Source organism: Mus musculus, chromosome 13, assembly GCF_000001635.26.
Source record: "Mus musculus strain C57BL/6J chromosome 13, GRCm38.p6 C57BL/6J".
Taxonomy (NCBI): Eukaryota; Metazoa; Chordata; class Mammalia; order Rodentia; family Muridae; genus Mus; species Mus musculus.
Genome location: NC_000079.6, coordinates 110,535,147 through 110,607,235, shown reverse-complemented (window position 1 = coordinate 110,607,235; position 72,089 = coordinate 110,535,147). Strand labels below are relative to the sequence as shown.

Sequence of the window (72,089 nt, the reverse complement as noted above, 5' to 3'; positions counted from 1 at the left end):
GAAAATACCATTAGGTTCTCCCTTCAGGAGCACCACAGTAAAATATGTAACTTTAGAAAAAGTCTGTTGTTCATATAAAAAAGACGTACTTGAGGAGAGAAAGTCTGGAGAGATGAGAAGCAATGCCCTGACTGTGGCAATCAGACAGGGAGGGTAAGCATCTTGATCAAGCTGATGACTATCATATAGGAAAGAACCGAATGGAATAAATAACTAAGTAACAAAATAGAATCGGAGTGTATGTCACATTTGAAAATCAACGAAGTGATCGATGAGTCCAAGTTTCTAGGTTGTGTGACTATGTAGCACTTACAAGAAGGGACAAACAGGAAGGTCCTCGGTGTCACTTCAGAACTGGTGAGTCTGAGATCTTGGGGGGGGGGGGGGCACACAGGGAACCATGTTGTGCAGTGTGCATTTTTCTCCTGAACAGTTGCTTTGGGAGTATCCACTTGTCTACTGTCAAGGTTAAGTTACTACCTAAAACAAGAAGGCTGCCTTCCCATCTGGAGCAGATACCTTGATGCAACTTGGTAAGTAGTTAATTGCTTGCACTTTTGTATAACCCTAGGGGAGATGGATTCCATGACTTGTCCTGTAGAGCAGTCTTGTAACAGAAAGTATTCTATCTGCAAGGGAGGAAGATGTTACAGAAAACAATAACACTTCATCCTCTTTCCCTTGGTGAAGGGATCTACCTGTGCGTTCTGCCACCTAATCCAGTCAAGAAGCAATGATATTACTTTCTCTGTACTAAATAGCTTGCATCCAGAGCTCACTCCTGGCAATCTAAGATCTTTGTTTTCGTAAAGAGAGAAGGATAAAGCACAAAGACACACACTCTAAAGGATACTCCAAAGACACATCGTCTTAGACTAGACAGATTCTAGAATTTCGTCTTTAGAGAAAAGAGATGGCTGGTGCAGATGATCAAGTACAAGTGACCGCCAAAATGAGAAGTTAAGTAAGTCTGGGCCTGATGTGCCCTATGTCATTACCTTCCCACAAACCCAGACTATATCTATTAAAATATAAAACTTTAAGTAACACATTTTCTGTTTTTATACACCATGTATGGTTTCTTGTAAAGCATGGTGCATGAAAGCCAACCTATACTACATGAAATTGATTTTATATGTTAATATGGTAAAATTGGCATGATTCCAAAATATAAATATTATTTCCTGAACATGAGAAAATACAGTCTATTCTATTTTAATATTCAATTTTTCTTTCTTTTTTTTTTCTTTTGTAATTTCATATGGGAGTACAATGGGCCTTCTCCACCTCCCCATTCCATCTCTTTTTGGACACCCCTTCTCCCCCCCAACACACCACTCTTGACACAGTAATTAAATAGGCTCAAATAATACAAAAGATGCCCAGATTTGTAAGAATGAAATTAAGTTTTGTTCCATCCAAAACTAAGGAGATGAATTCAGATTTTATTTTCCAGTTCACAGTGACCAAAACACACTAATAGGAAACTACTTCTTAAAGTGGTAAACCCAGTAACTATGTGTTTCCCAAGAGGATTATTCAACTGTGAGGCGTGTATACTAACAGCAGACATTCTTACCTGTGTCTTTAGCAAGCATCATTTGTGTATTGTGCAGGAGCCTGAGGGAAAGGGTCAATCACTGCACTGTAAAGTCTGCTCTCCTGGGACCAGGTATGGAGGCCATTCCACTCCGGCTGTCCACAGCACAAGGTTTCTCTAGATCACTGCCGTCATTTTGGTTCTAAATAAATTTATTATGTGGTTTTGTTGTTTGTTCTTTGCTGTCATTATTGGTTAACATTATACTTAAAATGCCTCACCCCTGGAATGAAAGAATTATTTGCAGGGGGAAAAACACCAACATATCGGTTATCCTTGCTGTTATATATTTGTTTAGTTTTCAAAAGCTGCATAGGCTTTGAACTCCAGCGTCTCTTCTACATGCTAAACGTGGTCCCACACTCCCTAGTCCTAATGGTGGCTCCTACTTCTGCTTCCTCTAATTCCTCTTCCTCCTCCTCCCCTACTCTTTCCTTCTCTTCACTGTCATCCTCCCTGTATTTCTCCAATTCTTTCTAACTGCAGTACTATTGCTTTTCCTGGTACCTAATAAACAGATGGTACCATATGCCTGCCCACATGTGTAAGAGTGAAAGGTGAAAGACATTGATTTTAATAGAGAAAGAGAAAAATATCTGAGATCACTGGGATCACTAGAATCTAGGAGATTAGTGATACTAGTCTCTGGCTATGTGTCATCTCGAACCTTTATCCTGGATATGAGTGTATGCATAGAAAGGATTTATACATGTTCTAATTAATGAGCTGTCAGTTTGTTGTGTGTTTGCATTGTGTATGTGTGCCTGTACATATGCCTACACACATGTATACATACATACATATATACATATATATATATATATACATTCAAATATATGTAGTACATATATGTTATATATATACACACATATATATGTATGTGTGTGTGTGTATGTGTGTGTATATACACACACACACACACACACACACACACACACACACACACACGCGCGCACACACATATGTCTGGTTTGCTACCGTCTGTAGTTCCAGGTATCTGCAGGAGTTGAGGCGACCTACCTTCTGTAGATAAAGGTCTCACATCCTGACCTTCTTTTAAACTTTGCTGGGTCCAAAGATCAAGCTGGCTATGAAGCCAACCCTGTTGTTTTGGGTTTCATTTGGGACCATGGTGGGGGCGGGGTCTCCTATCCTTCCTTAACTTTGAAAAAGGATCCTTTTCCTCTGCTCTTCCTGGGGATCCCTCCCCTGATGGCTAAGGTGACAAGGTAAATGAGAAGCTCTCAAGGAGAGCTTTTTTTTTTTTTTTTTTGAGCCTCTTTTAAGGAGGCTCTGACTCCAGGGAATGAGACTTTCTGGAGATTGGCTAGAAATGTTGGTTAACAAAGTGTGGTTAACCTCAGTCTCAGTTGAAAAGGAAAAGTAGCTCCAGGCCTTCATAAAAGACCCAGCTCAAAAGCTTACTCCTCACCATGAGGAAGAGAAATGAGACCCAGGGCAAGCAAGGAGACCTCTTCCTGCCTTCGCTGTTGTTTTGACCAAATGGTGACAAGCCAAATCACCTACATGACAGGAGCCATTTTCCAAGGAAGCTCAGATATCTGCTTGAAATGACATCATTTGCATTTCCTTGTCTCTAATCTCTAAGCACTCATTCCCAGGAACGGACCCAATCTCATCTGTAGTGACCCCACCAAAATGGTTCTCTTGTGATGGTCGGAGGTGAAGGGTAGCTGATCTCTTAGACACAGTGTTTGCTTGAGGGAGAGACTTCCTTTATTGTGAGAAGTAGAGAAAGACGGGAGAATTTGATTTTTAAATGATAGCTTGTAAGTATTGCATTGTGTCAGTCATAAAATAAATTTAAATTAAAACTCAAAATTAAACATAAAATGAGGAACTTTCTGTAGATCATTCCCAAAACTGTCTAAGAAATAATTAGTTGAATCCTTGATGCTTGCTACTCTTCTTCTAATTCTTTGGACTTCGGAAGAGGAAATGCAGAGAAAATCTGTCTTACATTGCCCAAGGTAGAGAAAGTTGAGTCCCTTATAATTATTGTAGTCACAGGGAACAGACTGAAGAGTTGGTCCAGTTCTTCATCTGGAAGTTTTCCTCATCCGAGGACAGGGTTGCCTCTAGTTTGAATAATTTCAGGTAAGGTCAAGGTTTTCCAGAATAGAACGGGTCCAGCCCTGACCTGAGTGTCTAATGGCTACTGGTGGGTTCAGCAACACCATTCAGCTATTGACATCTGCTCTGGAGTAAGCCTGTGTTCTTCCAGACTTACATATACATCACCTAGCCCGAGGCCTAACGGTCTGACTCTTTCTTCCCCTTTCATATCCAAACCATGTGTGTCTGGGCTTTCATGTCAGAAGGTAACCTTAGATAGGCATTTTCCGGGTCTAGGGTCTATTCTCCTATGTTGCTGGTGTGATACCTTAGAATAGGAGAGGAGGAGAGAAACTACTTAAACAAGCTATTACCCTCAAAGTGAAGCTATAGCCATTGAAACAGTGAGACCTCTTTGCAAAGTTTAGGGTTAGGGTTAGGGTTATGGTTAGGGTTATGGTTAGGGTTAGGGTTAGGGTTAGGGTTAGGGTTAGGGTTAGGGTTAGGGTTAGGGTAACAGCTAAAAATTTAAACTCTCAGTGTAAGTCACTGAAAACTCTAATTCAGCTAAAAGTGAGCCTTGATGTGCCTGAAAACATGATTATTTCTAGTATGACCCTTATAAGAAAATACAATCCCCTTTTTTTATGATATAAAGCACAGGTTAGTAGGGCAGACTATCTCTGGGTTGTTCCCACATGTGTTGTCTGTGTATTTTCTAGTGTAGAACTACAGAGCCAATAAACCAAGTAGTGCTGACCACTTGGGGCTACAGGCTCAAAAGAAAAGACAGTAACTCTCCCAGATTAGTGGAAAGGACTGACAGTCGATTCTACTCTTTCCCACTGAAACCATCCAAATTGTGGGCCAAAACTGTCCATTGTGATTCAGAACTGATCTGGGAAATTAAATATTACACAGAGATAATCTTTTACATTTTGTTTGGGCGTTTTCCTGAGTACAGTTGTGAGATTTGTGTTCAGAACTTAGAACTCTTGTTATTTGCTCTCCGTTGAACACCTGCTCCGTCCCAGGTCAGAGTCAGGTCTTGAAATCAGGAAGCCAAAGAGGACACTATGTGTCTGTCGTTAGGGAGATCAGCGTTTTGAAAAAGGTTCATTGATGAATATGAATCATTTCATTATAAGATTCACATCACTGAGAGCTTGTGCCCTGAGAGACTTTACTTAGTGAGGCCTGGAGGGAAGACTGCGAAATCAGGCCACTGTTGAAAGACAACAAGAGATGAGACGTCTTTGAGGAGGGAAGAGTCAATTGAAGCACAGGGATGGTTTTAGCATAAGTGAATATTTGCAAACATAAGAATAAGCAAGGGAATCATTTGAAATGAAGCTGTCAAAGTGGCAAAGGACCATCTTATGCCAAGGAGTGTGGGTCCTTTACTGGGCACAGCAGGCAGCCGCTGAAGGGTTCTAAGGAAGTGTCACAATCAAATCAGTCATTTAGAAACTCGGTTGTTTAGGGAAGATACATTGTTCTGAGGAAATTATGGGGATAGGATAAGAGATGAGACCATTGTGGGGGGGGGAAGACAGGAAAAAGAACTGATTGGTTTGGCAATATCAGCACTACGTGATTGTGCGTACAGTCGAGGACTATATAATGCTTATATGGGTGACAGGAAAGCTTGCCCATGTCTTCTGAGAAGCAGGTCTGCACTAGTAGAGGGAACGTTTCAATTCTGCACACAGTTGAAGCATAGCCCTGAGTCCAGCTGTATGGGAAGTGCTGCGCGGGATCTGATGATTTAGCCACTATATATGTTTCTAGAAACTTGGGCTTTGAGAAAAAAAGACAAAATGATGTTCTTTCTTCTTTATTTGCCTATTCAGAACTTGGCTTGTCTGCTAGGTAAACAAATCTCAGGTTAAAGGTGACTGAAGTTCAGCTTAGCATTTTCTCCTTCATGCACATTTTAGTTTTCCTGTCTGTGCCTGAGACTGTGCCAAGTAACTGATTGTCACATAAACGACAGTGGCTCCATACACAAGCCATGAGTCATACCGGGATTAACTGGACTTACCCGCGACCTAAAGCATACTGACGCAACTCTAGAACTATTTCACACATGCTAGCACTTCAGGGAATTCCATGGCTTATTAATAATTTATAAGACTACTAAAATGTAGATATTGACTGACATAATTCTGTCTTCTAAAGTAAGATATATATATATATATATATATACACACACACACACACACACAAACACACACACACATATATATGTATATATAAACCTGGCTCGGCAGAGTCTTTAGTGTACGTTATATAATTGGAAATTACTAAATAAGCAGATTATGAGCCCCTTTTCTGCATCAAATCCTACACTCATCTCCCCTACCCACAATGTATGTATCTAATACACACACACACACACACACACACACACACACACACACACACACTCACATACACACACACACACATACACACACACACATACACACACACATTAATGCACACATGCACAAGTGCCCCCACACATATGCATATACATGTGCACGAGAGTACATATGTCTCAGTGTGTGTGTGTGTGTGTGTGTGTGTGTGTGAACTCCATTTATCTGAAGATCTCTACCCAAAGCATTCCAAAATGAGATTCTGGAGCCTTTCTTTTTTATTTTTAATTTATTCTAAGCCTTCTTTCTGATCATTGGCTGAGCCATGATTCACTCTCAGACCTGCCTGTCTCCAGAACCCAATGTTTCATCTTCCACATTCGAGTGTGTTCTACTAAAATTGTGCTGGATCAGTGCTACTCAAAGCTGCCAGTTCATAAACTGTTAGCGATCCCCCAGGAGATAAAAGAATGTCTTCCAGAATATAAATGAACACCTTACTTCCTTTAAGGGAAAGTAATGTTATTATTAAAAAATAAAATCGTGCCAGTTGTAGTTGGCTCCTATTCTGTCGAGTGTCTAATTACTTTGCTTCAGGCCAGCTGCACATTGGTAAGAGACACAAGTCCAGTGCACACATGACTGGCGGTGCACTGAGTCATCCTACGACTGCCAAATTCACCTGACTAGGCTGTCCCAAGGAAGCTGTGAACGAAGATGCCAAGAGCCCATAAACACATCACAGCCGACAAATGTCACTGAGGAAGAAGCAAGTTTGAGTGCATTTGAAAATTTTGAATCGGATTGCTTGAGTCTTCGCTTCTCTCATCTAAAACTTGAATTCCAGTGAGAATGGCAATCACCCTAGCAAGAACAAATGCGTGGAGTATGTGGAGAAAAGAGAGAACCCTAATACATTTTCAATGGGAATGAAAGTATTAGTCCATTCACTGTGGGAATGAGTATGTAGGTTCCTTAAAACACTAAAAATAGAACCATTGTATGATACAGCTAGACTACTCGTGCATGTATGACTCAAGGAGTCAGAGGCCACGTACACTAAAGACTCCGCCGAGCCAGGTTTCTAACAGCACAATCGCAGCAGCTAGGTCTGGGTGTCCCTCGGTAGCTGAATGGATAAAGACAACGTAGCGTATATACACAGTGGTATATTATGCAGTTGCAAAGAAAAAATGAAATCACTTTGTTTCTATAAAAAATGTGTGGTTCTATCTCCAGGCTAAGCCTTATTCCAAAAATCCAGAGATCACACATTTTCTCCCATTTGTAGAATCTCCATTTGGAAACCAGACAGGAAGGTAAAAGGTGACTGGCCTGCATCCATTCTGCTGCTCTGAGGAAACTCTGAGCAAAAGCAGCTTAGGAAGGAAAGATTGGGGTTTTTGTTTTGTTTTGTTTCGTTTCTGTGTTTGTGTTTTTTGCTTACACCCCCAGATCACAATGTATCAGTGAGGAAAGTCATGGCAGGAGCTGTAAACAGAAGCCTTGATGGAATGCTGAGGGTGGGCTGCCTTTTGGCTCAATGCCAGACTCAGTCTCAGGTGGCTTTCTTATGCAGGCCAGACTTGCTTCCTTAGAGAAGTAGTAAGAGAGACCAGAGAGGCTAATGATAGGTAAATATTGTCAGCATAGTTTGTGCATATCTATGAAAATGTCACCTTGGGAGCCATTATTTTGTAATTACACCAATACAGGAATTGAAGTAAATTCACCATACTAGAATTCCTGCTCAGGGGGCGGGACTTCGATGTGGTCATGGAAATGTGTTTTCCATATATACTAATTTTTTAACTCATAAGTAGGGCTTCTTTAACTAGCCTTTAAAAATACTGTCTTTAATTGATAGTAAAGTATGCTATATGTTCATATCATACTCTAAAATATGATAATTTATTTTCACTTTCTTTTGGATGAAAATTGGAACTCACCCTGGAGTTGGGGGAGGGGGTGTAGTACAATTCACGATTTTTTACTGTTTAGTAAACTGAAGTTCTGTGAGCTAGCAGACTAGATGCATGGACTTAGAGCTTCAGGCCTTGGTTAAATCTTGGCTCTACACCTTGCTGAATTAGTGTGATGTGTAGTGAGTTATTCAATGTCTTTTGCTTAGTTTCCCCTTCGGTGACATGATGGTGTTATAGCACAATTCTAGGGGTTTTTGATGATCGAGTTAAATTATAGAAGATGGTTTGGACACCCATCAGAACATGGAAATGACATGCATGTCAGAAGTGACATACAGATTTCTAGACTGTGTTTAGTATCCATATTACATAAGGGTCCCTATGACCTCTTGCCTCTCCCTGCAAATGGTGTCAACAGGGCGTTGGGCTGGAGAGAAAACAGTGCTCTTGCAGAAGCATGTTCTTGCATGTTTTTGCATGTGTGGTCACTGATACATTTTACATACAAAGGATCTGATACGTTCTCTGTAATTAACAATTTAGAGGATAACCATGCTCTTGGAGGCGATTGATTTAGTAAGTCATGAGATCCAGCGCCATGGGAAGACTGTGCAAGAAACCTATTTATTCCTCTTTATGCAAAAGGAAGTGAGAGCCAAGAAGTCACAGCGTGCATCGAGCGGGCAGAGGCTGGTGATAGGGATCAAGGGTGAGTTTCAGACATGACTTAGCATTGCCCTGTGTGGAATGACACAGGAATGTGCTGACTCCTGTCAGGTAAGCTGGTACTCAGCCTGGGCTCTCACAGCAAGCCGAAGAACGGAAGTAAAAGCTAAAAGCTGGAGACACCTAAGCGGTGCTGACTGCTTTCCTCTGGGCACGAAGGACAGGTTCTAATAAACTAAAGGTAGAGAAATGCTACATTAACAGATAGCTTCTTTGGTTTTCCATAGTCTTGTGCAAAGCTTTCTTCACCCCCTTCTTTCAACTCCCTTAATTTTTCTATTTAGTCCATTGCTTAAATTCTTCTAAGCACTTTTACTTTAAAAGCAACATACAGATTTCCTCTCCTCTAATATGCATCTAAAATAAATATGTCAGAACCCTTGTGTGGAATCACACGAAACATGACACTCCAAATGTCAGAACCATTGAACACCTGGAGTCTTCATACTCTCACTCATATTGCTGGATCTTTCTTGGTACTTTGAGTGAGGGACGGCCACCTCAGTGGACAAGGCTTACCAGTGGCCGCCCAAGATTATTATCTCAACGAAGGAGGGAAAGGAAAATAGGAATTTTGTTTCCAGAAATTTAATCCAAAATAGTCCTGTATCGTCCTGGCTCAAGAACAGATTTTGGTCTCATCTAATGTTGATGTTCCAGGGCAGGTCCTGGAGAGCTGCAGGAAATCTCTGAAAATAAGCCAAAATGCAAGTGACAACCAGAACATGGTCTTTGTGTATTCTAAGCTTTACTATAGTCAAATATAAAACAGAAACTTATGAGGTAAAATGTCCAGTCAAGAGATATAATGTGAGCTTGCCTTCTTTTATATCTCCTTGCATAATGAAAAGAGCCACATTTTGCAAGTTTGCAAATTCTGGGTGCTCTGGAAAGCCAGTCCACTCAGAATACTTCTCCTGAGGAAATAAAAGAAGAAGGAAACTGTAAGCACACACTTCAGTTTGAATTAGTGTTTGTGAAACCGTGATGCCTCTAGCCCCTTCTGGGATAGATAAAATAGGAAAATCTTTGTTCTTGCTGCTTGGCAAGAATGGAATTTGTTCCTTTTCTGCTTTCAAATCACACCATGTACTTTCTGGTGGAGGAAAGATTGAACGAACAGAGGATTGGTCCACTGTCCCCCTCAGACACTCTAAGACGGCTCTGACAGTTGTGGGGTATCCACTGCTTGGACATAGGTTTAAACCAATAATAAGTCTTAATAAGCCAGCTGGTGACTACACTGGAATCCCAGTGCATCCCTGAGCCTTTCTCAGAGATTTTAAGCACAAAAACCATGTTTTGGGTTGATATTCTTTAGTTACCAAGAACAGTCAGTCAGAAGTGGAACTAAAGATGCCAAAAAATGAGATTAGTACATTAAAAAACTTTCACAGAACTGTGGACTATATAGATTAGACCTTTGTTTTAGCTTTGGCAGGTAGTTCTGTCTACATGATGAATTTTAAAGCTTAAATGGCATTGCCACCATGAAATCTGTTGTGCTAAGGTCTGGGGCCATGTTACACCACGTTACCCCTCCTGAGGGAAGATTTGGAGTTTCTGTATTTTGGAATTTTCAATTTCATTTGTCTAGGATTCAATAATGCTTTCTTAGTCTAAAAATATAAATCACTGGTATATTGAAATGTATATTTGAAGCATCTTTAATGAATTGACAGGTTTGTATTTTAAATAATTGATAAACCATTGATTTTTAATTATGTAACTTCCAATTCAATTAGAATAATCAAGATTAATGTAGAAGAGGAAGCATCATGATTATAAAGGGGCCCTCCAAATCATTTTGTGTACACGTGACCACAGATGAGTGATATCGTTCATATATGAATGTATTTATTCCCTCTCAGCCTGTCAGCTTGCTCTAGCATGTGATTTTAAGCAGGTCCTCCATCCTATACAACAAAATTCTAATTTCTTTCTGAATTTTCCTGATAGGTATATCAAAACACACAATGTATTCATGAGCAATAGTTGACTACCCTAATGATTAGGTTACTTATAGTATATTTTTAAATTGTGTAAGAAGGTATGGCACATAGAAATTGTTTTTCTTCTCCTTAACATTTGTTGCTAATAATAGTTTTTCTCATTCACCATTCACCTTTGTGGTGGTTTGAATATGCTTGGCCCATGGAAAGTGGCACTATTAGGAGGCATGGCCTTGTTGTAAGAAGTGTGTCACTGTGAGTGTGAGCTTTGAGAGACTCCTCCAGGCTGCTTTCTGGTCAAGATTTAGAACACTCGGTACCTTCTCCAGAGCTATGTCTGACTGGATGCTGCCATGCTTCCCACCATGATGATAATGGACTGAACCTCAGAACCTGTAAGCCAGCCCCAATGAAATATTGTCCTTTATAAAAGTTGCCTTGGTCATGGTGTCTCTTCACAGCAATGAAACCATAAGACAACCATATATGGCAATGTACTCTTTAGATTTTTTAAAGGTAGTTTTCTAAAGTCAAAGAACAAATAATGCACAAGATACTGAATAGGGAAACTGGTACATCCTTTGTCCCAACGGACATCTGCCATCCCTCTCTTGGATCCTTGCAAGGGGATTCTGTTTGTGGAGGCCTATGATGATGAAATAAGGAGGTGAATGTTTAAAGTGATAAATTAAACCCTTCTACCCTTGGGTGCGACTCTCTCCAAGGGAGATTAATGTTCCTGCTCCCTCTCCTGTCCTTGGGTTTTGTTTTGTTTTTTCTTTAGTTATAGTGGATTTCCTTTCATTTCATTAGGAACACATGCAAAATTAATATTTGGCCTCTACGGTAAGCAGGCACAGAGAGGATTTTCTTTTTCCCATCAGTTTTAGTTCTAGACCAGTGGGACTGACTTCCTCTGGGTGAAACAATTCCCTGCCTGGGTCTTGGTAATTAGTAATTTTCCTCTACCTGCTATGTTTGTTCTTTTCTCTGCATCACTGTGGGGTTTTAAATCACGATGGGGTTGCTGGTCTTTCTCTAGGTCAGGGGCTGATGTGGAAGGACAGAACTCTTATTCTGCATCTCTCTTGGCACCTCATTTCATCAGGGCTTTTGCTCCCCAGCTTTATTTTTTGAGACCACTTTCCCCTCTATTCTGGGTCCATGTCCTCTCGGCGTGGGGCTTCTCAGCACGTACAAAGACATTATCCATAAATCTATGGCTTCTTCCCTAAAGTAAGATTTTGCTTATGGAGTATTTTATTAAAATTTCCAATTGTAGGCTTACTATGTGGCTGATATTCATCTTACTTTTCTTGCATGACCAAGCTCCATGAGGCGAGGACTTTACTTAATATTGATCATCAGGCAAGTACATGGCTCTGTAAATATAGTCAAGCCTGCTCAGGTTCTTCACCAATCACCCCAGAGCCAATACACCACGGTTTACATGCATATAGAGCATGACATTGTTCTCATCTTATGGTGACTGTATTTCAGAAGGAGTTCCAGGTGAAACCGTGAGAGAGTTCCAGGACTTATTGCTAAGTTCTGCCAAATCCACCTTGTCAACGGCATTTATAATGTATAATTGTTGTGAGACGCATAAAGCCAAGGCAAAGAGACTGAATGAGAAAATGTGGTTACTTTATATTGACTTTATCTATGCTAGCTTGGAGTTTAATGTTTTCCCTCTTCTTAGATTCTGAAGGTGCACTAATATGTGCTGAGTGACTCATAGATGCCTAACTGTATCCTATAGTCTAAATATTAGCCAGCCAATCATATACCTCCAAAAGTCTTCTAGTGCACAATGACAACGCCCCTGGCTACACTTTGCCCCTTTTCCTACCTGAGTAGGTAATAACTCATCTTATAATTACTGTTGATCTTTCAACAAAGGGCATGAGAAGAATGACTACTCCCCATAAGAAAAGAATTTTGAAAGTTGCTAGAGATATATAGAATATGGTGAATATATAGATTCAAATATACTAAGTTCAATGAAAGATCCTGCATCTAAAAATAGGATAGTGTATGGTAATGAAAAGTATGTATCGTTAACCTCTGAACTTCATCCACGCACACAAAGGTCCAAACACCTGCTCATACATTCACACAATACACATAGAGAGATACAAAAATCCAAAATATCTGGGATAAGTGGATCACTACAAGACACAGTAACAGTGATCTCCTTTTTAGTTTTAATTAATTAATTTTGGAGACAGGGTTTCTCTTTTAGCCCTGGCTGCTCACTCTGTAGTCCAGGCTGGCCCCAAACTCAGAGATCCACTTGCCTCCCTAGTGCAAAAGGTATGGGCTGCCACACCCAACAGTGTATTTTCTAAGATCTATGAGGACCAAGAGCTGGCAGCAGGACATCTGCAAGTGTCATTCTTGTCACTAGACAGGTTGAAGTAAAGACCATCCTTAAATTTGCCTTGTGGAACCCAACAGTAGGCTTACAGCCAGTCTTGCCACATATGCAGTAACAATATAATGAGAACTTGTGCAATGGTGTTTCTGACAGCCAGAGAACGCTGGGCATGTCACTCATGAAATATTTTGAATATAATAAAACCTGTGACTTCAATGAACACTAGATGAGCTGGAATTCCATAAAAAGGGGGAGGGGTCATCTGATCAAGGTGAGCAGAGAATCAAAAGTATTAGCTTACCAGAAAGTTCTGCTTTCCTTGCTCAGACTAATAATGATCAGATGGGGCTCAACCACAGAAGCCCTGCCAGAGAAAGGAAACCATCAGTGCATTAGTGCTGGGGCTACCATGAGAAACCGAAAACTTAAAAACACTCCAGAGCTGTCATCTCTATTGGACATTTTCTGACTTCTGATACTGTAAGAAGGAGCAGGGGAACTGGGAAGAAACCTTACAAGGCTAAACTAAACTCCTGGAAGGCAGTCATGCTTAGAAAGTTAAGGCCAATTTTCTCCAGGCATTTGATAAATATTAAATCCATGTAGGGCATGAGTTAAGGAAAGCATCATTGGGGGGTCATGAGTAAGATGTGTATCATCTTTCAATGCTAATGAGACAGAGGGTTGCCGTATTTTCACTTCAACGCTCAAATGTGACACACCTTCAGAACAAGGGTTAATTGAAATTATATAAAAAAGAATCTTCTTCTTAGGTGAAAGATACCCTTTTCTGGAGTAGCAGTTATGTACGTGCCTGCATAAAATACAAGGTCGGAAACTAGAATTGTCAGGCACGTCTAGAAGCAGAAGAGAAAAAGACAACAGAAACAGCAAGACAAATGATCTAGCAGTGGGAGTTTGGAAACAAGGGCTTTTAAAGTGGTTTTCAAAAGAGAAAGGAGATGAATAGAAGAGAGTAAAAACAACTTCCCCCAAAGAGGAAAGGAGAGGTCACCCACAAAGAAGCCAGACTAAAGGAAGAAGCATTTAAGTCAATGAATAATTTCCAGATTTGAAAAGTAGGGTGATACCTGTGCGATAAAATACACATTAAACTTCACATTCAAACACCAACAAGATTAAAAAAAAAAAGAGAGAGCAGCAGTGAGAGAAATTGAATAGTTGATGTCTGCCAGCCCTAGGTAAATAGTAACAATTTTTTTCTATATGTATATAGTACTATAGCTTAAATTTTGTTTACCAGTCTTTGGAGAGGACAGAAACACCTTTAATCCTTCTCCATTTCTCTTCCTTCCATTCTCCCCAACACTAACAGTCATTCTAATGATTGTTAAATTAATAATGTTCTAATTTTAAGTAAAGCTCATACTTAAAATGTGGCTAGAAACAGAAATGTGTCAAGGACCAGCCTCTGCTTGGAGAGATGGAACTGAGAGAAGATGGCTGAGAGCAAGAAAAATAAACGCCTGAACGTCAAGTCATGGATCCAAGCTGGTGGCCTGTGATCTGCTCAAGGCAGCTCTCCAGATTGCTTTCTCTGTGTTCTTTGTCTCCAGAGATCTCCAGGCAGCTCTCTATTTTCTGCCCAAGAAAGTTCTCCAAACAGTTCGCTCTTGGTATCCTGAAAAGTTTCTCTGGAACTCTCATCTCTTGCAGATCACAGGTCCAGTCTTGTATTTTACATATCAATCCAGTCATTTACTCGAGGACCCCTTTTGGTTATCCTGGAATCAGCATCCCATCACCTAGCCCTTTGACTCTTCACAGACAGCAAGCCCTTGTTGTTGTTGTTTCGTTTTGTTTGTTTGTTTTTAACATTGCAAAAAAATTCAGAGATCTGCCTGCCTCTGTGAAACACAGATAAGACAGCAGGATGGCACCCTGCCCTGAAATTATCATTTCTACCACACCTGGACATGGATTCTAGTATCTCAGGTTGAACTTGAACTCTGCTTGCCTTTGTATCTTTCTGATAAGCTGGTTCATTACTGCAAGTGCCTTTGTTCCTTTAGATCTGTGAAGCTCCTCATAGAATTCATATTGCATTCTTATTTTTTGCATGGTTGAGAAATTATGTATTTTCAAACTCATGTTTTTAAGAGTTCTTTTCCACAGTCTTAAGGGCTGTCCTGGAGGTCCAAGTTTTACCATTTTGCTAAGACCTTAGCTACACTAGACTCATGCCATATCAGATTATCATGCAGTCATTAAAATTAACAGGGAGGACTTTCCTTGAAGGAGGAATATAGAAAGAGGTACATTTTCATACAAACAAGCCTTATGACCACAACAGGTATCGACATTCCTTGGAGGCTCATGCCCTGTTGTTCCTGTCCCAGAGGTGGGGACCATGTCATTCCTCCCCAACCAAGGCCATGCTGGACTTGGCACAATTGAAATCAGATAGTGATAATAGAGTATGCAAAAAAAATATGAAGCACCTCATTTTGATGTTTCAAGTATTTTTGGAGATTAAAAAAAAAAAAAAAACCTCAGTAGTTCAAAATTAATGTCACAGTTTCTACTTGGGTGAGAAATTAGAGTCAGTGGGATTTCATACATTTTAAACAAACAGCAAAACTAAAGAATTTTTGATCAAGATCCTTTACTTTTGGGACATGTTCAAACGCGTTTTTCAATTTCTCCTTTGCCTTTCATCAGTGGAGATGTCTTATACATATTCAGGTGAAACACAATGGGAATCCATCAGAGTTAAAGTGATAATTACTCATTACTGGATATTGCAGTACATGGCCCAAACAGAATTCCCTTCTCACAGATAGCTGAAGACCAACAGGTAAAGAATCCTCCAGGCAAGATTGGCTTTTAAAGGACGTTTGTCTTCCCCTCTCAGCTACAGAAGACAATTTTCTAAACAAGAATGATTTACAACTCTGAGTGCAGTAAGTTCACAAAATGCAGCAGCTGTAGTGGGAGTTGTTTGTCAGATCATCTTGCCAATGTTGGTGATCTGGCCAAGATGAGTGTGGGTTCCTTTACTCAAATTATGATCATCATAATCATATTAACTCATACCAAACATCACATAGTAAATGTATCTCTTCTTATAGACCAATAGGCGTCTTTCCAGAATGAATACCACTTAGAGAGAGGACAGCAGAGTTCAAGAGGTTTCACAAGTGGGTTGATAGAAATGCAGAAGAATTGGATTGATAAGATAAGGAACTCAAAGTAGCCACAGGGAAGAAGCTCTTGCAGTTGGGCTGTACGAGTCCAGGTTTTGAGGGAAGTTGATGCTGGCTGCAGAGAGGGGGAGAGAAAGAGAGAGAGAGAGAGAGAGAGAGAGAGAGAGAGAGAGAGAGAGAGAGAGAGAGAGAGAGAGAGCAGAACCAAGACAGGTTCAAACAGGTGAGCAGATGGAAAGACATGTGGCATTCCAGTAGTCTATGTCAACAGCAGCAAGGCTGGGGAGAACTAGCCAAACTGAAGCCCCAGGGAAAGTGGAGTCCTCTGCTGTTTGTCTAACCTGCACACCCAGCATAACAGATGATGGGCAGATGTGCGGCCTCTGCCACTGCCACTGTTTTGGTGTGTGTGTTGCCCGACCACTCCATGGAACCTAGGTAAGATGATGATACATTTCCCTTGGTGCATCTGAAAAATTCTTGGGACACTTCCCTGATGTGATTTGAATACACCCATTGTGATCTTAAAGATTCAGGTCATCCCTGTAAGTTTACAGGACAGCACCTCTTCACTCTTAGGAAGAACTCATTAATGAGTCTTTGCTGCATAGGTGGTATGGACTGATGGTGGTGTTTGTGGGTCTGTGCAGGGGCACAGTTATCCTCCACCCTTAGTGAAGTCAAAAGCTGCTTACAAAATGGTATCTCTTAAGGGCAAGACAGTCTAGAAACAAAACAAAATACAGTTTTATGCCACATTGGGTAGCTTGGAGTAGGGAACAGCCTGACCACAACCGGTTCTCCCAAGTATTCTCCTGAAATTCAATATGAATAAAATATATTCAGCTTGGTTATCAAATACTCATTGGTCATTTTTCTATATTTTCTTATATTAAATATTGAAATCAGGTAAAGGATATATGAAAGATATGTCAAGAGTGACCAAAAAAAAAAATACCAAAAGTAGATCCATAAAAATCTGAATGAAAACTCCATATGAACTATGGCTCTCTAATGAATATAAATGAGGGAGGATTAATATCCCATCTGGTCAGAAATATTCCCTGAGTATTCTTGAGTGAAAGCAATAATATTCTGAGCAAGCTACTCTGGGAATATGCTACATGTATGTTAATTTGAGAAAGATGCAGTGGAAATAATTATATGAGTGAGCCTGTTGCAGCAGTGCAGTCCAAGGGGCAAAGTCACAGGCCTTAGAGCAGTGGTTCGCAACCTTCCTAATGCTGCCACCCTTTAATATAGTTCCTCATGTTGTGGGGACCCCAACCATAAAATTATTTTGTTTCAACTTCATAACTATAATTTTGCTACTGTTATGAATTAAAATATAAATATTTTATATTCAGGGTATCTGATATGCAACCCATAAAGTGGTCATGCCCCACAGGTTGAGAACCACTGGCTTAGAGCATCAACTGCTCTGCTTGGGTAGCACTTACTGATACACTTATTGGAACAGCTCATAGTTCGCATCTCCCATTGAATGGGGTTAATAATTATAATTGTGTTAATAATAACTACCCAGTTGTTTGAGAAATAATGAATTAATGTAAGTCTTTAAAATAGCAGCTGACACATTAAATACTGTGAAATTTGTAGATCAAAACCAAGATGTACAGTGGTCCAAAGTGGAGTGGGTGACATGGTCTGAGGAACACCAGGATAAATGCAATACTGGTAAGATAGATTTGAATAACTAGAATCAATAATAATAGAACATGAACATCATGGGTACACAATCACAAAATGTGGGAGGAGCTGCTGGCCTCTAAAATACAACATAATAAAATCCTGTTTGAGATACCGTAATAAGAGCCACACCAAGAAGCAATCAGAAGTGAAACTATGGCCCATGAAAAGATAGAAAAATTTGTGTTTGCAGAGAGATGAGAAGAGATGGCAAGATGCACAGAGTGGGGAGCTGAGGCACACTCAAACAGACAGAAGAGCTGCTTAGTCAATGGTCCAGAAGAGATGGAAAGGACAAAGGAAGAGCCAGTCTGAAACATACATTGTTTGTATGGCTCCCGAGGCTCTGGAGAACTAGTCTTGTGTAAAACATTAGTCTGAAGCTAGATCTAGAAAGTTTGGGGCATTCTCCTCTTTCAGTGGGATGTGTTTTGGCAAGTTGGACTAAAGCACACTGGACTCTCACATTTCTCCTACTGTTTATGTGCAAAGACGTTCTTTAGAAGGAGCTCGGGTGTTCCTTTTCTCTTTTCATGTCATCTCTCCAAGCAAATCAACTCTTTAAAGGAAGCCCTCAGGTGCCTTGGGTTATGTCCTTCAGAAATAGTGAACGAGACTACTTATTGGTAGGCGCTAGGTGTCCTTCAAGCTCCTTAGGGAAATGAGTATTTGGTTGAAAGTTATGTTTGCAGGTAGCTGAATGTGTCCACAAGTCATCTTTTGTATTGTAGAGACAGAGATCGTGAGCATTGGTAAAAAATAACCCAGGAAGTGCTGGAGTAGGGCAATGTCTTCAGTTGACTCTCTGAACTTGGTACTATAAATGAACAGTTTTATATATGTAGTAGCAGGGATCATTTGTAATAGTCTTTGATGAGTTCAATTTAGTGAACAAGTAACTTTTTAAAGGCTACCTCTGTTGGGGATTTGTGACTTTAAATCTTAGATGCACTTGTATGAATATTTTTGTTTGTTGTATGTTTGCTGATTTTTCTTGGAAAAAGATTTTTAAGTAGTGGTGAGGGTAAGATTAGTATTATGTCTGTGATATGTGATAAAGGATTTAAAATGACAGGAGTTCAACTGCATTTGGCAGCTCTTAGAAATATATGTAACAAAGATTATCACTTTAGTTCAATTTGGAGCCATTGAAGGTCGAAAGGCCCTGTGAGGCCTAGGAAAATGAAGTAGGCACTCCCAAATCAGAAGAACATGAATCCGAACTCAAAGTGACATCTGGCTGGGCAACAGGGGAAGAATTCGAACTGAAGCACCTTTTATCCTCAAGTACAATGGATAATCAGTTAAAAATCAGACTATGCCATGTGTTTAAATTGTATTGATAGTATGATTAGTCGATTCTGTATTTTTTTCTCATTCTGTAATAGGCATTTAGACATCATGAATATTTTTATTATATACATAATATGTAATTTTATATGCTATATTTATATAATATATAATCAGAGGTTTCTTCAAATCCCAACAAATTTTAATATGTATATTTGTTTAACAAGTATCTACTAGTTATTTCCTATAACTGATTACTATATTTGAATAGTCACATTGATTATTAGAGTAAGAACTATTTTAGTGTCTAGTGGGTATGGGTTATGGTTATCACTTTGGTCAGAAAACATACTTAGGTAAGTCCCTATGTTTCTTGATCCTGTTTGGGTACTCTGACATTATATTTTAAATGTATTTCATAAACCCTTCCCCCAAAGTATATGTAAAAATATAGTGTATTTAGGGACACTGTTTACAACTATTTATTTTCTAGTTTCTCCTATGCTACTGTATCTTACAAAGGTTGATGAGGTCTTTATGAATGTTTTCATCATCCAACTACGTTCTAGGGTCAGTGTCTTTTCTATATTACTCTATATGGCCACATTGCCTCCTATTTATGCACAGTTGTTCTCTGTTTCCAAGCATTGATAGAAAAAGACTTAGGATAAGCTAAAGATTGGAATTTTTTGGTATACACTCAACCTAGCAAGGGCTTGTTAGACTGAATCAGAAGAGGAGCAACAGAGTGACTTCAGAGAGCAGCTCTAAGGACTGTAGAAACTCTAATTCAGACATAGCTTAGGGATAGGCACAGTACTTCTTTCTGCCAGTGCTGAACAGTCATGTCCCTTGACAGTAAGGCAAAATTTCATAGAGACATTGTGACACTCTACTCTGTTTTCTCTTTTCATTATACTTTTGGTGAATTTTACCCAAGGATCGTGATATTAGTAATGGTTTTGATGTTTGATCTTGTTTCAGAAGTGTGTCTATGGTTTCAATATTGTATCTCAGAGCTAACTCTAAGGACAACAAGAACACCTCGTTTGGAAGTTTGGTAAGCTAAGGAGTATAGCATGACTATTTGAGACAATGCCAACAGCCTGATAAAATTTTTTTCTGAAGAACAAAACAAGCAAACAAACAAACAAACAAACAAACCTCCAATCTCAGCAGAATCAGTACAAGGAAGTGCATGTTAGTGTTCCTGTTTGAATATCAACACCTTCGCACACTATCATTACACCCATTTGCAATTTGTTAACTGTGATACCCTCTGGCATGTCCTTTCTGTCCAGTTGAGTGGCTGTCATGTGATTATAGCCATTTGGTACTTTTCAGCCTGCTGTAATTAGGTTCTTTGTCATCTGCAACTAGTTGTGATTCACTGCAATCATACATGACTTGAAACTTGACAAGGCAATGTGCAATCATGCCTAGTTGTTATCCAGCTCTGTAAACATTAGTTCCTGTGGTATCACACAGCACTTCAGTACACACAGAATATGGGGGAGCTCTGCTCCTGAAACTTCTGCAGTGTGCAGCCCCTCCCCTTATAAAATAGAATTCTGTAGTCAATTCTCGCACCAGATGTGAAGCAAAGATGAAGAAGGCAGCTGCTCAGAATGAGCTAAAGCCCTAGGAAGATGCTCTGTGGATGAGCAGTGATGTACTTCTCCTTGTTGTCATATCCCATGCCCTTGTCCATTAACAGTCTTTACCAAGCTCTCATGGGTGGATACAGCAGAGAAGCTAAGACAAGTAGGGTATCGACAAGAGGTCAGGAAGCATAGGGTTAGATAGACAATTTCAGCAAAAGAAAGCAGATACTGGGAGGGCTCTTCCTTCTGAGGAGGAACATCAGGAAATGCCAAGCTGGCTTCTAAGGGCAGTATTAATGTCTTATTTAACACTCTCTTACTTTTCAATGTTGCCAGTTAAAACAAGGGCACCAATTTAGCTTTGAATTTAATATAAATAATGACTAATCTTTAGCATAAATATGTCTCAGGGAGTATATGGACAGGCACTAAAATGTTTTGTTCTTTATCGAAAGTTTGGATTTAACTGCATGTCCTGCAGTTTGGTGGCAGGATCTGTCAGCGCTTTGATATTTCTGTATACTAGGACAGGGCTGGGAAAAGCTGCTGAAGGCCTGCAGGGCACAGTGTCTACCCCAGCCAACCAATCACCAGCAACACCCATAGCTGAGGCAAGCTAGCATAATAAAACCACCACAATATAATTAAATAAAGTAGCCAAACCCCACCAAAAGTGTGCATCTTGTCCTCTATGTGTTTGGCATGGATACTAAATAATTTTGACTACATGAAAATCCATACTTTCAACCTCCTTTTTATCCTATAGATTAGTAATTGCTTTAAAATTTGAGGTTATTACCTAAAACATATTCCTTCTTTTCAGTGGAAAGGTGGGGTCCAGGAAGGTTACAGGAGGTCCCCAAGGGCTCAGTTATTAATGTGTCACAGCAAAACCAACGACTCTGTTCTTTTATGCAACATTCTCCATTGCCCGACAGTCTGCTTTGCTACTGTGTTCAAACCGAGATTTATTTCTCTTTAAGGAATTCTTACTCAGTTATTCTTAAGCTTTGACCACAATTTTATCTAATATTGCTTTAAATAGGTATCAGGATTGTGATATAATTCAGTCTCATGTGTGCCCCCTTTTAAAAAGAAAAAACTTGTTCTTCCTTATCTAATCTGCTTCAGTATGATTACCGGGTGGTAACAGTTCCATCTTAGTAAAAGAGGATGCTGGCAGAGTTCTATAGCGTAAATGCAAAACTGAAGCTTCTATGTTTACGATATAAATAGAAATAAACCTTAGCTTCATGAATTAGGGTGACTGGTAGTCCTGCCGATATCGGGATTTTAATCATAGTTTACTTCCTGTTGACGTCGTTAGGCTCCTGTCTGAGGCTAATTGTTTTTATTCATATTATTTTAAACGGTCACATCGTGATTGTGTTGCATGGCATTGACAAAACGAGATGTGATATTTGCTGCAGGTCTACAACGTGGCGTGATTAAGTCAAGCTCATTAACAATCCTGACATCACGTTTTCTGGACTTTTTTTGTAATAATACATGCAGCCAAGGCTGTGCCTATTGGCATAAATAAGAGCTTTCCCTTAATTAAAATATTAATTTATGCTAAATTAGGATAACTCAAACCATTAATTGCATGGTTAAATTATGCATACATAATAGCTGCTATGTGCAGTTCAAGGCTAATTAAAATATCTGATGATTTACTTAGGATAAACAGTTATTCTGTTTATTTGTTGCAGTGGAATATGGCAAGATAGGTTACCAAAAGTCAGATTATTTTATGCTGTCCATGTTGTAGATATTCCCTGAATGGAAGATGCTTAATGGTGTTTAATGACACTGCACAGCAAGTATCATGGTAGAAGGCAATGATTTTCCCCCAGGGAGCAGAATCTCAATGCAACTGGTGAGAGAGGGAACCACAGACCAAGAGCACAAAGCATTCATATACTCTTAGTTTTGAGTTCAAGGAAAAAATTAAAATGGCATTACCAAGAAAAGCAAGTAGAGCGGGGTGTGTCAAATTCCTGAACATACTGAAAGCAAAGCTTCATAGAGACTGCTATCAGAAAGTCCACTGAGTATATGCCATAACCAAGACTAAACCTATTATAGGAATAGGAATAGGAGTCTCAAGGTTAGCCAACTGCAGCTATAGTTACATTGTGGCATTGCATTAGACAAGAAACCCTAGTGGCTCAGAGAGGAAATGGACACCAGATCTAGGACACAGGACAACAGACTCATACTGGGAAAATGATCTTCTCCTGACTGAAATTTATCTTGTATAACACCCCTGTAAACTATATAAACATGTAAGCATTGGCTTTAGAATATCCCTTACCAGAGACCCTCCTTATACTAACACTAGGGCTATTAATATACAATAGTGTCTACTCTCCTATCTCCTCTATGCAGCAGAGTTTAGAATAATAAGACTCATTCCCTGTCTCAAATGAGATTAAGAAATCTGATTTTCCCCCCAAGCCAATAGAGAGCCTCTCTGATCATTAGCACTAAATTTTATTATTAAATGAGAAATCATCACTAGTTTTTCTTTGAACTCTGAGCTTTTCACCAAGGTCTGGGTGAGTCTCCTTAGGTTGCCTTGAGAAGTACCACAGAGGTCCTACAGCCACTGGTTCATTCCATCACACACTGCAACTCCCAAGATGATAAGCCAAATCAACCCTTTACTCAGAATAAGTTGGTTATCTCATGTTTAATGACAGAGAGGTAACACAAATTGTTCCAGAATGTTGCACAAAATTAGCTAATTACAAATTATTTATTCATTGGGTTATCAGTGAGAAGACATTTGCTTTGGGAAAGGGTCTGTTAAATTTGATTCCCTGTGACTATTGCATGTGAGTCGACAGTAACACATCTGGGTAATGGTAGGAGCTTCTTCTCCAGAAATCTGTCCGTCTTTGAACAGCCAGTGGTTGGGTCTGGGTCCTGATCTGTGAAATCAGTAAAATAGTATCCGATGACCTGGTAGTAAACAGACTGAGGGAAGATTAATAAGCTCATATCGTCAACCTACTTAGAGCTGGTTGGGAAAGGTGCTTTGGAAATCATTATGTTTAGTCGTTGCTGCACAGATTATATAATGCTGTTTAAGGAAATGCAGTATCCATTTTTCTAAAGCATTCTAAAATTTTACTTCGTGCATATAAGTAATCCTATTTTAAAAACTCCATTTCACCTATTATGTAAGATGCATGTTGTTGCTACATGTTTTCCAGCTTCTTTATTCAAATAGCAAGAGGATGCTGACAACCTCAATTTAATGCATACCTAATTCCAAGTCTGTTCTTTGGGAGATATTGCATCCTGAAATCCTTGGGAGATTACAGAAAAAAAAAGATATGAGAAATGGTTTAAAAGATTCTAATGCTGGTTTTTTATTAGATATTTTCTTTATTTACATTTCAAATGTTATCCCCTTTCCTAGTTTCCCCTCCAGAAATTCCCTATCCTCTCCTCCCCCCCTGCTGCCCCCCCCCTGCCGCCCCCCCTCCCGCCCTGCCCAGCAACCCACTCACTCCCATTCCTGGCCCTGGCATTCCCCTATACTGGGGCATAGAACCTTCACAGGACCAAGGGCCTCTCCTCCCAGTGATGACCAACTAGGCTATCCTCTGCTGCATATGCAGCTAGAGCCACAAGTCCCTCCATGTGTTTTCTTTGATTGGTGGTTTAGTCCCAGGGAGCTCTGGGGGTACTGGTTAGTTCATATTGATGTTCCTCCTATGGGGCTTCAGACACCCCCCCCTTCAGCTCCTTGGGTACTTTCTCTATCTCCTTCATTGGGGACCTTGTGCTCTATCCAATGGATGACTATGAACATCCTCTTCTGTATTTGTCAGGCACTGTCAGAGCCTCTCAGGAGACAGCTATATCAGGCTCCTGTCAGCAAGCTCTTGTTGGCATCTGCAATAATGTCTGGGTTTGGTGGTTGTTTATGGGATGGATCCCCAGGTGGGGCAGTCACTGTATGGTCATCCCTGCAGTCTCTGTTCCAAACTTTCTCTCTGTAACTCCTTCCATGGGTATTTTGTTTCTCCTTCTAAGAAGGAACGAAGTATCCACACTTTAGTCTTCATTCTTCTTGAGTTTCATGTGTTTTGTAAACTGTATCTTGGGTATTCTGAGCTTCTTGGCTAATATCCACTTATCAGTGAGTTCATATCATGTGTGTTCTTTTGTGATTGAGTTACCTCACTCAGGATGATATACTCCTGATCTATCCATTTGTCTAAGAATTTCATGAATTCATTGTTTTTAATAGCTGAGTAGTACTCCATTGTATAAATGTACTGTGTTATGGAAATGTCTATTTTTTTCAAAAAGAAATTTCCTCTGATGTGTCTGGGCAATGTGTGTCTGTGTAATTGTGCCGAATGGTATTCCTCTGCTTAAAGGTACTGAGCAAGCAAAGTGATATTTGCCTAATTTAGAGCAAGAGTCACCGGAATTGGTTTCTATGGAAAAAGTAGACAGCCAGTGGGAGAAAACATAAGACATGTCCTTGTAAGTTAAAAGCCCAGGCAGAGATATCCACAAGCAGATAGGGCTTTGCACAGACCAGTTCAACTGGTTTTGACAGTGTCAAAACAGATGGTCAGGCCTAATCATCCTAGTACAAAAGATTTTCCAAATAGTTTTTCAGTTTCTGGATATACTCAGTGCTCTTGATTCCAAGAGCAAAGTCACAGGCAATGTGATCCTATGTGATGCCTATTTTCCAATCAAGCCACTCTATTTCTGAATATCTGATGTAGTAAAAGAAAACGTGCTTATGCATCTGTACATGTGAGCAGAGATTGCAACTGAACGACAACCCCACTATCCCCATCTTACTAACAATCTTCAGTCAAAGAAATCATTCCTAGAACGGTGGCCACGGAAGCTACATTCCTTCTCTATGGGAGGGTATGGCCAAGATCAACAAAGATCATAAGTTTTGGAGGCAAATGAAGCTTAGGACAACCTACAACCATTGGCTATCAAAACTTGAAAGGGATGTAACTTTTATAAAATCTGTGGTCTTTGGACCCTTAGAATCAGAAGTAAACCCCAATGTCAGATTTTACATTTTGAGTAGGATAAATTATAATTATATTTCCTTCACACAGATATGTTCTAAGTAGGATTCATCAATTTCTAATGAGTTCCTACAATAATAATACTTCATATTATCATCCTTTAGATTTTAAAAAAATTTCCAGTTGGTTTACCATAGTTTTTCATGGTTTCCCTGCCTTAGAGCTGGGAGTTAGTTCACAGTGAAGTCTGAAGTTAGAGAATTTGATCTATCTGTGGTTAATAACTGAAAAGGACAAGATTGAGACTCAAATATTATGGTTCGGAATTGAACCACTCTGGACCTTAACTTGCTTATAATTTTATCAATTCTGTGTAAAAGCAGAAGCAAATCTCCCCAATGCATCTTTGGTTTTCTTGAAAAAAATATTTATGTTATATTTATGTGTATGTGTGTGTATCTCTGTCTTTCTATGTCTCTGTCTTCTACTGCCCGTGTGTGTGTGTGTGTGTGTGTGTGTGTGTGTGTGTGTGTGTGTGTGTGTTCTCACATGCATGTGGCCATCTGTAGAAGCCAGGAGGCGAAAACAAACCCCGTGAGGCTGGAGTTACAGGCGCTTGTGAACTACCCCATATATTGTGGCTGGGAGCCAACCTCCAGTCTTCTGCAAGAACAGCAAGTGCCCCTGAGTGATCAGGCCCTTTTCCAGCCCTCACCCCCGTTTTTCTAATTGGCATTAGTAAGATACCCTCTGTATACACAGTTGATATTGCTATCTTTGCACTCTGCCAAGATTTAGGTGAAATTACTACATCAACAAATAGAAGAAGACTCCCAAGTATTATAAAATTAAAAGCCTTGTTATTTTCTATCAAAACTTTATATGCTGCTGCTGCTAACAGGAAATAAGCAAATTTATTTTCCTGTTTATTTGCATTTCTTTTCTTAGTCGGCGATGGTTAAAGGTAAAAAGAAACACAAACATGAGCATCATAACAGCCCGTTTAAATCATGCACACCCTGGAAGAGACTGCCTTGAAAAGTCTTCAGACCTCAGAGCTACACAAAAAGAAGCCATAATTATTCAGCCTGTACAACTGTGAACTCTGATGAGAATTTTAAAGAGTTCTCCACAAGCAATCTTTTCACCTCATTTCCAACTTCAATTATTTAATCATCTTGAATTCAGTGCCTGGTGCGTATGAGAACTTGGAGGGCAATAATGAAGAACATTAAATTATATTTGCAAGGGGAAATATTGAAGTTCAAGTTTTAGCGGTAGAAATTAAGGCTGGCTGTTTTCATCAATATACTGAAATATGCCCCCAAAATGAGTGGCTTGAATCTTAAAATGGAAAAGGAACCCTGATGAGGGAGACCAGTCTCCTTTCATCCCCATCTGTATGTCGTTCCCTTGTGTCTGATGGTAGAGGAGGTCCACTAGAAGCCTCCTGCTAGGGACTCCAGCAAAAGGAGCTAGTCCAAGCCTAGTTCTTGGGGGTTGAACACAGCAGGGGAGGTCTCCTTTCACTCTGCTAAACTTCCTGCTGTGTTGAGTAGAAAACCAAAACTCCAAAGTCTAAAATCTTTCCAAAGAAATGCAGACTTCCTTTCGGGTCAGGGTCCACAGAGACAGCTCTGCCCAAATCTATCATACACTGAAAGATACATATAGCCTTCTCTGACCATGTCAGCTCAAAAATCAGTCTCTGAAGTGGATAGAACACGTATCCTCCAGATGACAAAGCCCGAGAAGAATGTAAGAAAAGTCAGGCATGTCTATTGTACCATAATAGATGATATTCGTGCAGAAAAGGTGTGTTCTCGGCCATTTTATCATTCAGCATAGTTTCAGTTTACATAATGATAATACCTTCTGCTGCTGCAGAAACAGAGTCCTGTAAACATTCTCTTCTCTGTCTTACTAAGTAAAATGCCAAAAGCAACCTATCCAACAGCCCTTTAAAGATAAAACAGTAAGGATTATGGTAGCTAGCTAGCTTGCTCCAAATTGTAGCTACTAGACGGCAGTATTTCCATTTGGCTAAACCTCTAATTCACATTCTAGAAAGCTGTAAGTTCAAGTTTATGAAGCTGACTCACAGCAGAATCCTCTGTGGATATGGGGATTCTGTCAAGGACACTGTCTCTTTCTCAGTAGCCTGTGGGCACATTTCTGTATCTTTAAACTTGAGACGAACAAAGTATTCCAGGTAGAAAAGGTAAGAATGTCATTATCTAACTAATGTCTCCAGCGTTCATCCAATTAAATCATTGAAAAGATAAATGACAAGAAAGTCCATAGGTGATATAACTATAGTTCCAGTCTGATGACCATTGACATGTCCCCTATAGCAGAGAAAGGAAGCATGCTACTTTATCACCATGTGATAAAAACATCTTTTTGGAAAATTGACTCTTTTGGAACAAAAGTTATTTCTGCCAAAGCAAGTTTCTCTTATCAAATACTTTCCCTAGAGCTTCTATGTGGAAATGGCAAGCCTAGGGAATTATTAAATTTTTTTCTGCTTCATTTGTCCCATATGCTTGCAATTTTCTGCAGTACTCTTTTTGTGAACAACACTGCACAAATCCAAGACTTAGCTTCAATCAGGGAATCCATAACCATAAAATGAAAGTCCCATGGTACGATGGAAAACTTAATAGTAATTGAAGCTGCAAAATCTTCTACAGACAAAAACTACCTAGAAAAGCGTGTTCAACTGCCTAAAATTATTACAAACCATATCAAGCCTAGCTCACCTTCTTCCCCAGGGCTGGGACTTGATTCTGTCATCAGAACCTGAACAGTCTCTTCCATTGTCCTTAGACCTAGCTGGTTAATGCAAGAGCTGTCATTCCACAAGGGAGTGGGTGCTGGCTCTAACCTCATACGCCAGTAGAAAACATTCCAAGAGACTAAAATAAAATTACAGATTTCTAGTTTATAGCAGAATAAAGGAATCTGGGAACTAAGCTAAACACCGCAAGAGGGGAACGTCGTTCAGTTTAACTCTAGCTCAAATATGTTGTCGGAAACGTTGAAGAATCAGCAGGGGTTTTATTTAGCCCAACAGGAAAAAACACTAATATTTGGACTTCTTGTCATGTCTAATTTTAGTTTCCTAACACGTGGACAATTTCACTTTATTTCTCAGCTCTCAGCAAAGTATTGACCAATTACCTTGGCCAACAGTTGTTTTTGTAAAAGGTTATTTTGATGGTCTTGGTGAAACTGTTAAAAACAAACTTGCTTTCTGACCTGGGAAAGGAAAAAGCCTTTATCAGACGTAGAAAATCACTGTGTTATTGAATCCAAATTTCAACACAACTTTATCCCTTTGGAAATTTTAGATAAAAAGCGCTGCTTGAAATAGAAAAGGCAAACAAAAAACAGTCCCAGAGGTACAACGAACATACATCCTGTATGAAGTTAAGGAAAACACTATGCACAAACTACATGTTTTTATTGTTTCCCTTTTAAAGTGTCCATGAATTGAATAGCTCTTTTGACTCTTTTTTATTTTTATTAAGCTATCATTATTGTGGCTAAAATCAACATATTAACTTAGCTTTCTTCTTTGACTATTGAAATTTTTATTCTTTTACCTAAAGAGTGAATGAGAACACAGACCCCACCCCCAACAAAACAAAACAAAACAAAACAAAACAAAACAAAACAAAAGCAAAAACAAAAACAAAAACCAGAGGAAACCAGATCTCTAGTTTGTCTCAAGTCTCTTCATGATTCAAAGAAGTTGATGTGCAAATATTAACATTTATCAAGGTTATCAGAAAATATAATAGATGAAGAGTCCTTAAACACAGAACAAAAATCATGATACATGAAAGAAAAAAGAGAAAATATGAAAATAACTAGAGATGTTGAAAATATCTCCCTGTTTCTTAATTGATACTGAAATCATTTGTAGTGAAACTGAATGAAAAAAAAGTAAAAATAAACAACCCAAAAACAAAAACAAAAATATAATGTGAGAAAAGATTGTGCATATACAACAAATGTTTATTATTGCATATCCATCAAACCACCTGTAAAGATTTCTCCAAACTCAACAATTAATATGCAAACACCCCTCCCCCCTTAGAGGACTGAAAAAGACATTTACCAAAGAATGATTTTAATCATGGCAAATAGAAACTTGAAATTTGTTCAACAACATTAGTTAGTGGAAAATTAATGCAAAATTAACATAACCATGAAGTTCAAGTATATATATATTTGTCCTGGGCAACAAATTCCAGAGAGACTAGGGACAAGGAGGACTCTTATGCATTTCTGGTAGGAATGGAATGCGGTCCACTCTTCCTGGGACTTTTACTTACCCAAAAGAAATAAACACCTATTCCCACACAGGTATCTTTAATATCTTACTTTTCAAATGTGCCTGGAGCAGGTAAGTGGACAATGCTGATAAATACCATCTTGGGAGCAAGCTATTCGTGGCAGAAAAACCAGGGATGAGTATTAAAGTCATTACGTTGGGTAAAATAAACTGGTCATGAAAGATGAATTGCACAATCAGTGTGAGATTTCATTCATATCACAGTCTCCAAAGACCCAAGCCTATCATGACAGGAGCAGATCAGTCTTACCTGGATTTGAAAGCAGAGGAGGATTAGACTGCAGTATACGGTATAGGGAGAGTAGTCGATCGTGTCAACTCTGTGTTCTTACTGTGATCACAGTTATCTAGCTCTATACATGTAATGAAATCATAGCATTATATTTTAAAAATCAATTTTCCTATGTCAATTAAAATATAACACTATTTAATGTATAAAGAACAAGGAAGTGTTACTTTTTTTTATTGTTCTTGAAACAGTATTTTTGCAATATAGCCCAGGCTAGTCTTAAAATGCTATCTCCCCTTCCTTAGCCTTTCAAGGATCAAAACTACCAAGCCTGACTTTAACAGGGCTTTGAAAACATTTTCTACCTCCCATTCTATAATCAGGAAATGTGTAAGTAAAACTCTATTATTGACAAATAACTGAGAGAAATTATTTTTCTTCAGTTTCTTGGGTCTTCAAAAGCTAAAATTAGATTTGTCCTTCTTCTCAACAAATCTAGTAGTAGATGCTATCATCACCACCAAGAGTTCAGCCTATGCTGGGAGGGATGACATCCACTCGAAGTCCCAGGAACTCTGGAAACTGAGGCTAATGGATCCCTTAAACTCATGAGCTAAAGGTAACCCTGGGCAACAAACCTAGGCCCCGTTTAAAAGTAACAGGAACCAAAAGGCATTGACCTAAGCACCCCAAACGCGTATCTAAATCAATACACAGCATGCCAGAGGAAGTCTGTCTCCTGAAGGTCACCTTTGAATACTGTAGCACACTGGATCATGTAGAGGTTGAATAACTAAATCTCTTGGCTGACAGATGACTGACTTCATATTAAATCTGGCTGGTGTGGCCGTGGGGGTCTGTGCTTTCAACTGTGATTGTAACTGATTCTCTCTTAATTCACCTCAGTAAACATTAAGCAGAAGCACATTCTATCCAAAGCCCTAGGCCAGACTTTGTACCTTCAAGTTCTTAAAAATGCAATAACGCGTACACAGGAGCCACAGTGTCTTTTCTTCTGTCCTTACAGCCACACCTTTTCCCCTCCCCCCGCCTTTCCTGAAATTATATTAATAAAGATGCAAAGTTTTAATCATTTGAATGCATTTGTTTAAATATGTAAAATAATACATTTGCCACAGGGTCTAGATTCATCATGCACCGTTCTCAGGTATGACCTTATTACAGACGTTAGATTTTCAAACACTTTAGAAAGGCAAATACTTCACCTTTATTCAACTCTTCTGTGAGTGAATGATACACATCATGTCATTGCCTGAAGGCCATGTGAATGGACTTCATGCTAGATGTCAGAAATGACATCTGTCGTCTCCAGGTTTGCATGAAGGAATATTGATTTTTGGATCTGTTTTGTTTCTTTCAGCCAGTTGTTTCCATTGAGAAGGAAGCTGAGCTAAGGTATTTGATATCTACAGATGCAAAGCCTTGACTGAAGCAAGGTATTTGTTATCCATGGAGGATAAAACATGACTGACAGAAAACAAATCATTTCTTTTAGATAGTGAAACTCCTGCTGCAATGGCTTAGTCGATGGTGATTTGCATCTCATTAGGATTCCACAGGCCAACCACAGCTCCTTTCACTTGGCTTAATACTCCAAAAACAATAAGGAGGAACATAGAGATGACAGCTATTACCAAGAATAAATCTGTTGTTCCATTCCAGAGAGAGCAGAATTTATGGTTGTGCATTTCCACATAGTGACGTACAGTTTGGTCCCATCATGCGTCCTGGAAAATTGAGCCAAGAACCTGCTGAAATAATATAGAAAGGCTTGAGCAGTGGAAGGATTTTTAGCTTCAGGAGGATGGCAGTAAAACCTGGCAGCAGGAAAAAATAAAAGGAATGAGCATCACAGAAATAAACAGGAGGGACCAGATGTTGGCAGCTGACTGGGAAACGGGCACAGCTGGGCAAGTCCATCTCAGTAAAGGCCTTGGAACTGATATATCTAATCGACAGATAAGTGGTAGATCGCTGTTCCCCATGCCACATGTTAATTTTCAAATGTACAAACAGTGAATGACCTCTTGTTTACATAATTCTTAGTTACTACACACACACACACACACACACAGAGAGAGAGAGAGAGAGAGAGAGAGAGAGAGAGAGAGAGAGGGAGAGAGAGAGAGGAGGAGGAGGAGGAGGAGGAGGATTTGTATACAGTTGGCATTAATCAAATTAACTAGGCAAATTCTAACCAGCTTCTACATGTATACTGGGCTGACAAGAATAGTTGACTTTGTGGCTTCCTCCCTGCAGAAGAGGGGGGCAATTGCCATCACCTGAAATCATGCATGTATGATCTCTCTATCTGCATGCCTTCCTTTGATTTCCAACAGAATACGACTCAATTAAAACAGGACATTCTATCTAGCCAAAATAACCAAGATGCGCTGTTACATAAATCCAATTCTAGAAAGAAGAGACAGACTATAGAAGCAATCTCATTTGACCAGCCAGTTTTTAATTGATATGTGGTATTATAGATTAGTTAAAATGATGATGCTTGCCGCAGCAAAACTGAGATATTAAGATAATTATCCTGGTGCAGGAACTTGATTACAGAATGCTTATTAATCAGGATTATCAACAAAGGATGGAAGATTTCAACTAAATGCTTCCTGCTGCTAACGATGCCCTACTTGTTTTTCCTTACATCGGAAATGCATGCCTGCAAATGGTGCAATGCTTCAACTTCTTCTCATAATCAGCCTTCTGAGTTTGTGTGATTTTTTTTTCTTAGATCATTGACTAGAAACACTTGCAGCATAAAGAATCCAGTCTCTGCCTGTATCAGCCTTTACTCTGGAAAAGAGCAGGCAGCCCTGAAGTAATAGCCTGGGCTCCCTGCTCCCTGCATAGCACGTCATCATTGAGATCCATTTTCAGCCAGGGGATTATTATCCCCTCTCTGGATTTAAGAAATGCCATGGGCTCCCTGCATTTCCTGTTGGGTTCGCATCAAACACTGGTTATGCTTTTGTCAAGCTGCAGACATGTGCTACGTGGCATTAGCATGCTACACACGCCCCAGAATACTTCCTGCTGCCCACAGAAGCCCTGGTAGCAAGAAAGCTCCACATTTATGATTCATGAAGGGCCATGAAATAATCCCAAATTCTGAGACTTCCCCCTCCAAATGTACCCTGGCTCCATTGAGGTTACATTGTCAAGAACTGAAAGAAGCTCATGGTGAGAGCTGAATGGAAAAAGAAGCCTCCCACATGCATTCACTATTGATGGATAAATCAGTCCGTCCTCCCTGGAGGACTATGTGGTACATGTGTCAGTCACTCGAGGCAGCTTATTTTCACCAGGTACTCGTAGTTCTAATAATGTGTCCTAAGGAAATACTATATAGTCACACAACTGAAAAAGGTAGATAGTTGAGTATTTCCATCCAAAGATTTATTGTAACAATACAACTAAACACAGCAGACTAAATGACAAGAGAATTTCTAAATAAGGTGTGATGTATTCCTACCAAGGATAACTATAACTGCTTAAACCCTTATCTGTTTTGACTGACATACAACAATGGAATGTAACATCAATTTGTTAAAAAATACCTAGCATGACCAATACTCTGACACCACTAAAACTAAAAGTTTTTACTTATGTTTACATAATGTGATACATATATATATACAACATTTTAAAAGGATGTTGTGATGTGTATGATGCACATAGGTAACATTTTAAAGATTTAAGGGATTATACATACCAAAATAAGCTAATTTGGACATAAAGGAATCTTTCTTTTCTAACATTTATTTTATTTATTTATTTATTTATTTATTTATTTATTTATTTATTTATTTTCGGTTTTTCGAGACAGGGTTTCTCTCTGTAGCCCTGGCTGTCCTGGAACTCACTCTGTAGATCAGGCTGGCCTCGAACTCAGAAATCTGCCCGCCTCTGCCTCCCAAGTGCTGGGATTAAAGGAGTGTGCCACCACTGCCTGGCTTCTTTTATTGTTTTTAATTGTGTATTCACATGTGTCTGTACGTGGGTGTGTGTACATGAATGTAGATGTCAGAGGAGGCCATTGGTATCAGATAACACTGCAGTGGAGTTCTAGGTTTTGTAAGCTAGCTTATAAGGGACTATCAACAGCACTCAGTTCCTCTGCAAGAGCAGTATCTACTCTTTCCCACTAAGGCACTGCTTTCTTAATTTTTATAGCAAAAACAAAAAAAAAAAGGTTTTCTCCAGTAGAAAGTGGTGAAGGAAAATAGAATCCGTTGCTTTTTTCTTTCACTTCTAGATCTCTGATTCCCAATAATAGTAGGGTTCGTCTCAACGACACAGACATGAAGGAGCAATTGAATTATATTTTTCCTTGTCAATAAAATGGCTCTGGGATGCCTTTGGGGTGGTGTCTCTGCAACCTTAAATGGCAGTGATGAGGATGCCTACATATGTACATTAGAAAAAAATTATAAGACAGACTCATCACTTTTCCTGCACAAGAGTCATTTTCATGTGTCAGAGCATATCAGTGGTTTTAAGAGCTACTGAAGAACAATTGTTTGGAAGGGATGTCATTTTGTCCATGGTGTAGCCACACAAGAGTTGCCCTTGGTCTACAAAATAACCCGACCCATGCTCCAGCAAGCAGTGAGTCTCTCTGTCTCTCTCTGTCTCTCTGTCTCTGTCTCTCTCTCTCTCTCTCTCTCTGTCGCGCTCTCTCTCTCTCTCTCTCTCTCATACACACACACACACACATACACACAGACACAGAGAATTAAGCACAAAACTGAACTTTCTATTTGTACTGATGTATTTTATTATAACATTGCTTCGGAGATGTCTATGCAAACATTTAATGAGGAAAATAGGTAGTATACCTATAGAAGCAGTTTAACACCTTTCTAGGCATTTGAAAAGGCACCCCATGGAGTCTACTGTACACATTTACATGGGTCACAGTGAACTCTCGGGACACCTTGCTTACTCTTTTCCAGGAGTAAATTAGACTGCTCCAAAATATTAACTTGGCTGCAAGTTTTGTATTGAATAATATAAAAATTAGTGCTTTTAATATGATCATCATTTTATAGCATTTTAAATCTTCAGGTTAAATAACCCTTTTTCACTATTGTCTGATTTCACCACAAACTCAAATCAATACTTAGGCTGAGATATGAAATTATTGATACTTGGACCTTCTGCCAGAATATGCCAATGTCTATTTTTGAAGATATTTTCATGGATCCCTCACATAGGCAGAATTGCTTCACATTCTAGAAGCAAGGGAACTCCGGAGCTTAGCAACCTTGTACCACCACACACAGGCTCCTTTCTCATGATTTACAGAGTAAGTTGCTGGAGAACTTTGGGGTCCTGTTGACTTAATCTCAGCTACCTCCATGAGTAAATACAAATCTGGCTGTGCTCTAGACCCCTCCCCAGCTATGCCTACTCATCTGGCATGAGGGTTCTTGCAAACAGACAGAACTAAAGGTCTAAGTAATCTTCCCAGAGCATGGTCAGATTTTGTACACATCTCAAACTCCACAAGCCTCACCCAGCCCTGAGTGGGAAGAGATAGGAAAAGGAAAATTTCCCAAACTGTGATATAGTTAAGTTTATCTCTAGCTCAAGTATTTTCCATTGCTCAGAATCCTCCAGTAGATTCTCTTCACACCCAAAATGAAGACTTCCCTATGGCCAGATATACTGGGCTCTGGATGTTTGTCCTTGTTGAGTGGTTTTCTGCAGAGAATCAGCAGAAACCTGCCACACTTTCCATGACTTGACCATGTTGGCTTGAAGTCTCCTCCCCAAAAAAGATCCTACACAGACTCCTGTTTTTAAATGCACCCTCTGATTCATGCTGTCTTAACTCCTTTATGTATTTATTTTGTCTTGATCACTATATTATTGTTCACTGGATCACTGTTGGTAGTAGTTTCTACTTTCTGCATTATAATGTCAACTCTTTGAGAGGAGATACTTTGTCCTATTCTATCTACAGTAGCTGCAATGCTTTCTCATACATAACAAACATTTCTCCATAAATATATGATGAGTGATCCTCTATTGCCTAGAGTTATATGTGAGAGCCCCACTCTCCTATATTGAGATAAATGTGAGCAATTCTTTGTTCTGTTGGATTTTATGGATGAACCACAATGTTGCTAACATCATTCACATGGACATACTTCAACTGCTGCATGAGGAAACAGCTGCCTAGGGTGGGGCTCTAATTCTTCCTTACCCTGTGACATCACAGAAACTTAGTGCTTAGATTTCCAGAGCAATCAAGATTTCACCAACCAGAGGGACTTTCAGTCTGTTGCCTGCCTTCCCTGGATCCAACACCCAAGGTGAACCTAATCTACATGGTGATGATCTTTGGGGGGCATCTATGGGATGGTTAGGTCATGAGGACAGAGGCAATTTGAATGAGATGAATACCTTTCGCAGAGCACTGCCTCATCCTCTTTAGCTTGCTAGGGCACAGGAAGAAGACAGGCAGATCTGAACTGGAAACCAGACCTTTTTTGTACATGCTGGTACTCTGAGCTCGGATGCCAGCTGCTAGAACTGTGAGAAATTTCTGTTGTTAGATGAAAGCATAATGAACATGTGGTTCAGCAACACATCAGAATGTCAGTCAGCCATCAAGAGAAATGAAATTAGGAGGAAAATGCTCAGATCTGGACACTCCTCTGTTGAGCGAAGTAACATGTGCTCATGAAGACAGACAGACACTCTGTCATGTACAGATTCTCGTTTATATTTTTATATGGATGCAGATATGTAAGGGGGTGAGTATGGGGATAAATCAGAAAGGGTCCACAGAAGGGAGTAGAGATTTTAAAGAAGGATAGCAATCCATTACATGTGATAAGGAAGACGAGGATGAAGTAAATGGGAGGAAGGTGGTGAGGGAGGAGGCCAATAGGAACATATTATGTATGAAACTATACCTTGAAGCCTATGACTCTATACACTAATAAAAATAAAAAATGTAAAAATAAAAGACACTTCTGTTCCTTGCAAGTCACTAGTTTGATTGTTTTGCAATAGCCCCCTGAACTTAGACTAAAGAAAATCCGAATCTTCCCAGTTGATGTGAAGATGAAGAGTTTACTGAGAATTGTGTCCCACCTGATACTAGAGTAGTCAACGGAAGTCTTCCATTGAATATTCTAATGGACAAGCAGCTTTCACTCATCTCCTCTTGAAGTGTTTATTTATTTATTTAATGGTGTTTTGGGGGTGTCACTGGACAGCTTTCAGGAATTGATTCTCTCCTTCCACCATGTGGGTCCCAGGAATTGAACTGAGGCTTGGTGGCAAGAGTCTTTATCTTCTGAGCCACTCAACGGAGGACAGATAACATGCAAGGAGGCCATGGGTTCTACATCCAGCACCAAAGGATTAAAATGAAAATGAAAGAAAACTTACTTCTCGCTTTCTCCACTGGGCTGCTTGGTCTCTAAGCAAATGTGTTGTCATAGCATGGAAACCTGCCCAAATTTCTTGGGTTGCTCAAGGTACATGTAAGGAAGTATCTACATCCAAGTTGTATGAATGGCTCATCTTCAGATACAATGGGAACAGAAGGTACATTTCCTGTGACATTTTTTTTCTGTTTTCCTCCATATGCACAGCCACATGACCATGAATAACTGAAATATTTGAGAACAGGGTAGCACATGCTTGTCTCTCAAGGGAAGCAGGCTCTTCAGCCTCCCTTTGCCAACCACCCAGCCGGAGGGTGTGTCCTCAAACTTCCCCAGATTTGTTGTCTGTCGTTGCTGTGGCACAGTGTCCTTGTTATCAGTCTCAGATGACTTATGCAAACTTCACAGTAATGTCATCTGGGGAAATGGTCAAGCCGTGGATAAGTATATATCCCACATGTCTTCTCAAGCTACGGCTGTTTAGAGGTAGGGGCTCACTGCGTTAGGCTTGTTAAGTTGTTATTTTAAAAAAAGATGTTTCCAGGACAACAGTCCTGTCTCATGACACTCTACTGCTTGCTCTTTGGCCACTGCAGTGCAGACGTAGCTTGTGTTTTACATCGTTGAAAATTGCTTGTCTCTCAGGGGAAGCAGATCTTCAGCCTCCCTTTCCCAACCACCCAACTGGTGGGTGTGTCCTCAAACTTCCCCATATTTGTTGCTGTTCCTGTGTCACAATGTCCTCATTATCAGTCTCAGCTGACATATGCAAACTTTACAGTAATGTCAAACCAGAAAGGAAACTGAACTCCCCCATGCTGCCATTACGCAGAAAAAGCCAACACCTTTTAGAGACCACAGCCTTGAGGATGCCTAGCCTAGCCCCTTTGCACAGTCTTCTGCTATGATTTGTCATAAACTCAAAGAAAACTTCTACTTGCTTGAACTATGGCGTTAAGTACTTGGTTGCTATTAGACAATTCTATGAACTGTAAATTATAAATAATATAGAAGGCTAGAAAAAGACAAGGAAAAATGAATTCCTTATTATTTTATAATTTTGCAGAGCAGGTTTAACCCTGATCTCATTCAATGTGTGTGTGTGTGTGTGTGTGTGTGTGTGTGTGTGTGTGTGTGCGCGTGCGTGCGCGCGCATTCAAGTGCCCACGTGCAAATCCACCTGAGAGTGCATCATGTGTGTGGTTGTGAAACCCACAGTACATGTGCATGGAGTATTGTGAAGTTGATCCTCTTCACAAGTCCTTACAATGATTTTACTCAAGCCATATAGGCAATAGATCGATTATCTTTCTTCAGGAAAATTAAGAATCTTATAAAAATGTAGGTAAAGTATAGGTTAAAATTAAACACACTCTCTTATCAGGCAAATTTAAAGTCTATCAGTGTGACTTCCTCTTTGGACTTCAGTTCATCTTAGTGTTATTATTGTTCTCCCTCTTCTATCTATAGTTCTTAAGCCTAATTTTTCCAACATCAAGGAACATACCAATGAAGGCAGTTATACACACTACATCTGCAAAATTAAAATGTGTTAAAATGAATTGATGGTCACTTGAAAAATAAACTTAACTGAGGGAATAGAGGTCAAAGAAATAGAGGAACTTTGCTCAAAGAATTTAAGTGCTGACACCAAGAACTAGCTCGCAAAGACAAAAACAAAACTTTATTTAAAAATAAGACTTAAGCATTATCGATATTGAAGTTATACATGATTGTAGATGCTTATATGTGAAGTACATATAAGCTTTCAAAGTTAGGGCATAAAGATACTTTCCTTTCAACTAAGGGATTCTTCTTGCGTACTTATGATGGACAACGCAGTGTACTGATCGCTGGACATGAATGAGTAAATTGGCCATCTTAGTTACTACCTCAGTGGAGCTGGATACCTAACAAAGAAGAGCAGACATTTGTTTTTGTAAGTGGTTATAGGTTGGAGCTGCTAAATGGAAGTGTGTCTTGTGTTCAACATCGAAGAAACTGTCTTCAGTTTTCCTGAGAAATAAGTAAATGGTCCAGTGAGAGGCACCCTAATGAATGGGTAGCTGTGACAACCTTGCACTACCTGTGGTTGTTCTAAAGCATACTTTAGATACCCAGCAATACACTGTGGGAGAAAACTAGGTTTTTCTTTTCAAGTAGTTGTCAGTTGTGAGTTAGGGGTGGGGACTTGTGTCCATCTCCCCTCTCTGCTCTGGGACTCCATCTGGCTCAGCCCTGTGTGGACCCTGAGTGTGCTGCTGCAGTCTGTGAGTTCATCTGCGCCATCACTCCTGAAGTGCTTGCAAGGCATCATTTCCTTGATGTCCTCCTCTGTCCCCTCTAGCTCTTACAATCTTTCTGACTTTTCTTCTCCCTGACTCTGGATCAATGGATGTAATAAAGACCCCCTCATTTAGAACTGAATGTTTGAAGGTCTCTTACTCTCTGCCCTTTGCCCATTGTGGTCTCTGTTTTTGTTCTCCCTCACTGCAGAAGGATGCTTCTTTGATGATGACTGAACAAGGCAGGATAATATAGCAGAATGCCACTAGGAGTCATTTTAAGGTTACGTTCCTTTGGCAGAACAATAGTATTTGGTTTTTCCCTGGGACCCTGACCTATCTTGTCTCAAGTTCTTGCCCACCTGATCAGCCTCAGGTATGGGTTCCATCTCATGGAAGAGACCTTAAATTCAACCAGATATTTGTAGGTCACTCCCACATTTTAAAAAATTATATGTGCATGTGTGCTCCTATGTAAGTTTATGTGTATCGTGTATATGCAGGTACCTGCAAACACCAGAAGAGAGGACCATATCCCCTGGAACTGCAGTATATGGATAGTGGGAGCTAAAATTTCCTTTGGAAGAAAAATAAGTGCTCTTAAACACTAAGTAATGCCTTCAACCCTTGTGGGGGGAGGGAGAGTTAAGAGACAATACTCTGAACTTACATGTTAATGTCAACTTACTCAATTGTCTCTTTACATCTGTGACTTTTAAAGAAAACATTATAGAGCTGAGAAAAATAAGGCAAAGGAAAATCATGCGAATCATACCAGAAGACAGAAAATCTGACTCTGAGAAAGCCCACTGTTCCAGGTCCTTTGAGGGTGAGTTCATAAGAAATTAGGTGAATAATGAGCATTAAAACATTTTAATTCCTGTAATACCATATATATACACATACATACATACATACATACATATACATACATGTATATACATATAAAATGCATTTTTTATTATTTATCCACGTATTCAAAGCAAGGTTTGGTTCTCTTTAGAAAAGAACCTTATTGGTGACAATTCTAAGGATTCAAAAAGTAGTTCTGTGTGTTGGTCAGAGTAAATGTTGCTTGATTCATGAGACCACCACAAGTACATCTACGAATGTGATGCCCACCGCCCTGTGTGGCTTTGCAGTAACTTCAAACTAACCATAGTTTCACTCCTGATGATTTAGCGTTTCAACTAAATAAAATTGCTTTAAAAGAAAACAATAGTTTCCATTTTTTAACCTTGTTATGAAGTAAAGCAAGAACTAAAATAGACCATAAGTCAGTAAAGGTCTATTAATATGATACATGAAACTATTTCAATGACTACAGCCAGTTTTACACCTGGAATATCTGCATTACAAAATTCTGAGATTGAGACATTAAAATTCAGATTTGTCACATCCCTGCTACCCTCCTGAAATTTCTTTCCCTCGCTAAGTACTCTGCAAACAGGCATTTTCAAATATAAAGGACTAATGATTAATAAGTAAACAGAAGCAGTATGACCTTACACACATCACGGTGGCCTTGTTTTGCCTGATTTATTTAGGCATTTGGAAAATGAATAAATGAATTTTAAATAGCATCTGCTAAGATGGCCTTGGACAGAATTAGAAAGCCACAATTTCTGTGGCGAACAGAATCCAGGCATCCTCTCTTACACCAACCTCGCTCTCCAGCTTTCTCAGCCTCTCCCCCTCCTCTGGCATCATTTCTCCATCTCCCAGAGAAGGATTTGAAATGTCCACACTAAGCTGCTGAAGGGTGGAGGTTTTTACTTCCCAAGGATCACTGCTTTGGGGACGATTGAAGGCCAAGAGCAGAATGTGGGGCGTTTTGTACTGGATTCAGTCTCCTGCCTCCACCCTGGGCCTACCTCACCATCCTCTCATGAACACTTGCCATCCAGTCCAAGTGAGGCAAAGTATGTATCTTCCTTAAGCTTGTTTCCTCAAAACTAAAATGGGGATAAAATCTTACTACACTTATAGACTTGCTATGAGACTTTAATGAGAATATTCAAAGCACCCTGTGCTGGGTATGTAGCTGTTATTATAGTTCATGAATAGTAGCTGTTATAATGCCAGCTGTTTCCAACAGCAACAACAAGGAATAACTGTGACCCTATCCCTGAGTAAAGTTCCAACCATTCTGCAAACTACAGGTGGGATCTGATGATGTCATCACCCTCTTATCAAACTTTGTTTTTTTTTTTTTTTTTTTTTTTTTTTAATCAAACGTTTGGTTTTTTTTTTTTTTAACAAGCTTTGTTTCTCTCAAGATTTTGGGTTATTTCCTGAAAAATTGATATATATGGCTGACAGAAATGACTTAGGAAGTTTTAGGACTCACCAGAAGGGAACTGTTTTGAATCTAATTTACTGAAACAGCCAAGTTGCAAAACTGAGTTTGTAAACAGAACTCAACCATTCCCCATTCCGCCCTAATGGTCTTAACTTGTAATCTCCAAAGATGCTCCTTGCTAGCTATTCTGCTCATCTCTACAGACAGAAAGCACCTTCTAAAATCATTCTATAAATGTGAGTTTACAAAGTTTGTTGACAGAAATATCGGACTCAATTTTTTTTTCTACTCAGTCACGTGGGCGCAAGTGGAGCCCGGGAATCTGGACGATTAGGCACGCGTTTAGGCTTACAAGTCCTCGAGTACAGAGATAGGACAAAGGTTCTGATCTACAGGTGACTCGCATCGTTTCCCAAGCTTGAAAGTGCTTGTTCTGCAGCCATCCGTAGAGTTGCGATCTACCGTTATCAACTGAGAAAATCATCTCTAAGTGCTGTTGTTCAGAGCTCTTCCCCTCTGGGCCCGGCTCTCCTGACAGCACCTGCTGGCTGACTGAGGAGGAAAGGTCACGAGAAAGTAAACAGGTCCACAGTCATTTCCTGCGCCATCCTGATCTTGTCCTTCGAGATGGATGGCAGGCTGCAGCTGAGCCTGTTATTAATAGCACACAGACGTAGCTGGGTGGTACCCACGAGCCCTAGCATAGGATGTGGTTTGATTATCTGCTGTTGGCCCTGCCCAGGAGCTGACTCCCACATTGGGCCTAGGCTTACTCTCATACCCTTCCTGTCACAGACTCTCATCTCTGGCTGTCTTTCTGTCCTTGAGGTCAGGCAAGAATCTCTTAAAGTTGACTTTCTGCTATTTTTATTGCAGAAAACACCGTATCAAGCTGATTTCATACTGCATTTGGTTTTATATACTTTTTCAAATCACATTCAACCTTATTTGAGGGGGCTCTAAGTTGGGGTGCATCCTTCACTGTTGGATTCTCACCAACATGGAATCCTTAGACTGGTATCAGGTATATGATTATTTCAATCTATAGCTGACCAAAGGGCCAAGTTTGTCAAAACACTATTTCCAGCTAAGTTCACCACCAGAGACATTGAAAGAAACCCATATGTAGCCTTCTCTGATCACCCAAATGTTTCTTGTCAATTCACAAGCTGTGACAAAGCCCAGAAGAAAAGACATAGACAAAATGTCTATCTGAACAATCCATCTGATATCATATTCTAGAAAATGCCAAAGGATTGTTTAAAAGGGGTAGTATTTGATGGTGATATCATGATTTTTCTTTTGTTTCTTCCATCAATTACAGACTCTAAGAAAATCTCCAAAGTGTCTCCAATGGAAATGCTAAATCACAAAAGAAACTTAGTAGCTGACTTGGTTAAAAATGTCTAAATATCACTTAACAAGAGGGACTGTGGGACTGTGGTGTGTGTGTGTGTGTGTGTGTGTGTGTGTGTGTGTGTGTGTGTGTGTGTGTGTGTGTGATGTCTTGCACACATTTAGACAGGTGCATATTTAGAAGCTCCAATGAAGGACAAAGGTTGTCCCTGTGTCTCAGACTTTCCAACTTTGCTGCCCTTGTATATAAGGGAAGGGCTAGTACAGAACCACTCTCTGCCTCGGGAGGGTAGGAAGATGAGGGAGTCCCCACCCTGTGACCTTATCGGCTGCCTTCAACCGGTGAGAACGGTTATTCCCAGTCCTATTGTTCAGCACTTCCTGATCCTGCTTGTTCCCTCTGACTCACCACACATGAAATCATAGCTAAGAAAGCTTCAAAGGGACTGTGGAAATCCTTAGACACACACTGTTCAAATGATGAATAGTGTCAACCATAGAGGGACTGTAAACAAACCCACGTTTATCATGCAGTTGTGCTATGTGAAGACTTCATCTCCAAATAGAGGCCTGGGGAAGCTTAATCTACTTCTCTTGGGTCAAGACCCCACACATCTCTTCAGTAAAGCTCTAGCAGAATTGAGTTTCTTCTTCTTCTTTGTACGTGGTGTGATTTTGAGCTTTTTTTTTTCTCTATATTTCACTGTCACTTGCCCAGTGTGTCTTTTTCTGCCACGTGACCTGACATAGGTCATTACAGGAAACCTTGCTGAAACACTAAGTTGTAGACAGGAACCTTTCTTGACGTCATGATATATATTTAGCCATGCTTTCTGTCTTTTAAAGGGGTATTCAAATCCACTGTAGCCCCCTCTAGAATACCATGCTGGCATGCTCCTCCAACTCAAAGCATTGGGTAATTTCTTTCCAGGGTAGCAAGGACAAGTTTGAAAGAATCTGGCTTTGCATCCTACCAGCTTACATTCATTTACTGGGTAACATAGCTGACCTTGAATTCACTACGTCATAGGCCAGGCTGTTCTCAAGTTCATGGTCCTCCGGTCTTAGCCTCTCATCTTTAGTAGAAGTATTTCAATGTATTGGGAAATGAAGAAAATAGTTAGGGTTTAAACTGAGCATTGAGGCTGGAGGAACACACTGGTCAAACTAGAGAGTCTCAGAAACAACCAGACTGTACCCAGCTTATAAGATCTGTGGGGGTGGGGGTGGGGGGACAACAAAAAACAAAAACAAATGCCAGCTCACAGCTCTTTCTTTTTATCTTGCTCGTAAGGAGGCAAGAGAGTTTGATTCAATTCCCAGATCACACTGACAAAGAAACTTACTGGACAGGGCCCTCATAGACCCCACCTTTCCCTGAGGGACAATGGTAATTAAAGGTTTCTGGGGAGAAGGTGTCATTTTCTCCAGTGGTGAGTCAGCCCTTGCTCTGGTAAACAACCAGCCATGCTCAGGGTAGAAACTGATTAGACTCAGTGGAGGGCACACAGAACGAAGAGATGAAAGTAGGAGGGCACTAGATGGGGGGGGGGGGATAGGAGAGGGGCGATGAAGAGAGAGGGGGAGGAGGAGAGAAGGTTCCACTACACGATGGACAGGGATTGGAAAAGGGCAAGGAGAAGAAGCAATATGAAGTTAGGGAAATTCATTATATAAATGAATGAAATTGTCAATTTAAATGAAGAACATGCCCCCGGTGGGAGATTAACATCCTTACAAGTCAGGTTTTATTTCTGATGTTTCAGATAAACGAAGAGGAACCCAGGCTCCCTTGTGAAGACCTAGGGTTTGATACCTCCGATGGGCCACGATGGAAATGAAAGCTTAGGAAACAAAGAAAAACCTAAACTAAACTAAAACCAGCTTTGTTTCCTTTATGCACATAGGTCAGTTTCAAAAGTAAGAAAAGGATGCATGGGGTAGCCGCTAGAATCATCGTCCAGTTATGAAGTTCATCTTGTCCATCTCTGGCTATATAGTTCTTAAGAAACCCGAGGAGCGAAATAAGGAAATACGGTGCATTATGCAAAAGAAGTTATGATTAGCTACAACAGCAAGCAGGACCTCAGTCCTAGGCCGATTCTTATCTCATATCAGCAACTAGACATTCAAAGCCAATATCCAACCAGGAACCGCGGAGCAATGGTAAACGGAAGTGCTTAGAGTTCCTGCTTAGAAGCATTGATCGTCAATTCCCTCTGGTTCCTTTGCACAGAATGCAATAGAATGGCCCAGTCTCCATCCATCATTAAGGGGCTAACTTGAGATAATTTAGCTTTCTATGTTAAACATTTTATTTGTGTGTATTATGTGAAGGTGTGTCTGTTTACACAGGTACATTCCAGCCATGTCTCCAGGCTGTATGCCTCCGCGTGCACCAGGCTTGCCAGCCCTGGAGGTTCCTGGGATTTTCTTGTCTTCTTTTCTCAATGTAAGCATGATGCGATTACCCATCCTCACTAATTTATTTGACATTAATTTGCGTTTCGGGATCTACACTCCAGCCTCTAAGCTCGCACAAGTACTTTCACCCACTGAGTCATGTTTAAAAGGAGCCGAAGCAGGCGTTCTCTTACACGGAGAGCGAAGCTTGCCAGGGAGGAAACTGCAGAAGCAAAACCAAAACAGACGGAGAAGTTCCGAGTGTCCTTAAGAAGTTTGTACTGCCTGAGTTCCTCTTACATAAGTGCCTGCTGTTTTGGGCTAACACGGGGCTGAGGAACAGAGCTCCTGTGGAGAAGGTCTACATCTATGCGTGCTATGGTTTGACTCAGTGTAACCTACAGGCCCGTGTGGAGGCTTGATCCACAGCGGAGGTGGTGTTGCCTTTAGGTGGTGCAGGCAAATGGCAGGCCTTAAGCCAATGCGGGCAAGGCACTTAAGGGGATGTTGGACACCTAACCCATTCCCTTCCTCCTTGCTCTTTGCTTCACAGACATCATGAAGTGAAACGCTTGCTCCACCATGTTCTCCAATCTGATGTGGTCTCACTATCCTCAGACCCAAACTTGAATTGAAACTGTGAGAGAAATAAACTTGTCTTGGTTAAAAGTTGATTTATGTCAGGATTTTGTTAAAGTAAGAGAAAACTGACTAGCACAATATGCATACTTAGATGTACGTATATGTGTGTATACACACACATGCATGGGTATGCAGACATATGCATGTATGTATGTGTATCGGTGCTAGGGGATATAGGGTCAAAAGAAAAGATGTTTAAAAGAGTGTATGAGTTATATGTTCCCTTTTCGAAAATAGAATTCCAATTCTTTGGTTTGTGCATCATATATAGTATCCCATATAGGTAATGTTTTTTCTTATAACTCTTTACTTTGTCACGCACACAGTTTCTTTTCTGTCTTTCGGCTGTTAAAATAGCAAATAATCCAGGTTTACTTTTGCCCAGCTTCCTTCTTTCATCTTATATGTCATTGCTTATATGTCATTGCTAGCATTTTTTCCCCCAGAGCTTGGGCCTGTTGTCTCAGCAACTGCTTTCCCCTCTGCTCCATCATTTATCAACGGCACTGGTTTTGCTTCTGTGTTTATTTTCCTTGAGTCTCAGAGGATGACTTTTCTGGAGACCAGAATGTCATGTATGCCCAGTGTCTCATAGAACTTCTTGCATATAAAAATAAAGATAGTTACATACATTGTTGGCAAACAGAAAATCTGAGCAGTAGATGAAATACTGAACAACATATGACATATATGCAGGATATTTCTCGGCTGTGGTATACTTGTTGACCCTATACAAAGCCCTAGATTTGATTTCTAGAACATCAATGAAATCTTTACATGTCAAAAAGAGTTAGTAAACCAGAATTATGCCTAGAATATAAGGCCATGGATCATGTAAAGATTTGTGGATTGACGTGCAAACTCTAGTACATCAATTGCTTTTCTTGGCCCTTGTTATAATCTTTGTCTCTTTCCTTCATTTTGAACTATATCTGGACCTAGAGTGATCAGTAAAGATAAGAAGCTGTATGCCTGGAGAAACCTGAGTGTCAAGCCACCCTATAAGGTTATCCTACTCAAGGGAAGAGCCTGGTCCAGAACATGACACCAGTTGTCTTCTCCTGTCTCTATTGCATGAGTAGAACCAAACACAGTGGCACACACTTATAGTCCTTGGTGCTTGGGAGGTAGACAAGATGGATGGCATGTGCCAGGTGACCAATGTTAGCCTGAGCACCATAGCAAGACCCCCATTTCAAAACAAGAAAATAGTTTTGTCTAACAGTGACAGCTCTCTCCATGCCTATTCAGTAGCTGTTAAGACGCAAAGCTTCCCTTCAGATGACAAATGATACATTGTTGCCCTTATAATGAAACAAACTTGCCATAGACCCAGCTTTGATTTCGGAGTTTTGTCAAGGTAACTCAGACATAAGGATTACTGTCCTCAGAGATGTGTCTAACCCTGAACTGTCTTCCAGATTAGGCTACAGAACCCAGTATCTGGAACTTCAAGAGGTGCGATGCCTCTCTTTGCTCTGCTTTGCTGTCACCTAGAAGCAGCAGCTGCTGCTGAGGAAAGATGACCTAGAGGATGTCTGGGGCCATTGCAGCCAGAGGAAGAAGAGGAGGGGCTGACTGAGTTGAATTGGCAAGTTGTGTGATTAAGTCTGAATGGATAAATGTCATACATGAGAAACTGTGCTACTGTAACACTGGATCCATGAAGGTGAGTTAGTTTAATGTCTGTTGGAAGCCTCACAGAGGTATTTGGGGAAACAGACCCTGAACTGTCGGATAAATTACTTCTGGAACGAAGCTCAAAATTATCCTAGAAATGAAGCTATGCACCAAAGCAGGAAACTCCTCCTGCGAAGCTCACGTGGTCATCTTTCTGGGCCTATTACAGGGTGGAAATTCAGTCTTCCTCGTCTTAATTAGCGTTTGTGGTTTCATAAGGGTGGCCCAAGTCGTGAAATTTCCTCTCTGTGTTATTGTACAGAGGATTCCGCGAGAAGGGACCGCAAGCCCGAGTCCTTCACAGTTTTGTTGAAGAATGTCAGCAAATTACCATTGTTTGGAATCACACGCTCATAAGCTGGGCAGCAGAATATTTATGATACGAAAACAATCACAAAAGCCTTTGCCGCGCTGCCTTATTGACACAGCTTTCCCGTCCCCACATCTTGCTTCCTCTCAGGAAAGTGGGACGTGTTGGATGATTTCCCAGGTTCTATTTGGAGAGGAAGTCTATACGTTTTCCACCACGCAGACCCTGCCAATCTGCACACTCCAAAGAACACCTGCAACTAACAACTACGCCTGCTCTCTTTTGTGTGCCCGCAGCTATCAAAATAAATGAGTTACCCCGGTTGGGAAAATTACATCTCTTTTCGGAGTAACCTTGCTCTCTGCACGTGCGCAAGGAGTCAGACACCGTGATGCTGTGCCCAGTGCTCCTGACTAGAATTATAATCCAGACATTTTGCGTTACGTCATTGTCAGTAAGTGTACTAACAAGAGCTATTAAGATCTCATGACCTGCCTGTCCCCTTTTTACTAGTACTTCTCCCCTATTCTGCTCACGGTTGATTCTTAACCAGTATAATAATGGGAAAGAAGGACCTGCCTCTTTTCTTTGCCCAGATCTGCCACTAAGATTTTGAGTCCTCTCTCCCCTCCCTCCCTTCCTCCCTCCCTCCCTCCCTCCCTCCCTTCCTCCCTCCCTCCCTCCCTCCCTCCCCCCTCCCATCTCAAGCATCCTTGTAGGCTAGCATTCAAAAGAGAATGGACAGTTGCTTTCCTCCTGAACATCTGTCCAAGCCCCCAGGATCTGAACTTTGGCTCAGAACGCTGAGAACTCACAGCAGCTGTATGGTCAGCTTTCAACACAGCACATGCATGGGGAAGGACTTGCTGCTCAAATGAATGTTCATTTACTGTTGGGTATTTAGCAACCCTGCCCTCGAACATAGGGCTAGTCACAGAATATTCCTTTGATGGAAAAAAATAGCAGGAGATACATCCACAAGCAAAAAAAAAAAAAAAAATCAAAACAAAACAACGAAAACAACAACAGCAAAAAGCTCCAAACCCTAATCACTACATCTAACAAATTCTGCTTCTTCCCTGATGGTCCTGTTGCTGCTGTAGCCACTCCTAATATATCTCCGGGCACAGTAATGATGCTGGTGATGGTGATTCCAGGTTTGGGGTGGTGGTATGAGGTGCATAGGTCTGTGCACATGAAAAGAGATCGCTTTGGCTCAGCACCCACCTCTACTTTGGAATTGCCCCAGGCAGGACAGCCTGGTTTGGCAAAATATGTACCCGACTTCTAGATACTGGGAAATGCACCCCAAAGCTACAGCATCTATATCCCGTGTCTTCAGTCACTCCTTGGGGATTGGCTACTTCCTTTAAGTGACTCAGTGTCAAGGGTTCAAAACGTTCAGATAAAACCATTTTGAAGTGTTCTGTTCTGGCCAGATTGACTTCCTACCCTGTCCCTCCCTGCTGTTCATCTCCTTTAAATACTCCTAAAGCTTTTAGTCATCTTACAGAACACTCAAGCTTAACGCCTTCACTGGGGCTTTCTGGTTATTTTGAGAACATCCTACCCAGAACAGGCCACATCTCCTTATGCCGATTTCTGCTCTCTCTCTCTCTCTCTCTCTCTCTCTCTGTCTCTCTCTCTCTCTCTCTCTCTCTCTCTCTCCCCCCTAAGCTTAACAATTCTGGACCATAACAATTCTCCAAGCTCCCAGCAGCAATGGTCTCCTTTTAGTAAACAAGCCATTGAATTCTCCTACTTAACCAAGCTCCCTAGCAGTCGTGATGCTGGGTTTCGCCTGACCATCATGATGCCACGCCTCCATTTTCAGCCTCATCCACGTGCCTTGGCAAAAGCTACCTCTAAAAAGTCCCTTAACCCTCAACAACGGACCTTTAAACTCTGATATTTCCAACAAATGTTAACATATGATAATATCTCTTGGGATTCTTCTGATATGAGATGAAAACAAGTCACTATTGTTCCTATGCCACTCCTACATGGGGGTTCTCTATATTCTGCTGCTGATTCTGACAGACACCATATAACCACTGGCAACTAGCACCAGTGATCACTGGTGATACAAGAGACATCTTACCTTTGCATTAGGAAAATAGAAATGGAAGTGTTTTTTTTTTTTTTTCAAGAGACGGTGATGAGTAGGAGCAGCTCTGAAATTTAATAGTGTTTTCTGTAAGTCTTTTCTTACATTGAGGAGAATAAACATGCTAAATTAGTGTGACTTACCATAAAGCATGCAGCAGTAAAAGCAGGGCTCCCATTTCCGCTTGAAGGTTTTGCACATGTGTAGACATCTGTGCGTTTCACAGTCAAAGAACCATGCAAATGTCTGAGTCACACGTAGTTATAAATTTGTTTATTCATGAATGCATTCGCTAAAACACTTTAATGTAACCCTTTCATTTTAGAAGCTTTGCAAAGTTGCTTAAAAAAATAATAATCATCCTTTTATTTAAGAGCTAATAATATAAAGAAAAGATAGATATATAAACTGCTGATATTTTTCAAAGCATGGCGAGCCTTACTTGAGACCTTTTGGGCACACAGGACAGACAGACAGACAAGCAGGATCTTCTGGCAACTTCAAGGTCAGGAGGAAGCCAGATTCCTCCTGTTGTGATTCCCTGCCAGGTTGTCTTGGAGACCATCATGGCTGTTGGAGCTTTAGCTATCACATCCGCATTCCAGATCCTAGGAAGAAGGAAGAGGGGAAGGGTCCCTTGCTTTTAAGGATGCTTCCTGGAAATCCCACACAATGCTTCTATTTATAACCACACTAGCAGTCAGGACAGTCACAAAATATAGGCTATGTGTTGGGACTTTTAGTTAGTGACAATGTTAGCAATCAAAGAAATACACAAAAAGGTCTGGGCTTTGCTTCTGGTTGGAAGTGGGTCTGGGTAGTGTTGCAGGTGCCCTACATTCCCTGCCAGAGTCTCCAGTCTGAATATATGGAGAATAAAGTCATCTTCAGAAGAGTAACTTGTGAATGACCTATGGGAAGTTGAGTGACAAACTGGAGGAGATCATTGTCTAACTGGTGAGCCAGAAAATAAAACAAAAGAACAAATAAACAGGGAAGCTGGACACATGGCCTCATGACCTGAAAGCCCAGAACAGTGGATTCACTTCACTCAACCAAGATAGTGTTTTGTGGCCCTTCTGCCATGACTCTCTACACTATAGACAGGCCAACTGTGAAGCTGGTCACAATGCAGTTCACAGGGATGGGCAATGCACTCAGATATGCCACAGCTCTCCTGAGGTTTATTTTGTTGTTTGAGAGTTTTGGAGGTTCTGTTTTTTGTTTTTTTGTTTGTTTGTTTCATTTTGGCTTGTTGTTGTTGTTGTTGTTGTTATGCTTTTCTTTTGGTTTTGTTTTTTTAAGCTGACTGCAGAAAACTACTCAATTTTGATTCTCATTTGCTGATATTTTATTGTAATGATTTTAATAATAGGAGTCATTTTCCTTCAAGAGAATATAGGAAGGAAATCATTTTCAGAAAAAATGAAATGTGGTAAAATTTATAACCTCATTCATATTTAAATTTGACCCCAAATAAAATTACTCAATCATTTTGATCTACAGTTAAGTCACTTGGCATTCTTGTGTTTATAAAACTTGGTAAAGTACAATTTAGTGTGTGTGAAAAAACTAACCATTTTTGGAATTAAAGGCCTTTGAAGAAAAAATTCAATTGAAACCATTTTATGTTTTCATTTGGATTCATTTTTACTTGTTAAATTCATTAAATGACAAGTCAAAATTGCAATTTGAAAGTACATACAATTTTTAAGCATTTGCAAAAGATATTTGATACTTTTGTGTTTTAAAACAATTGAAATTTTTCTCTTTATTTCTTTCCTACTGTAATCATCTTCATATTGTTTACTGGCATTGTCTAATGACAGGGGCCTGACACAGCCTGAGACTCTTTACCTACAAGCTGTCAACAGGACTCAGATCTCTAATGTGTTCCATATTAATTCAACTGAATTGAACATATGCATACACAAATGCACCAAAGATAAAAATGCCTCACTTCTGAGAAGTGAGGTTTGTAGTGTTCAAAATGTCCAGTTTTACTATTTAGTTTATTTTTACTTTTCTGATTTTTTTAAAGTTCATCTGTGTGTTTGTTTTACTTCAGGGTTTTGAGACAGGTGTCACTCACTACACAGCCCTGCCATATTTCAGATTGCTCACATCTTACTGTGTTAGCCTCCAACTTTTAATCCTCCTGCATCCATCTCCCAAAGTACAGTGATAGACATGTGCCAACACTTCCAGCATTACTATTATTATTCCACAAGTAAGCAACCATTTTTTTAATTCATTTTTCTCTTCCTCATCGAACTCTTGAACACAGTGTGCAGGGGAGGTGGCTCTGTGGTGAGGCTTGGGATGCTAGTGGGAAGGTCTGAGTTTGCATCACTAGGATCCAGGCTTTAAAAGAAAATCTTGGAGAGGCCAGAGAAGAGTCAGCAGTTGCTAAGCAAGCTTGAGGACCAGAGTTGGAACCCTCAGAAACCCTGGTAAATTATGGGGGGGGGGGGGAGGCGAACAGAGTTTGTCTATAATCCCAGTCACAGACGACTGAGACAAGGAATCCTAAAGCAAGCTGGCTGGCTGGACTAGCCTCACCAGCGAGCTAAAGTATTGAATGAATAAGGAAGTAGAACTGGGCAGTGGTGGCACATGCCTTTAATCCCAGCAGTTGGAAGGCAGAGACAATCAGCCTGGTCTACAGAGTGAGTTCTAGGATAGCCAGGGCCACACAGAGAAACCCTGTCTGGAAAAACCAAAAAAAAAAAAAAAAAAAAAAGAAAAAAAAGAAAAAAAAGGAAGTAGAGTATTGATGATGATTCTAATGTCAACCTTGGGATTCCACATGCATGTGTATCCATAAACATGCAAATAAATGTTCACACACACACAGGCACACACTCATGCATACACAAACACACAAAAGATAAAAATGCCTGGACTTACAATGTGAACCTGTAATCCCAGTACCAGGAGGTAGAAACAAAAGGACCCAAGGGAGCCAGCTAGCCAAGCCAGTCACTAAACAGCAAGCTCAGTGCAAGACCCCATCTCAACATAATAAGCTGGAGAGCAATATACGAAAACAACCAGTTTTTATTTGTCACCTCTATACACGGCACGAACAGGGATGCACACACACACACACACACACACACACACACACCACAAACCCATACATACACTGAAATCTGAAATTAATCTTATTTATCCTACTTGTCTCAAAAACATGTCTCAAAATTTGCTACATATTAAAGATTACTAGAACGGTCAGTGCATACTAACCAGGAGCACAGAGTCCATACATGAATGGTCTTTGCTTTGTCTTCTTTGTCTTCAATACTTTTATCTCCATCAACCCTCAGTATCAATATTTCCTTCTAACAAACACCCTGGGTATTGCTGTTACCCTTCCCCCCATGGTCATCTATTACAGAAATTCTTAGCTTCTTTAACAGATAAATCATTATACATGTGTCTGTAGTCTGTTCCTGGCTCCTAGTGGTCACTCAAGATTGTGTCTTTTGTTGAATGACTAAACATTTTTTTCCTAATTAAAAAATGTCTCAAAAATCTTTGTTTCTAAACTTGAATATATTTCAAAGCCATGGTAGGACATTTTAATCCCCTTTCCTAGATATTGAGAGTCACTGTAAACCCAAGTTCAAATCCAAGTCAAATTTTTATCAGCCACAAGCCTTTAGTCTTCTCATTTTTCTTGTTGATACCTTTGCCGTGGTCAACAAAGAAAAACAGGAAAAAGCACAGCACAAGTTTCTAGACTGCATCGACCTTTTCTTTCCTTAAAGCCAATGCGAGCAGCTGCAGACGTGCCAGAGCTTCTCGGGGTCTCCCACCACATTTCCAAAAGCCATGTATCGAGCTCAAGTCTCTATAAATCCTCACCTGCATTACTTCTTAAGAAAAGAATCGAAAGGTGTCTCTCTGCTTCTCGCCTCTGGCCTCTCTTAAAAGCTCTCACACATTTTTGCCTCATGGTTGTCCTAAAATGCAGTCTTGTGAAATGGTCCTTGCTTCTCTTGGATGCCTCACTGACTTAGACTTAACGTATGCTTTGTTATCATAAACTCTAGCAGGAATAGATTTCTTGGATATGTCTACTGCCTGTATCCATGTCTCTTTCACACACACACACACACACACACACACACACACACACACACACGCACACGCATGCATGTTAATCCTAGATATTGTATCACAATTATGTCCACTTATATTAGAGACAGTGCCCTGAACATGGCAGGCATATCATGGCTGCTTCTTGAGTTTCTATTGATTAATAGCATCCCTTGATTCCAGCGTTATCAGTGTTTCTTATCCAGTAAGATAGACTTTTCAACCTTCTTTGAAGGCTTTCTCTGCTTATCCTTTTCTACTTTCTTTTCTCTCCAGCAAAACACACACCTGTATCCCACACATCCTTTGCTTTTTCTAGCTTTCCCCCACAAAAATCTGGCATTTGGAATATCCTTCTTCCTTTCTCTCCATAATCAAATCCTACATATCTGAAATTCTCCTTTGCATTTAACTTTTACCAGTTTTTCTCCCTTTTCTAAAATCTGTTCTGTGATTCTTAAAACTTCTTAGTCCTCTACTCTGGCCATGAGCTAACTCCTGGTACATGGTAGTTACTTTATACTTACCTTCTTAAGGTGACCGTGAACTTACTAGGAGGGGAAACTTTCTGATTCACCTCTTATCCCTGCTGTTGTGAGCCCAGGCTATTGTGGGACCATGAAAGGCAAGCCTGGTTTCTGGTTGATGAACTATGTTTGAAACCCTGGTGACCATGCAGGTGTCTGGGAAGGGGAGTTTAATTGGCTAAGCCCTTCAGGCCTTTAGGTACCTCATTAAACGGGAGATCTGTCTTGAGGTTATGATCTATGGCCACCTCCTCTAACTGTGGAGGGGCTTGGGACATTGTCCTTATGTGACCGATGGCCACAGAATTATGGAGAGCTGCAGCCTTGTGTCAGGGCCTGGTGTCCAGGAGCATGGCAAAATGCCTACTGTTCCTTGCATGGTTATCTCCTGTGGGGTCACCTGTGGGGTCCCTGGGGTTTCAAACCTAGCTCAACCAGAAATCAGGCTGCCTTTCACGGTCTCACAGGTTATTGAGTGCATTTACCTCATATCATGATGTCTTGAATGAATAGAGATGTCGGCATAGATAGTGCTCTGAGTCCAGCATTTGAATGACTGGAATCCATGCTTACATGAACACACAGTAATAGGATGGGGTGGGAAACGTGGTGAAAAGTAGGGATAAGGAACAACAAGAAGTAGGAAAGAAATCTTTAAGGGACCCGCGAGTATGTAGTGGAGGGTTACAAGACAAATATAGCAAAGTAAGGCATGGTGTGGACTAGAGGAAATATTCTCTTGATGACCCTAAAGGGTCATGAGTAGAATCTGAAAGCCATGGAGCAGAAGTAGCTTTTGGAAGGAAAGCATGCAGAGGTTTTGGTCAGGGTCCACAGAACTCAGAAGGTGGATATTTCTGTACAATCTCAGTGGCTGGAAAGAACATTGGAGAATGAGAAGCAGGTTGATGCTTTCATGAAAGAGACAGAAGTTAAACTCTACAGTTAAAACAATGCAACGTTAACCTGTTTTGTAAGAATAAAGCACATAATTAGGCCGACAAAGTAGGTAATAAAAAACAGAGTGAGTTGGATTGTACAGAGGTAAGTACAGGGCTGGGGAGGAAAGGGAGACTGGTGCCCTGGAGCAAAAGAGAAAAACAGAGAGAACGAACGTGAGCTGGTCCTGGGAGCAACAGGAGTTGGCAACGAAGGCAGCATAAGCAGGAAGTTGATGGTTGCATTGTATGAGTTTGAAGAGGACTCGTTCCTCTGGATGAGAGCAAATGCAAATACACAACATACACAGCACAACACTATAGCACAACACTCTAGCATAGCACAGCATATATAGTGCACACAGTGCACCACACAGCACAGCAAACAGGAAAGGACCTGTTCCAGGGCTTCTGCCCGGGTTGTGACTCAGCCTCGCCACCCTTTCTCACTCACAGGCCACATATCTCTGACTCCTTCTGCACTCTAGTCCTGAACTTGTACCTGCCTTCAGAATTTGTCTACCCAGCCCATGGTCAACCCCCGAGTCTATGCCTCCAAACCCATGTACTCTGTTCCTGACTACCCTCGCTTTTTTCCATCAGCATCCCTCTCCTGCTCACACACCCTCAAAGACCTCTGACTTTCACTGTCCTTAGCTGAAAGCAAAATTATTTCTCTTCCAAAAATAACCATGCTCTAATGCCTGAAACCGAGAATGACAGCTTTTGTGATAAGAAAAAAATAATGTATGATTTTTTTTAAAAATGTGATGAACTCTTGGTACATCAATTAAGGAAACTGGGATGGGAGATTTTTTTCCCTAAATTATTCAGATAGAACATAAACATGATGACTATTATCTTATACAAGAAGTGGTTGAATCTGGATGTCCCCTGAAGTCCCATGGTTACCCGCTGATGGAATTTTGGGAAAGTGGTTGTCATGTGCATTTTGACTTCATGGTAATTTGATAACTTTATTGAAAGGTGGTAGGAACTCAGGATTTGGGACCTGGTTAGAGGAAATAGGTCACTTTAAGAGTACTGTCTCTTCCTAGACTATTCCTGTCCATTTCTTTCTTCTTTCTGGTCACTACAAGGTAGGAAACTTGGCTCTGCGAAAGGTGCTAAGTGTCATGGTGTTCTGACAGAACACAGACTCCCTAGCACTGGACCAGTCTACCAAGGGTTGGAACTTCTGAATCCTTGACCCAGAGAAAATCTCAGCTCTTTTTATGATGCCCTCTAGGATCTATAACGGTGGAGAAAAGTCTATTGCAGGACATCAAGGGGATGTTTCATACGCACAGAGAGGAGAGAATATGAAAGCAGAGCGCTACAGACATACTGGATTTCAAGTTTGAAGGGATGTGACTGCTGTCAAGGAATCCTAGCAACCATCAGAACCGGAGATGAGAAAGGGGTTGACTCCTAGAGCGTTGTGGAGAAATACCCTCATCATTTTAGCCAGTGCTGCTGACTTCAGCCCTGTAACCTTTAGGAATAAAACTGAACACATGTGTATCATTTTTTGATGCCAAGTTTGTGGTCTCTTTTTTCAGTAGCTACCATGAACTACAATGTCTGGCTTCGTTCCCCATAACTATGTCTGGGGTGTATCTTCCAGGAAGCAAAGAAAAGCAGAGATGGTACTAACTTACCAGGTTGATACCATTCACCAGCCTGGAATTGGAAAGATATTTAAGCCTTTTAGTATCTTCTTTAGTATCTTTCCATTAAGAAAGAGAAGAATTTGGATAATATTTGCGGAAATGAGAGCAAACATATCAAATCTGTTCTTCAGTGCTCTCTGGACTAAATGATCTGTAAACATCAGCATCGTCGTCATTTTCTAAGACACTTTCGTCCCTTTATCTATTGCTTTTCTGGTCAATTCTCCCTAATGCCCCTGTATCACTGTTTCACAATAGCATTATATACTGCTATTCGTGAGTATATACCCAGAGCTCCCAGCGACATGTGACTGGAGCAAGACTCCAGCCAGAAAGCACCTCCATGCTTAGTTTCTGTTTCACCCCTGCAACTACTGCTGGCCACCCATCACTGTCTGCCTCAGTCCACCCAAATGCTGGATTGGTCCTCAGCAAAGTGGGAATTGTAGAAATCTCATAGCACGGTGCTTGGCTCCGAGAAAGGCCATACACTACTCCTAAGCTCTTGACTTCTAGCACTCAGCCCTGTTCCTCTGCTAGATGCTTCCTGTCCTACTCAAGGGTATGTTGGAAACTGAAACAGTAATTTGAACCTGTTTGCCTGGAAAAAACATGATCCCCATAGTTTTCCATCATTCTCCTCTCTTGTGTCCTGTGCTGGTTCACTTCTAAACATAGGATCTGAGGTCCTGGAGTGGACAGAGAGGAAAACCCCTTTAAGTCTGCTTACTAAAACTTGCCATGTTGAGGCAAAGAATTATCTCAGCTTTTTAAATAACATTAACTATTTTTTTTGCATTACCAATATTATCCAGAAACTAACATGGGTAATAGATATAGCCAAGAAGAGAATGATAATGTAAGCCTACATATGTATATGCATACATGTACACATGTACACATGTACATATGTACATATGTACGTATGTACGTATGTATGTATGTATGTATGTATGTATGATGGGTGATGAAGGACACCTGTGTTTTTAGCATTATAAGTATAAAATATGTTTTAATATAATATAAACAGTCACAAAGGTGTAAGTGCTGAAGGCCTAGAAATGTCATCCAACAGACTGAAGAGGCCACCTCAGAGGAGAAATTTGTCATGCCCTGGGAGAGACTTGGAGAAGGCCACAGTTAAGAGACATCTCAAGAAAGTGATTGGCATCTGAAGCTTTGTGTGGTGACACATACTTATAATCCCAGCAGTTTGAAGATGGAGGCAGGAGCATGAGGGTGGGCACACACACACACACACACACACACACACACACACACACACACACCACATCCCTTTAAACATCTGACAATAAATACAAAATAAATCACTATGGTGTGAACATAAGGGTATACCTCCACCTGTATTTTACTTTTCATTATTTAACCTTACTTTCACAGAAAAAAAAGGTTGCTGAAAATTCATTAAATAGAAGGAAAAAACATACTTTACAGGTAATTTTTAAAAACACGATTGACAAAAATAAATCATGAAATTTCCCACCTTAAACTAGATAGTAGTGTTCATGTTTCTTAAAGGGCTTGTTAATATGATTCATAATATCATGTAGCGGAGAATGGGACAAATTTCAGGAGAAATTCAGCGTGGATGCTTTGTACATCTATATGTATATGAGATACTTGCTTTTCTTTTAAAAAAATCTTCAGATGAAACACTTTCATGACCGTCTAAGTGTGTGGTATGGTGTCTCCCTGCTTCTTTTGTGGGTACTTGGCTTCACCCTTGAACTTTGGAGTGGCATGTAATTATTTCTGTATATGCTGCTTTGCCTTCCAGGGCCAGGGTTTAAGTTGAGAAGCTATGAAAGCCATTTATAGTGGCATTCTGAAAAAAGGTTTCCTTGACAATATCCAGTTCTGTAGAGTCTTCAGGAGAAGACTGGTCAAAAACCCACTTGGTTAAATGTTTATTGAATCAGGGTGGCTACCGTTCTTTAGTCTAATTATGATTCCTACTGTTTCCAGTGATAAAACTCTTGTTATTGTTACTACACCTAAAATTGTTCCTATTTTTAATGAATTATTAAAGGAACAGAGTTAGAAAAAATTAGTAATGGGGAACTTGGGAAACCTGTTTCCATTTTCAAAGTTTCCTTTGTTGATTAGGACTCTGTTTTTAGAAAAGGGAGTGTGTGAGTGTGAATGAGTGTGTGTGTGTGTGTGTGTGTGTGTGTGTGTGTGCCTGTGTGCAAGTGTGCATGCACGTGTGTACACATGTGCAGTAACACATGCTCCATTTCAGGTACAGAATTCTGAAAAGAAGTTTAAAATTGAGGTTTTTTTTTTCCCTGATCCCCTCTGATACAACTGAAAGTATTCAGGTCTCCATGTATATAGAGAAATGTGTACACCTATGTCTATAACTACCTGGAGCATAGCATTGTGCTTCTCCATGAAAAACAGTGAGATAAAGTTTTTCCAGTATCCTTAACAGCTCTGCCTTTGAAATTCTTAGTGATGTAAAATGAAAACTATAAAAGGCTGTGGCTTGAACAATGTTCTCGACCAACCTAGAAATTTCCCAGTGTTCTGAAACATGCCATCTCTCTGGGAGCCTTAAATGAAGTTTCTTTAAGGTCATGGTCACCTGCTTTGACCTTCCCTGGAAGTACTTGCAGCAGACTCTGAAAGAGGTGACATGCTGCCTGATGCTTCTGAGACAGTTCAGAAGGCCCTGGGTGAGCAAGAGCTGGTGACTGCCCTGCAGCTACCTAAACCTTTGTCGTGGGAACCCTGAACATCAGCTTTCTGAGGAATCTGGGTCTCTTTCCTTAGTCTGCCCTGGTGGGAGCTCACTCAAGGCTACCTTGCACTTAAACATATCTTTTTTCAAATTATTCATAAGACTAATGACCATATGCATACACATGCAGGCCTGAAAGTGCTTTTATTGCAGAGGAACAACTAATCTAAGTGAAAATGATGTCTTCATCATACATAGGGAACTCTGAAATCTGGCTACCAGCTACCACTCTGATTGTCTGCCTGGGGCCACAACTCCTCTACTCCAACATGCAGGTATGGAACCTATACTGTTTCAAGTTGTCTCCTCTTAATATAAGATACACTACTTCCACTTAAAAATAAAGACAAGCAAACCTGAGCACAAACACAGCCCTACTGATGTGGTATTTTCATCAGGGAAGATAAACAAACATAAAATGATATTACAAGCCCCGGAGAGCAGTATCTGTCTGTGAAAGATTCAGTTAAGGTAAAAACTAATTCACCCAGAGTTCATGTCAGTTGTGTCAAATTCCTCCACAGGGACTTTCCCACGTGCAAAGAGAAATGGCACTCAGTTACAGGTCATTCTTTTGGAATGTGGCATGTTCAAATGATCCAAGTGGCCACGCAGGCTACTTTCCAAGGGCATTTCCAGCGCTTCCTTCTCTCTGTCACGAGGAAATACATTTGTGTTGCCTCATTGGCCCTGTGATCTATGGAGGCCCACGGAAGTGCAAACCTACCATGAGTCGGCAATGTGGACTCCTAAAATAGTAACTGAACTGATGATGCTAGAATATGAGGTGTGACATATGAAGGAGGAAGATTAAAGCAAGAAAATTCCCAATGTGTCCACCCTGCCTCTCAATCACGCTGTAAGACTTGGTCAAGAATGCAGACTATCTACTTACATTTGACTTTCATTTTAAAATATGCAATAATGAGAGGTGTGTTAATGAGGCTGCTGTTCTCATATCCTCCCTGAAGACTTCCTGCTTCTCTCCCCACACTGAGACAAAGGCAAAAATGATATCAGCTAACAATATCCATAAAGACCTCTCCACTTTTGAGAGCACTTTTAATATGCATTTACTTTTTCGAAGTTCATACTTAGTGCTTTCAGGAAATTTTGATATAAGTATGGATGATTGATTGACAGAACTTGCGTTCCTCCCAAATGCTAATTTACTAGTATAAATGACATCATTACAGTTAAAACCTATAATATCCCACTACCTTCCCAATGAACATTGTACTCCCTTGGTTAAAATAGAAATCACACAATTATTCCAGAGATAGCCCATAATTTGCATTGTTTTTCTTTTCCTCAAGCCTGCTATTCAATTATTTATTTATTTATTTATTTATTTATTTATTTGAATTTAGTGAAGAACAACTATTTACTCAGTGGAACTTAGCTTACCTTCAGTCCATCTTGTTCACCACATTCCATTAAGATACAGGACAACTGTGGTTATGCGCTATGCATTTGCTAAAGGGAATGGCGTTAATTACACTGCTCATTGACAATGAAGTCCAGGCATCCTTTTTAGAAGCTCAGTACACTGTGAACATGATTCCACCAAATTCTCCTTGCTGTTTCATTATACTGAGGTATCAGGAGGCCCCAGAAGCCTCATGTCTTAGACACAGGTCTTGAGGTGCATATAATACTGAAGGATGCCCAAGAAAATATACTTTCCAAACTTCAAGCATTAGCCTTATGTCTCAGCTTTGGATATAGTACAGATGTGGCTGTTAAATCTCCTAGAAGATGTGTAATGATGTATTAAACGTGAAAGGCCTCTGTGTTATAGAGTTTTAGCTTCTAACACTTAAATCCCAAATTCATATGACTATATCCAATGATGGAAATGAATCAAGATGGGCAGAAATTACAAGGTGCCCCTGTGTTGTGCGGTAGAGTTGCTGCTCTGGCAAGCTGTGATGGATTTGCCCAGACACTGTTTGCGTCTATAGCACGGTGGTAATGGACAACTTGCTTCATCCTGTTAGGATGAAGTTGACTCCAGACAGTTAGGCTCTTGCTGCACTTTCTACCTATTCTCTACCCAGAGTCATCTCAGTGCTCTCAAATCAGCAAGACATGGAATTGCTACTCCGGTGGGTAAGAAGGCCACAGTTCTAGACAGAACGTTTATTTATATCTCATTATCTAGCCACAGGCCTGGTAAGAGAAGAGGCCGTCTTAATTTGTGGATCTGATATAAGTTTCACATTCTGTCTCCACCCGGAGACCTCGGACAAGTCACTTGACTCCTGAATGAGGATAAAAAATTTTAAAATATTTAAATAAGATGTCATTTGAAACTCCTTGTATCTTATAGAATACCCCATGCAAGCACACACGAATGGTGATTATTCCTATGTCATTTCCATGACATGAGGGATGAAGCTGTGTTCCTCTCTCTGCTTATGAGACCTAGTGACACAGATACTAGCTACCAAAATAGTTTCAGCAGGTGATTCTAATATGAAGCCATTATTGACCATGACAGCTCCAGAGCAAGAATGACATTAAAAATATGTAGATGTCTGCCAGACACCCACCAATCAGAAAGCATTCTGGCAGTAAATTACCATATGGGGAATGTCAATGAATGTCAGCCAACGCTCAGGGCATGAAAATAAATTTCTTGGCCAAATAAGTTACGATATTCCTCATGATTATCTCAGACCCTCAAAGGTCATACAATTAAAAGTAAGCCCCAGATCCTCTGAGGCTCATCAGCCCGTGGAAGCCCTTGCCCAGACAAGTTGCTTCTCCTCTTCACACTTAATGGAGATGCTGGAAAGAAGGGAAACAACACCAGTGTTGAAACCTATTTTGCTACAAGTACCAGGACTATGATAAAACTGACTACACTGTCTGACCACCTCTAGCATCCTACTGCTTGGAAATTCAAATGGGAACAGAAGTTACAGGTACACTGATGTCTCTGGTGTGGAGCCAAGCTTGCAATATGAGCTGGCACTCCTGTGAGTGGTGAAGGCGAAGGTGGCCAAAATGAGCTGGTCTGGCTGGCTAGTCAACTCACCTCTCATCTAAAAGTTCATTCATTCTTTGAGACTGTCATATAACGTATTCATATCATATCCATTCTCCCAGACCTGCCTCATCATATCCACTCAACTTCCTGTCCTTTATTTTTTAACATTCACTGAGTCCAGTTTATGCTGCATGTGTATGCCTGGGGATTAGGTTACTCACTACAGAGTAATTGCCCTAATAGGAGTCACAGCTTTAAAGGAAACTAACCCTCTCTTTCTTAGAACCCTCAAGTGTTCATAGACCCCATCTCCCCACTTAGGAGTTTGGGCATATGGATCTTTTTTCTCTCCATGGTAGAATGTTGACTGGATCTTTGGAAGGCTTTGTGCACGCAAGCGCAGCTGTTGTGAGTTCCTGAGTACAGTGGTTCTTTCATGTCCAGAATACATTGCATCACTCTGGTCTCCCCTAAGCTCTGGCTCTTGCAATCTCTTCCAGTCCTTGTTCATGATGGTCCTAGAGCTTTTGTGTAGGGGCTGTGATATAGTTGTTCCATTTGTGGCTAGGCACTCTACTGACACGTTCTCTGCATGTTGATCAGTTGTGAGGTCTTTTGTGTGCTAAGCACTGTTCATTGCACAAAGAGTGCTTTCTGATGGTGTCTAAGTCATCTTAACTCTTCAGCGAGTTTTACCACCTAGCTTTAGAGAAATAAATCAAGAAGGATATCGTCCCCATGGCTTCCATTTCACCACAGCTATGTGGACAGCTGCTTTAGAGGAGTGGCTTTTTGGAGTTGAGTGTAGTCCCTAGGCAACAGGTGTTAAGAAAATGGTCATCTCAGACCTACTAATCACAAGATCTCAAATTCTGCCAACTGCAAAAAATTCTTGAAATACAGGGGGCAGGGGGGAGGCATGGTCCAAGCCTACCTTAATAAACAACTCTAGTTTGTATTATTTTAAGGTTTTTATTCAGAGCTATCTCCTACTCACTGATGGACTGGGCATTGAATGACCAAAGAAAGGTTGGAATATGAGAACGGTTTGCTTCTAAAGGAAAAGAGCATAGTCACTGGCTTTTAGGAAGAACTAACTCATAGGGTCTTGCAAAGTTAAAGGAACACCAAGAAAATAAGAAAGAAACCAGGAACACTGCATAAAACTAACTACATACATGTAGGTCCTTCTTTGGGTTGGAAATACTCTATGGTACAAGATGCTTAAGGCTTTAGGAGAAAAAAACAAAGCAAGGAGAGGCAGCTAATTATAGGGAGCATGCTGGGGAAGTAGAGCACCCTCACTGTCTCTTCTCAGCTTTGCCACTCCACAGTCACATGATACTACAGCTCAGTGACTCAGCTAAGATACATGGACTGTTTTTTTTTTTTTTTTTTTTTCCAGTTATATTATGACTGGGCATTTTCTGTGTTCCAGGATTATTCTAAAGCTAAGGGTACCATAGGAAACAAGATATGCAAAGCTCTTGTCCTCAAGGGACTTACGTCATAGCATGCTGACAGTGATTCTGCCAATCACAGTAGCTCCGCATAGATGATTCATGGTGAGGACAGAGTAGGTTGTGGAGTGGGAGTCAGGGATCTTAGGAAGATGGCATTGTGTTGAGATGAGACCTGAATTGAGCCTGGCTGATAGGTTGGGTGCCAGGCTAGGAGAGGAAACCAAGACTCAGGGATGGCCTGGGGGAATTTTGGCCTAAGCATTTGAGTGCAGGCTTACAACATTTGTTATATCAGAAGCGCTGTGGGAGGAACACTTTTGCAGAGATGTCAGAGTTTATTCTGGGACATGTATGCTTAGTGTGCCTGTGATCAAAGGGGAAGATTATGAGTTGGCTGTTCTACTGGGGGGCTGGGCTTGTCACAGTTATAAAATGCATGTGTTAAACTGTATCGTCTGTGTTCCTCTCCAATTCTGCCAGTTAACGACTCCATGAGTTAGAAATAAAAGCAAAAAGAAAGGAAAACAGACTGACAGAAACAAATAGATGAAATAAAATCAAATGTGATAAGTACAGAGAATGGATAAAAGTCACCTAGTAGGCAAATAAAAAAGGGACCTTAATTAAAATGGACGGAGAACAATATATCTTCACTTTGGCAGCTATGAAAGATAAATCAAGATCTCAAAATGGCGACTGGCACCAATTGAGTTCCATTCACTGGCACTCAGCAACTGTGGCTCGACAAGCATGTGCTTACTATATATGCCCTGTCAGTTCTTAGCATTTTCACAGAAATCACACATCTAACTGTATGACTGAGGTTGGTGGACTCCCCCACATGACCTCAAGGCAGTATGGACAAGTAGTGATTCCTAACACAAATACTATCACTTTTAAAAAGGAACGAGTTACTGTGGAATATCAGACATAGCCACAGTTATTTGTGTCCAATAGTTTCATAAAGCATATTTCAGTGACGGAGAAGCTGGCTGGGTGATGTGGAGGCCTGCAAATGAGTACACTCACATTTCCGCCTTCGTATAGTTTCCATGGCTACAGGCATATTTGAATCGCATTAGTCACACGTAGCATAAAGAAAGAACAAAAGGACGTGAAGGAACAAATGACATCAGGATGTCACAGAGATGTAGAGGTGATGAAAGCTGTATTTAAAGATCATCATTACACACGTGAAGACCTCTGTGTGCGGGAGTTCACCTCATTAAGTCGAATGCTCTTCCAGCTGCCCTGTGGCATGCTCAGAAAGAGTCCAAGTTTTCCAAAGTAAAATTAGAGTGAACTGTCCAATGTTAAAAACAAATTAATTTACTGATGGTAACATGGTAATTAGAAGAATCACAGCATTCTAACATATCCTCAGAAGTATAACTTTTATAACCAAAGGAGTATATCCATGCCCCATCAACTGATTGTATTGGTTTTCCTAGAGTGGCCTTATGTAGCAGGGTTATTGATACCAATGATCAGCTGAGCTTTATTATAATAAGTAAACAAACTCATTATTCCAAATATCAACACATACTTTTCTACTCACTTATCTATATGTATTTTCTGAAAAACAAAATCTAAGTGGTTATTAGATAAAGCTCCCTGACCTTCAACCTAAAACACAAAGCAGGGTTTTCCAACAAGGCCAAGCTCCCCCACACATGAATTCACAACACTTCTTCTCACACAGCGAACTGATAGTCAACCTTGTAGCAGAATTGAAGCCTTGCATAAATTAACGGATGCCCAGATGAACAAAGGTCAATGTGAAGTTGCTAATTGCCACATTTCTCTAGTTCACTGATTTAGTTATCAAAACCAAAATACAATAACAACCCCAGTAAAAGGCATGTCACAATATGTGACTGTGTACTAAAATAAACCTCCCATGCATATCAATGTAAAATTTTTAATGATGGTATGTGTTATTTGGTTAAATCATGCAAATACCTATGAAGGTTGGGTTGAGCATATTCACAGACACAGAACCCACACAAAGTGGGTTTGCTTTATAAGCGCTTTGTTCCCACATACATATTTACTCTTTTGATTAATCATTATTTTCAGTATTTTTAACTTCAGTGGAATTTGAAGTCACAGTATTCTCAAATAGAATGATAAGTACTTCATATTTACAGATGTGAATATGAAAAGACTGCCATTCCTTGTAGCTGTGTACCACATTGGTCTTAATGAAAATTTTCTTTCTTTTTTCTTTTTTTTTTTTTTTTTTTTTTTTTTTAGTTTATTGAAAATCAAGACATGAATACTGTATTTACATCCTTTCCATCCCCAGAGCTCTCGACTCTGCTCACCCCAGGCCTCCCACGACCATGGAAACTCTTGGCCTCTTCTTTATTTTTGTGACATATGCCTCTGTGTGTGTGTGTGTGTGTGTGTGTGTGTGTGTGTGTGTGTGTGTGTATGTACAGCCAGCTGAGTCCATTTAGTGTTGCTCACTAGGAATTATTTGTTTAAGGGCAACCAAGTAGGATTGGATGATCCATCAAAGCTCTTTCCCAGAGAAGACAGATAATCCCTCTCTTAGTAGCAATTAATTGTCTGTAGCTCATTTAGGGGTGAGGCCTTGTGATATTTACACTGTCTGTGTTGGTATGTCAACTTGTGCCATTGGGCAGGTCATGCTTAGGCAGCCACCGTGTTATGATTTTGTGGGTGAAGCACTGTGTCATATCCAATATACCCCATTTCAAAGCTTGTCTCCTGGTCCTCAGGCTCTTGCAATCTTGCTGCCCCCTGAACCTTAGGTGGTCCCACTGTAATGGTCACCATCTGCTGCAAAAAGAAGTTGCTTTAAAGAGGGCTGACAGCTACATGATTCTGTAGGTATAAGGCTGAATTGACGGCTGAGAGCTGCACTATTCTGTGGTTATAAGGATGGTCATTGACTTAAAAACATCACTCTTAACTGGCCTTCATTTCTTCAGGTCCTGTTCCTTGTACTTTTCTCCCCTTCTCAACCCTTGGTTCCCCGATAATACTTATGATACAAAGGCCAGTGATGCAGGCAATACCAACATTTTCATTTGAGATTGTAATTCTAAGGAATGAATTTGGGGAAGGGAAGGCCAGAGATTAGCCTGGTTGTAGTACTTCCCCGTTTGCACTGGATAGGAGGCACCATGATATATCTGAAATCATACTCTCTGAAGTAATTCGTAAAGGGAAAATGCGCTGGTAACTAGGAAACAATAAAGGTTTTGTTGTCTTCCCTTGTTCACATTCCCTTGAGTTTTGTATTAACCAGCCTTTCACTACCTTTATCCTATTAGAGCAAATGATCGTCTTATTAATTAAAGACAGCTACAATCTGAAAAGTATTAACATGGGGACTGTGTATGAGTCAGAGTAAACACAGGGGCTCTGTTGTCCTGGGCATCAGTGTTGCAGTTCTCTCTTAAGTAAGGGAGTTGAGCAGCCCCAGCAAGCTTCCCTTGCGTCACTGCTGCAGCCTGTTTCCTGCTCACCCTGGCCTTTGTCTAACCCAGATCAGGGGTTGGCAATTGTCTACCCGTGTGGATACAGATGTTTCATAACAGCTTCCGTCTTCTGCTCCCTGACTGCCGGTATCATGAACAAAGTTGCAATGATGACCTCTGATTTTTCCATGGGGACTAAAGTGCATATAGATAAATTTGGCACTGCCTTTAAGTAGTTTTCCATGAGCACTGAAGGGGTAGATGCGAAGTGCAAGCCGACTTTGTTAACTGTGCTGAAATAATCACATACTTTGGAAACAATGTCAAATATCTTGGCACAGCCCTTGATCTGTTTCTTTGTAGCGTGCCTGACATCTAGGACCTCTTGACACAGTGTATCTCTAAAATCAGGGCTGCAGAAGCCAGTGAGCAGGAGGAGAATTGTAGCATAGAGAAACGCCAGGAAAGAAAAGGGTGTTTAAAAAGGGGAGCAATCCTTTCTTTTCTATTAGTAGATTTTCTTTCTTATTTGATGATTGATTTACCTACATAAAATTATTATGGGATAAAACTTGCTTTATTGAATGTAATGCTAGGCAATTTGGAAAGGCCACATAGACTTTTCTTCCAAAGAGACTGTAGGTACATGGCGACTATTATCCGAATAAGGATATCAATGCTAGCAAACTTCCCAAAGTGAGAGATTCAGAATGTGCCAGCCAGAGTGATGAAATACTCTGAGAGCTGTGACAATGGAGAATGTGGCCTTGTGATCAAGAATTAATGTTCTGTGCACAGGAACCCAGTCACACCTGCTTACAGAAAGTTTGTTCAGACATGGAAAAACAATAGCAATCATATGTCATTTAGTTCATCCAGTGAGGACATGAAGGTCCTGCCGTGGGCCTCATTACCAACTTGCTTCACAGTCTTGCTTTTTCTAATGCAACTTGCAAGTTTAAACCTCTTCTATTAGTGCATTAGGGGATTTCTAAGGCAGTTTAAATATATATAACACTTAAAGCCACAGTTTGTACATGTTGCATGATCGGTTTTATATTTGTGCTTTTAAATCAACTAACTGGCCAAAGAAATGAAAAAGAACTAGCAGAACAATCCAAATGAGTCATTTAATTAAGGAATTAATTAATTGAGCTACATTAATATAAAGATCAAGCAGTTATCAGTTTTCTACTTGTGCAAGGCCCACTACTGTTTGGGTATGCACTGAGATGATTGGATATGATGAGTGGTAAACAGACTAGGTTTCTCTATGTGTCTAAAAGAGTGCCTTGGTATTTGTGTATAGCAATATCTACCTATCTGTCTGTCTGTGTGTCTCTCTATATTATTACTATGTTATAAATATATTTAATATTTTTACATTTACAAAGGACAATTGGCTTACTATTTTAAAATCAAATCAAAGACATATTTTATATATTTTTTGTTTCCCCTCTCTCCATCCCTCTATCCCTCCATCCCTCCCTCCACCCCACTTCTTCCTCAAATAAACTTCTCCTGTTTCCCTTCAAAAAAGAGCAAGCATCCCAGGAATATCCATAGCATAACAAGATAGAATAAGACTAGGTACAAACTCAGCAGGATTAAAAGGGTCCCAAGAGAGACAAAAATGTCAGATACCCTCGATCCCACAAACACATCTAACATCCATAATTCATATGCAGAGGACTTATCACAGATGCATGTAGTCTCTGTGAGCTCCTATGAGCCCTGCTTAGTTGAAGTCTGTGGATCATGTTCTCTTGGTGTCTCAACCCCTCTGACTCCTACATTTCTTACTTCTTCTCTTCCATGGGAATCCCCAGGTTCCAAAGGGGAGACTCAGTGAAGAGTTCTAATGTGGGCTCCCTCTGCCCAGTGTGTGACTGTGGATCCTCGAATCTGCTCTCATCAGCTGCAGGCGGTTGCCTCTTTGGTGAGGATTGGGCTAGGCACCAAACTATGAGTGTTGCTAGGAATCATTTATTGATTTATTTAAGTCTTAGGCAGAGAAATACATCTTAATAGCAGTAAAAATCAAAGCCTGAGAGAACAGGCAGAGTTAATTTTCACTGCTGAAAGTATGATGTTACATTTAGCTAATTCGGAAATGTTTTAATTATATGAAAAATGAAAATATTTACTATAAATTTTATAATTATAGAAATTATAAATATTTATTGCTATGAATTTTATAAAAATAACTCCAATGGACAAAAGGGAAGGTTTTCTTTGGTTATGAGTACTCATGGTTAGGGTTTGCAAGTCACCAAAGACGTGTCCTGGAGTTGTATGAGTTTGACAGTGCCTCCCCTTACAATCAGTGGAAATTTTACAGATGTCTACAGGCTTGTGAGCAAAGCAACACATGCTATTCTGAGAAATATGCAAATCCTGTCCATTATTGAAACTACAACATTTGTATACTTCTGTGTCACTCATTACAACCTAGGAGAAAAGCATGTGACTTCATTTGCTTCAATAAAATATGTGTAACTTGAGAGTTGAAGTACTGTTGAGTTTTTCTTTCTAAATACCCTGCCCCCGTTATCTTGCCCACAAGACATCTCTGCTGTTTTATCTCCCTCAGGAGTCCTGGTTCTTAGCAGGTTCTCCTAGGATGAATAAGAGCTGAATCTGGTTTGGATTTACCGTACAAGTTTGAAACGATTACTCTGATGAAGAAATGCTATGTTGGGACTCTTTCCTGAGCTAGTCCCTGAAACCCTACAGGCAGGAGCTCCCATGGCTGAAAGGAAACAGAACATTTTCTTGCAACTTTTTACATTAATCCATTAGATGGCTGCTTAAACTTTCAAATAAGATGATTCAATGAGAAGAGAAAGTATAATCCAATTTACTTTAATGAAATAATATAATAAATATAATAATATAAATAATATAGTATGATATAATGTAATAATATAAAATTTCATGAGGCAAGGTCCTATCCTTTTGCAGTAACAACCTGTCATGTATTGTTGAGGCCATGAATAAGCAGATAGATTATTTTTTCTGAAATAAAATACATATGTTTCCAAAAAAGTGAAGTGAAATTATTTTAACATAAAGCCGTAGAAGCCAATGTATAAAATAACCATGAGTCTCAAAATCCTTAAGGTACAGTAATAATAACTACAGGAACAAAAACTTATAGAAAAAATATGTGTTCCTTAGAGAAGGACATTAAAAACAAACCATAAATTACTTATCTTAAGGTTCAAATATAATGTAAAA

At 40.2% G+C, this 72,089-nt stretch overlaps 1 long non-coding RNA gene across 2 annotated transcripts; it reads right to left on the bottom strand.

Annotated features, from left to right (window-relative positions):
* Positions 1-29,010: 29,010 nt before the first annotated feature.
* On the bottom strand, positions 29,011-38,524 carry Gm32990. 2 transcript variants are annotated; one of them, XR_873951.1, is made up of 5 exons: positions 37,550-38,524; positions 36,854-36,982; positions 32,065-32,181; positions 30,431-30,533; positions 29,011-29,078 (listed from the first exon to the last, which is right to left on the bottom strand). It is a non-coding gene; the product is annotated as a predicted gene, 32990 (long non-coding RNA). The 2 variants fall into 2 exon arrangements; XR_382900.1 differs by lacking the exon at positions 36,854-36,982 and having other exon boundaries at positions 37,850-38,524.
* Positions 38,525-72,089: the final 33,565 nt, after the last annotated feature.